Source organism: Daucus carota, chromosome 2, assembly GCF_001625215.2.
Source record: "Daucus carota subsp. sativus chromosome 2, DH1 v3.0, whole genome shotgun sequence".
NCBI classification, from domain to species: Eukaryota; Viridiplantae; Streptophyta; class Magnoliopsida; order Apiales; family Apiaceae; genus Daucus; species Daucus carota.
This window is the reverse complement of record NC_030382.2, coordinates 16,828,568-16,900,656: the sequence shown is the minus strand read 5'-3', so window position 1 is coordinate 16,900,656 and position 72,089 is coordinate 16,828,568. Positions and strand designations below refer to the sequence as shown.

The window sequence follows — 72,089 nt, the reverse complement described above, 5'->3', positions numbered from 1 at the left end:
GCATCTAAGGAAATTCGAGGAATTCAGTATTGCATTGGATTTCAATATCGGACCTAAGGATCTGGTGAAGCTGAGACTCTTTCCATTCACGCTACGTGATGTAGCACGATCGTGGTTTCTCTCTCTCTCGGCAAGCACTACTAATAGCTGGAACAAGTTGGAGAAAATATTCTGTACCAGGTTTTATCCTCTAATTAAAGTATCAGCTATCAGAAACACCGAAAGTAGATTCTCTCAATTCTCGGGAGAATATCTTTGTTTAGCTTGGGACCGGTTCAAGAAGATTCTCGAAAATCTCAATGAAGATGGCATGCCTCCTGGAATGGCAATTCATTATTTCTACAGGGGTCTTAATGGTCAATGTAGAGCAGTGTTAGACGTAGCAGCTGGAGGAAATCTGTGGAGCAAGAGCTTCGATGATGCTTACGAACTGATAGAGAACCTGGCTGCTGCTGAGCACAGAGACCTAAAGTGGAAAATTCCAAAAGAGGAAGAATCAGAGGATGATGAAGCGGTCGAAGTCACTCAGGAACTTCAGATGACTAATTGGCACAGGATTAGAGCTCACTCCGACTCAATTCCTAATGCATGTGGAAACACTTGTCCTCTACTTTCTACAAGTGCGAGTAGCCAATCTGTAATTCAATCACCTGCTGATTCAACATTGAATGAAGCACAATACCGAAGAATAATCCGGCGTATTGACGCGGTTGAAGAACGAATCGGTCGCTTTGCTGATATATTAACGGACTCTCTTGCTGAAGCATTCTTAGCACTAGATGTTAATGTTACTTGGAATTCGTTTGGTTATGGAACGAGGTATCCTCCACAAGATACTTCATCGGAATCGGATTAATTCTGGACTTCACGTCGAGCTAACGACGTTAAACAAGCGCTTCGTGGGAGGCAACCCGCGCATTGGAACCATGTTGTACCGTTGTAAACCTCAAAAACGCAAAAAAACGAGAAAATTTGGCCCTGGGTGGCAGACACTAGCGCGCCCGCGCTAGTGTCCAGCGCGCCCGCGCTAAAGTGTACAGCGCGCCCGCGCTACACTTAGCGCGCCCGCGCTACTGTCTGCCCAGAAGCCCGATTTTCTCCCAAAAATATTTTATTTTCCGTTTTTTAAAGCCCACAATCCTAATTTTGCATGCCTAGCCCGAAATATATCCTCAATAACCCTAACTCAGCTCTCAAAATCCTATATAAACACAAAACCCATCTCTAATTCCTATTCTAATTCTATAAACCCTACTTATATATATACACATCCATACACACAACCACCATCAAATCTCTCAAACCCACTACACACAAATCTCTTGCAACTTTCGATCTCTATCAATGGCACCCAAAAGAGCCCGAAGATCACAAGGACCAAGCACCCAAGCCCCTACATCTAGCGATTCTTCCTCGATGGGTGAGGTTGAATTCACCTCCGATGGTGCACGAACCGAGTTTCAACGGCTTATGAATAAGTCGATAGTCAAGGAGAGGGGATTCTTACCCACAGCTGAAGATGGGGATCTCTTAAGCATGATTCAAGAAAGGGGATGGGAGTCTTTTTGCGAGGCTCCGGAGGCGGTTCCCTTGGCCATTATTCGCGAGTTCTATGCTAATGCCAAGGAGAATCGCGATGGTTTCACGGTGGTGCGAGGAACCCGTGTGGAGTATAGTGCGGAGGCGATCCGTAGAGTGATTGGGGGGCGTGCCAAGCGCCGTAATGAAGAAGATTGGGTTGTAGAGAGGATTGGGCGTGCCAAACGCCGGTTTGATGAGGATCCGATTGATCTTGATAGGTTGGTGTATGATATGTGTGTGCCGGATACGAATTGGAAGATGACGGCACCTCCTTTGCCGGCACATGTTTCTTTTCCAGCAGCCGCTTTGAACCGGTATGCGAAGGCGTGGAACGCCTTCATCTGTGCTAACATCATGCCATCTTCACATGGGCATGAGGTGACGGTGGATAGAGCTATTCTGCTCTTTGGGATTGTCTCGGACAAGTATATTGATCTGGGACATGTGATTCATCAGGGGATTCTGAGGTTCTTACAAGGAGGAACCACTGGTGCCATTCCGTACGGCACAATTGTTACAAAGCTATGTCGAGCAAGCGGTGTTCGTTGGCCAGCCAACGAGCAATTACAGTTGCCAGCAGCACCTATTGATCATTCGGCGATCAGCCGGATGACGGAGTGGGAAGGAGGAGTTCCCCACCCTCGAGGACTTGGTTACATATATGATGAGATGCCAGGGGGACGCTCAGGGTTCATTAGGAGAGAGCGGACTAGAGCTTCTGGAGCTGGTACTTCTCAGACGGAGAGGAGCTCCGAACCGATGGGAGATGTTCATTATCGCCGGCTAGCGAGACGGATGGACACTATGCATGACATCCACCAGAGGTTTGCATTTGACTTGACACAAGCTCTTGGTAATGCTTTCCAGGCACAGGGGGTCACAGTTCAGTGGCCAGTATTCGGAGCAGGGATGCAGTATCCTCCACCTGATTCACCTCTAGCAGAGGAGGGGGAGGACTCGGACTCCGAGTAGGTATGTGGGTGCTCTAGCCTTTTTACCGCTTTCAATGGGGACATTGAAAATTTTAAGTTTGGGGGTGGTAATCTAAGGAAGAGCATATTATTATAATTTTGTTTATTATTGCATGTGTTAGTTAGTTCATGTAGTTCACGTTTTTTATTTTGCTTTGATTATTTCTCATCTCACGTTTTTTTATTTTTCTCACGTTTTTTCTATTTTTCTCATTTTTTTATTTTACATGTTTAGTGGCAATTGTTGTAGTTAGTATCACGAGCATTTGCATGAATTATGAAGTTAAGCCAAGTTAATTGCCTATGATGAGTTATGTGCGTAGTTCTTGATTAGTAATTTCAATTGCAATGCTAGGTTAGTACTTGGAAATTGTAATTCACATATGTTCTTGAGATAGGATTTAGACGAAATTCCTTGAATTCTAGGATTGAATTGAGCACCCTTCAGCTTAGGTCTGTAATTCTTAAGTTTGGGGGAACTGAGGAGTAGATATACCTTTATAGAAAAAAAAAAGAAAAAAAAGAAAAAAGAAATAGTAGTAAATAAATTCACTAAAAAAAATAAGTGGTAGAATTAACTAGGTTGAGCTCATTAGTACTCGAGTAATTAAGTCTGAGGGGACTTTGTGCCTAACAACCTAAAGCCCTTCGTGGTTTGGGATTGTTGACCCAACGCTCGCTACATGGGTACTAGTGCATAAATCTTTAGGGATCTCAACCATTGCACAGTTAAATAAACCACTAGAATAGAGTGAATAATTGGTGTGTGAAGTCTTGTGGTGTTCGTAACGCATTTACACTGCGAAGCGCTCTGACCTTAGACCGAGCAATTAATCACCAATAAAAAGAAAAAAAAAATATAGTGAATAAAATAGAAGGGTGTGGACATTCTTTGGGACCTTGGCTTTTAGTTGGACTTGAGTGACGGGGTGTTAGTTTTAAACTTTTACGATTCTTGATTGGGATTCTGTGGGAGTAGTAGTTTTTGTCTTGTCTCAATAAAAGAGCATGCTTGCACACACTGGCACTCCACACTTGTAAATAGAAGAGTAATTGACTTAGTAGCGAGAGAAGTGAAATTCGAGAACATTAGCACAATCTGAGGTATTATAATTGGCAAGGCAATTACTTCATAGTTCACTCATTCATCACGTAGTTGCATTCATGCATTGCATTGTATTATTGTAGAAGTGTCGTTGACGCTTGAGGACAAGCATCAGTTTAAGTTTGGGGGTGTGATAAGTGGTATTTATACACACTTATAGGCCTTCATTTCCACTTAAATTGGTTGGTTGTACTTAAGTGTTTAGTGTCTTTTGATGTGTTTTTAGTGTTTTTCTGTGCAGGTCACGAGTTGAGGTGATGAAGTGATTTTCTCTCATTTTAGGTTGTTTTTGGTGCATTATTTGCAAGAATAGAGAATTGTGGATTCATCACGACTTGGGATTTTGTGGGTATATCTTCTACAAACCCTCACGAGAACGCACTCGTCCACTAGAGCTATCTAGGGGTTTAAAGGGCTTGTTGCATGTGCTAAATGCAACCGTGATCACCTACGGAAGTGGTACTAGAGCGAGGAAGGGCATGCACGCGAGAAAGAGCTAAAAAACGAAGAAACGGGCTGCCAGTGGCAGACAGTAGCGCGCCCGCGCTAGATCTTAGCGCGCCCGCGCTAGCTACTGTCCCACTAGCGCGCCTGCGCTAGTTTAGCGCGGCTGCGCCCAGCAGAATTGTTCCGGGCCGATTTTGAAGCTTTTCTGAGGGAATTGAGCAGCGGTCGAGGCCCGGTTGACTTGGTCAATGTATTTTATTTTCTCATGTGTAAAACCCTAGCCTCCAAGTAGTTTTAGAGAGAATAATATCATAGTTTAGTTTTTTGTAATCAAGCACATTATCAGAATTGTATTGGATCGTTCTTCGCGAGGAAGTGACAGTTTCGAGCGAGATCGTGAACATCAATTCTGTAACGTTGTGTTCTTTATTATTAATTCAAGTACTTTTATTCCGCTTAATTCTCGTATTTTATTTATCATGTTTTCATTAGAATCCATGATGTCGATTAGTTCGATTATGAACTAACCGCCTTCATGGGATTCTAATGGACTTATCGATGTAGTCTAGTAAAGAATATTAATTGCTTGATTTTGTGACGTACGTTGATTTCCTTGCATGCGCCGTGCTTATTCTTCTTAGGAGCGTAGCTAACTTCTAAGTTGTTTGTTAATTCTTTCTGAAGCGAGAGTGGATGATTGAATTTAGAACTATGCCATGTAAACATAGGATTATGTGAATGAAACATAATTTGTGGTAGACTTGAACTATTTTTATCACCCTGTGTAATCATGATAGATGACTTGCTATTAAACCACTCTGCTTACACTACCGCTATAGAGATATAGGGTCTGAGCTTTGTTGGTGTCCATGAGATATCTGTCTTAATTGCGGATTTTGATTGGTATGATATGTGTGCAACGAGAGTTGGCATGTATTACTTTCGTGTTGTCTGATTAGGATCAACAGTCGCATGTTAATCAGTAATTCAATTCTAGATGAATTTGATAATGAAGTTAGAATCCCATGTGTTTTCCTATTCTGATTTTAATTAGTAAATTTAGTTATTAGTATAAAAGAACACATCCTTGTTAATTGTCTTAGCAGTGAAAATTACTCATACATTGTTGCATAGGTGCGTATTCTTAATTCACCAGTCTCTGTGGGAACGAACAAATATATTACTTGTGATCACGTGCGCTTGCGTGTAGATTTTTGCGAACAGTTGGTTCAGATTGTGAGGGAAGGATGGAGGCTTGTTGGTCTGGGAAGAAGTTATAATGTAGAGGGGATTGGTGTTGAGATTGGTGAGGAGAAGTGTATGATGATTGGAGAGGTGATTGATGTGGTGAATTGTAAGGAGGGTTGTAGGGAGAGTAATGTGAGGATTGGCTGGATGACTGATAGTCTTGCAGAAGTTGAAGTGGTTGAGGGTTTTGTGGAGGTGATTGTTGTTGCAGTTGTTCTTGTTGAGCTTGTTGTTGTTGTTGAGGTTGATATTGTTGCTGTTGTAGTGGTGCTGGAACTTGAACAGGTTGAAATGGAGCACTGAATTGCTCTAGCATGAAAGGAGTCACCACCAGTGGCACATTGTCATGCTTTTTCTTGTTTACCAGCCGGGTCTGGATCTTGGCACAAGTCCTCTGAATAGGAACAACAGGAGAATCGATGTACATGTTCCTATCAGCATCATTCATTTTATCATTCATAAATAACATCAGAAACCTTGGATAGAAGCATTCAACTCTCTCATTCTGATGAATTGATCTCTGTGTAACAGACCCCATCTTTCTTATTATCTCCCTCAGCAATATCTTCCCAAAGTTGATTCGACGGTTATAAGCTATGCTGAATCCAAAGATTTGCAGCATCGAAGATATGTTTCCAAAATTCTTTCTGTTAGTGGGAGCAAACACCTTCGCAAGAGTGTCAAAGAACACATCCCATTCAGCCTTCAGATTTCCCTTGGACATTTTAGGGAGAAAAATCTGAGCTTGATAGTGAATATCCTGAAAGAATTGTCTCAGTTCATCCTCTGAGGGATCTGGCTCAAAATTGTCCCTTGGAAATCCTAGGATCCTGTTCACATCATCGACAGTGATGACAATCCTTTTCCTGTTAGGCAGATCCCCTATAATCTTGTAATTTTCCAGGGTCGTAGAATTGACAGCATTTGAGTAGAAGTCAAAACGAGGTTGCAGCTTAATTGGAATATCTGCTGTCAGTGCCGTACTGACCAGACTCTGTCTCGAAAGAAATCTGACCCAAGTCCGGAATCTATCTGAGCAGTCATCAGGGTTAAGGCTGGCACAGTAGTTGGTCTCAGCGATCACAAATTCTCCGGCCATTTTTTTTAATAATTAAAAATTGAATTAAGCGAGAATTTTTCAAATAAAATGTGAATTCTCAATTGTCTCGCAAATTTCAACTAATAATTATACTTTGATTAATTAATTAATAATTCGAAATATTAGAATATGATCGAATTAAAAGTTAATTAATTTAAATGGCACTTAGACAATTTAAACTCAACTAGATAATCATCAAACAAACCCTTAAGTCCAAATGAATCAGCTTTGCCAAACAAGTCCCAAAGTCCAAAAACCAATTTCTTTCAATAACACATGCGCCAAACAGTCCCTTAAATCGAAAAATCCCAAAACTTCAATCAAGAACCCTAGTTTTCGAAAGTCAAGAAACTCAGATAGTAAGCTTCGATTAATCAGGTAAACGGTACTTCACAGTCAGTAATTTCAAGAACAGGTGTAGAACCCAGTGTTAGATATAATTGATGATTACTAATGTTCTTAAAGTTTGTTTTAGAACAGGAATGATCAGAGTTTAAGCTGGAAGCTGATCAGAGTTTAGTAAAGTCTGACCAGAGTTTAATAAAGTCTGATCAGAGTTTACATAGTCAAGACTCGTCAGAGTTTACACGTGGAAAGAGCTCAGAAGCGGATATACTTCAAGGAAGGATATAAGCGGAGGAGTGATTTGCTGACTATGGAAACTAAACAGAAAACTGGAGCAATCTTTGATTGATAGAATACATAGCTGATTTATAGGATATCAAATCAGAGATTGATTTTGTAACTGTGTCTATATAAACACAGAATAGGGTTACTCTATATGAGTTGAGTTATCGAGTACATTGTTAAGAACCCTAGCAGCTCTTAGTGATAAAATATAAATCACTGAGAGAGTTTTTGTAACCATTAAAGCTTTGTGAATAAGAGTTTATTGTTTTCAAGCTCTTATATTGTTATACTGTGATAAAGATTGTGATCACTATATCATCTTATATAGTGAATTTATAGGACCTAACAAGTGGTATCAGAGCCAGCTCTGTTAAGAATACTACAGTGAGATCTTAATCACAATCATGTCTGAAAAATCACAAGCTTCATCCTTTAGAGTTCCAATCCTTAAGGCATCTGAATATCCAGTCTGGAAAGAGAGAATGATCATATTCTTAGACTCTGTTGATCCAGAATACCTTGACAGGATCTATGATGGACCACATATGCCCACCAAGCTCTCTGTTGGACTTGCTGATGAACCTCAGAAGATGGTTCCAAAAGAAAAGAAAGATTATACCCCTGAGGACATCTTGTCAATTGGTAAAGACTCCAAGGTGAAACACCTTCTGCACAGTGCCCTTGATAATGCAATGTCTAATAGGGTGATTGGGTGCAAAACTGCTAAACAAATCTGGGATGCCCTGGAAACCAGATGTCAGGGAACTCAGGCCATAAAGAAAAATAGAAAAACAATCCTTACACAGGAGTATGAGCACTTTGACTCAAAGTATGGTGAGTCCTTGACAGATCTGTATGACAGATTTGTCAAACTGCTGAATGACTTATCTCTGGTGAACAAGGAATATGATCTTGAAGACTCAAACCTCAAATTCCTTCTGGCTCTTCCTGAAAAGTGGGATTTGAAAGTCACCACAATAAGAGACAATCTTGATCTTGGAGAAATGTCTCTTGATGATGTTTTTGGAAGACTGAAGACCCATGAACTTGAGATGGAGCAAAGAAGCAAACGTCATGGAGGCAAATCAAAGTCTGTTGCTCTGAAAGTTCAAGAGGAAGCTGCTAAGAGCAAAGGAAAAGCTCATGTCACAAAGTCTGACATTGAGTCATCAAACTCTGATGACTCAAACTCTGATGACTCAGACTCTGATGACAGTGATGGTGAAATGATGCAGTTAGCAGCATTGATGGTGAAAAGCTTCAAGAAGCTGGCCTACAAAAAGTTTAACAAAGGCAAAAGTTTTTCAAGGAAAGACAGAAACTCTGACAGAGTTTATGATAAGAAGAACTTCAAGAAGAATGAGGGCAAGGAAGGGAAAGCTGGAAAGGCTGACAAGTATACCTGTTTCAACTGTGGTGAAAAGGGTCACTTTGCATCTGAATGCAAGAAAGCCAAGAAGGAAAAAGAAAAAGCCTTTATCACCAAGAAAGGAAACTGGACAGATACATCTGATTCAGAGGAAGAAGTCAATTATGCTCTGATGGCAAACACTGACAACAACTCTGAATCTGCTGCAAAGGTACCTCATTCTACTCTTGCCTTTGATACTGAAGATATAACTGAGTTAAGATTGTTTCTTAAAACTTTGCATATCAGCTTTAGAGATCAGACTTTAGAAAATGAAAGATTAAAATCTGAAACTCTAAGTGTGAAGAAAAGGAATGATTATCTAGAAAAAGAATTAGTTCAAATGTTGGAAGTTCAGAAAGAAAGAGATGATGCTGTCATTATCAAAGATGAATTATTAAAGAGGTATGCATCTCTTCAATCAGAACTTGCTAAGGAAAGGGAAATCATTAAGACATGGACTAATTCAGGCAAAACTACTCAGGATATCTTAGGTAGTGGAAACTGGAAGAAGGGACTAGGTTACACTGATAACACAGAAGCTGAGTCATCAAAAACAGAGTTTGTTAAAACTCAAAAATCTAAGGTTAAACCTGTTAAATTTGTTGCTGAATCCTCTAAGTCTAAACAGAATAGACCAAAATCAGAGATTAACAACAATTTAAAATCTGATAAGCCCAAACAGGTTAACATAGGACTGATGACTCAGAAACAGCTTAAACATAAGCTTAAAGAGGTAAAGTCTGATGACAAAAACAGGGAGCCTAGGAAAAATAGAAATGGCAAGATTGGAATAGACAAGAGTAATAACTACATGCCTATTCCAAATGCACCTAGGAAGACATGCCATAACTGTGGGAATACTAATCATCTTGCTAATTTTTGCAGGAAGAACAAGGACATTAACTCTTTACCTACAAAGTCTGGAGTTAGAAAAAGTAGTATTAGATATAAACCACAAGATCCATGTTTTCATTGTGGTAGTTTATGGCATTCTATTTATACTTGCAAAGAATATCATAGTTTGTATTATGATTATTATCAATTGAAACCTTCTTTAAAGGTTAATAAAAACTCTGCAAGTACAAACTCTGTTTCTAGTACAAACTCTGTTGTAAAGTCTGTTAGCTCAAACTCTGATAATAATAATTATTCCGCTGCAAAAGCTAACAAACTTAATAAGGCCAAGGGATCCAAGCAAGTCTGGGTCCTTAAAACTAACAATTAGTGGTCTTTGTGATTGCAGGGCAACAGGAAGAATATCCTGGTCTTGGACAGTGGATGTTCAGGACACATGACTGGAAATAAGGCCCTGCTGTCAGAGTTTGTGGAGAAGGCTGGCCCAAGTGTTTCTTATGGAGATGGCAACATAGGAAGGACTCTGGGATATGGCAACATCAATCTTGGAAATGTCATCATATCAAATGTAGCTCTTGTTCAAGGGCTAAAACACAATTTACTCTCTGTCAGTCAAATCTGACAGAGGATATCATGTTGATTTCTATGAAGAACACAGTGAGATAGTAAGCAAGTCAACAGGCAAGGTGGCAGTGATTGCTCACAGACATGGAAATATTTATGACATCCACTTGCCTACAAACTCTGAAGGAAAAGCAATTTGCCTATCTACAAGAATCTCTGCAGAAGAAAGTTGGAAGTGGCATAAGAAGCTCTCACACCTGAATTTCAACTCCATAAATGAGCTTATAAAGAAAAAGCTTGTGAGAGGACTCCCTGAATCACTACTCACATCTGATGGATTATGTGATTCATGTCAAAAGGCCAAGCAGAGAAAGACATCCTTCAAGAGTAAGACTGAATTCTCAATAAAGAAGCCATATTATCTTCTACATGTTGATCTATTTGGACCAGTCAATGTACCATCCATTGCAAGGAAGAAATATGCTCTAGTCATTGTTGATGAGTATACCAGATATACTTGGGTATATTTTCTTCACTCTAAAGATGAAACAGCCTTGCATCTGATGGATCATGTGAAGCAACTGGATCATGGATCTGAAGACAAAGTGAAGATCATTAGAAGTGATAATGGAACTGAGTTCAGAAATTCAACAATGGAAGAGTTCTGCAAAGAAAGAGGTGTAGTGCAACAATTTTCTGCACCTGGTACACCACAGCAAAATGGTGTAGTTGAGAGGAAAAATAGGACTCTTATAGAAGCTGCCAGAACTATGCTTGATGAGGCTAAACTACCTACTTATTTCTGGGCAGAAGCTGTTCAAACAGCTTGTTTCACTCAAAATGCAACACTGATTAATAAGCATGGCAAGACCCCATATGAGATGGTGAAGAAAAAGAAACCAAATCTGAAGTACTTTCATATATTTGGGTGCAAATGCTTTGTATTGAAGACTCATCCAGAACAGCTTACCAAGTTTGATTTAAAAGCTGATGAAGGCATTTTTGTAGGTTATCCTCTGATAACAAAGGCCTTCAGAGTCTACAATCTCAGAACCAAGGTGATCATGGAATCCATACATGTGTCATTTGATGACAAGAAAATTATTGGCTTAGCAGACATGGATGATCATGAAAGATTGCATTTTGAAAATGAAGAAATATTCTCTGATTCGACAAACTCTGATGAACAGTCAAACTCTGACTGTGAACAAAATACATCAAACTCTGATGAAAATTTACAAGTTCATGATGAAGAAGCACTTGTTGAGGGGGAGCATCAAAATGTTTCAGACTCTACCCAAGGCTCATCAGAGAATGCTGACTCAAACTCATCAGAGAATACTGATTCAAACTCTGATAGCACAAATTTAGGGGGAGCTACAGAGAATAATCAACAGAATCAAGAGAGCATGGATCAAGGGGGAGGATCCAATGATGAAAATGGTCAACTTCCACATGCTAGGAAGTGGACAAAATCACACACACCTGATTTAATAATTGGAAATCCAGAAGCAGGTGTGCAAACAAGGACAGCTACAGCAAATGAGTGTTTACATCATTGCTTTCTGTCACAAACAGAACCTAAAAAGGTGGAGGAAGCTCTTCAAGATGCTGACTGGATTCAAGCAATGCAAGAGGAGCTAAATGAGTTTGAGAGAAACAAAGTATGGACCCTAGTACCAAGACCAAAAGATAGATCCATAGTTGGTACAAAATGGGTTTTCAGAAACAAAACTGACAGTGAGGGTGTCATCACAAGGAATAAAGCAAGGCTTGTGGCAAAAGGGTATTCACAACAGGAAGGTATTGATTATGATGAGACATTTGCTCCAGTTGCAAGATTGGAGGCAATTAGAATCTTTCTGGCCTATGCTGCTCACAAGAAATTCAAAGTATTCCAGATGGATGTCAAGAGTGCTTTTCTTAATGGGAAACTGGATGAAGAGGTATATGTTGAACAACCTCCAGGATTTGTGGATCCAAAGCATCCAGACTATGTCTACAGATTGGACAAAGCACTTTATGGACTAAAGCAGGCTCCAAGGGCATGGTATGAAACTCTAGCTCAATTTCTTCTTGAAAGTGGATTTACAAGAGGTACCATAGATAAAACCTTGTTTTATTTGAATCATGGTAATGATCTGCTTTTAGTTCAAATCTATGTTGATGACATTATTTTTGGCTCCACTAATGCTAAACTCTGTCAAAGATTTGCCAAGCTCATGCAGTCTAGGTACCAAATGAGCATGATGGGGGAACTCAGTTATTTTCTGGGTTTACAAGTTAAACAGACTGAAGATGGGATTTTTATAAATCAAGCCAAGTATACCAGAAATCTTTTGAAGAAATTTGGTATGCAAGACAGTTCAGCTGCAACTACTCCTATGGCAACAGCAACCAAACTAGACAAAGATACTGGTGCATCAGTGGATATCACAAACTATAGAGGAATGATTGGATCTTTGCTTTATCTGACTGCAAGTAGACCAGACATCATGTATGCCACATGTCTATGTGCAAGATTTCAGGCAGATCCAAAAGAGCCTCATCTGATTGCAGTAAAGAGGATATTCAGATATCTCAAGGGAACCACATCATTGGGATTATGGTATCCTAGAGAATCAGATTTTAGTCTAATTGGATACTCTGATGCAGATTTTGCAGGTTGCAAAATTGACAGGAAAAGCACAAGTGGGAGTTGTCAATTTCTGGGTGGAAGACTTGTTTCTTGGTACAGCAAGAAGCAGAAGTCCATTTCAACATCAACAGCAGAGTCAGAGTATATAGCTGCAGGCAACTGCTGTGCTCAAATTCTTTGGATGAAGAATCAACTCTTGGACTATGGGTTATCCTTTTCTAAAATTCCTATTTATTGTGATAACCAAAGTGCTATTGCTATGACAGGAAACCCAGTTCAACATTCTCTGACAAAGCACATCAGTATAAGATATCATTTTATAAGGGAGCATGTGGAGGAAGGAACCATTGAACTTCATTTTGTTCCCACAGAACAGCAGCTAGCAGACATATTCACCAAACCACTAAGTGAAGCAACCTTTACTAGGCTGGTGAATGAGCTAGGAATGATATCAGGAACTGAGTAACCATAATGGTCAGATCTTTCAAATTTAAATTGTCAATTTACCATATGTATTACTCACACATTTGCCATGATATACTCTGATTGTTAAATTCTGATGACATTCTCTGATGATATACTCTGTTTGCTATACTCTGATTGACATTCTCTGATGTCATTCTCTGACGATATTCTCTGATGTTTGTAAACTCTGAATCTTGATTAATGATTTCATTCTTATTTCTCTGAGACAAATAACCTGTGAAGATACTATGAAGCATGATATGAATTAGTAATCATGAATCTCAGTATAGTTCCCTAATCTTGATCTCAATTTTGTGCTACTACTTTACACTATATGCATGTTGATATCATTGAGACCATATTACTTCACATATCTTAATTATAAGTGAGACTGATTAATTTGCATTTTCTCTCAGTAAATTAGACATTGATTATAAACTCTGATGCTATATACACCCCTGCAAATAAGCATGGTACTCCTTTGAGATCTTAGATGTCTATATGACAGTGACTGGGAAGACCCAAACATTTACTGGTATTAAGTAATTGCCAAGATTCTATAATCTATGGTGACCAGTCACAATCTCTGATTACTGGAGAAATACTGTTGCTAAATTATATTTAAAGGTCGTGATTCATTTACACTGAAAAGCGTCCTTGATTGATGAACAAAAAAACAAAAAAAAAAAAGGGGTTAGTTTACTTTATATATTTCTCCATCAGAGTATGCCTATTGTCTATGTCTTGAGAGTTTAAATAAATTATTCTTGTCTACCTTATAATTATGAAATTGTGAAATTCTTCAGTCTCTGATCTCATATGTTAAATCACACACATTATTTCACAAGTACATTATTGAGCTATGGATTTTATAACAAACTCTGATTTATTGATGAATATTCTGAAAATTATGTCTCTATTCTGAGGTACTTAGAAATCTATTTTCTTTGATTTAAATCTCAGAGTTTAAAATTCGAGAGATTTGATCTTGATTTTTTTTAATCTTGTACATTTCAGGAGTTCAAATATTCAGAGAATGTGAAAAGAGTGTTTCAAACGGATGTATTATTAGTGGGTTTGCATGAAAAACATTTTAATAGGAGAACGTGTAATCAGCATTTATAACTGCACATGTTTTACTGCACTCATGATTATTACTCTCCTTTCTCCATCCCACTAACATTCATCTACCAGTTAAAATCTGACAGGTGTCCAAGTGAACAAAGCGCCCAAGCGTGTACAGCTAGACAAAATCTGAAGAGTTTATCATCAGATTTTATTGCTTATTCTTCACTTATACACTTAATCTTTACACACACTCTCTCAACAAACTCTTACGCTTTTCTCTCTGAAATTCAAATCTTCTTCTACACACTTTCTCAAACACCTTCATTCACAAACTCTGTTCTAATGGCGACCTCAGCGTTTACTTTTGCAGGTGTTGAATTTGTTCCCAACAATCATGCTGCCATCCTTGACATCACTGATGTTCCAAGTGATTATCATCCCTTTCAGCAACTCTTAGCACAAAGTGTCCTGGCCACAGCCCTTACCGCTCCTGCCAGACTCTCAGGAAGCCAAATCATAAATTTTTGGAGGACGGGTAAATATGATAATGGTGGTGCAGATGGATCACCATCAATTGTGTTTTCATATGAAGGGGAGGAGTATTTTGTTACTCCAGCCACAGTTCGTCAGGCATTTAACCTGCCAGAGCATGCTGCGTACATTACAAATGGAGATGCTAATCTCAGAACAATGATGATTGATTTGGGGTACTATGACTCTTTGGATAAACTGGGTCAATTAAAGCGTCCAGGACTCAGGAAGGAGTGGAGCTTTTTCTTTGATTGCATTACCAGGGCTTTCCAGAAGAAATCTACAAACTGGGATGCTATTCCAATGGACATGCTGCAGATTGGGTATTCTCTGATCTATTCTACTAATTTCGATTTTGGTAGATTAGTGATTAGAAATATTGGTGAAAGAATGCATGAAAATCGTCAGATTATATATTTTTCACGATTTTGCCAATTGTTGTTTAATGCCACTGTTGGAGAAGTGGCTTTTGATGCTGCAGATGAGATCAAACCTTTTAAACTTCATAAAAGGGTTTTCAAAGATCTCATATCTAAAGATGAGAAGAGACCAGTTCTCAGGCCTCTACAGATTCCAGCTCCATTAAGAGCTAGGCTGCATATGCCTCAGGCACCACAACAACAGACTCAACCCCAACCACAACATCCAGTTTCACCTAAAGTCACCAGGAAACCCAGATCATCAACACCTAAACCATCCAAAACTACAAAATCTGATGCCCCTTCTACTAAGCAGACCAGAACCTCTGTTGCTACACAAGTTCTGAAGACAAAGTCTGATAAACCAGCAAACTCTGATGCTGTAAACTCTGATGCTGTAAACACTGATCGTGTAAACACTGAAGCTGCTTCTCCTCAAAAGCAGAAAAGAAGGAGACTGGTTGCAGCCTATGATTATGATGATCTTGAACCTGCACATGCTGTAAACTCTGAACCTACTCCTACAACAAACTCTGAACCTGTTCAGACAAGTCCTCAACAAAAGCCAGCCAGATTCAAAAGAAGGGCTCAAAAGCCTGTGAGGGCAAAAGTCCCAATCACTGAAATAACAGACTTCACAGTTGAGGAAGAGCAAACACCATCAACTCCAGTTGCTGAACATTCTCAAGCTCTGATGGTGCTTCCTATCCAAGCTGTTCCTCTAACATCTCCTACAGCATCTTCTACTTCATCTGAAGTAGATGAAGAAATTGTTTGCAAGGAGCAAGCTACAACTGAAGCTGGAGCAACAATGTCTGATCCTCAAATTACATTATCTGATCATGGCCCCTCCACTCCAATTCCTCATTCTCCAATGAAAATTCCTGAGGATGCCATTGTTCATGATACAGCTCCAGAAAACTACAAGTCTGATGTAGTTGATGAATCTGACAAAGTAGCTTTGGAAGCTCTGCAGTCTCTTGCTGAGGCTGGTGAAGAGCCAAGCAAATCACAGTCTAAAGCTCAAGAAAAATCTGCTAAAGATACTGTTGAGAATGTTGCTGATCCTGCATCTGATAATGATGAGGATGATGAAAGTTCAGATGATGACACTGATGAAGATGATAATGAAGTTCCTCAGTCACATCTACAACAAAAGTGGGAGTCTACCAGCCAGTATAATGCCAGGCTACAAACTCTGAACACAGACTCTGAGCCACTTCCCAGGGATCTTCAGGTTGATCCACCAAATGAAGTATGGGATAAACTCTGGCTGAGCCACCAGCATTCTCTGGAGCCAACTAAAGCTGAAGAATTCTTATCTATGGCAGAGAATAAAATTTCAAACTCTGATGTTATGTCAAGCCTCAAAGGCACAATTCTCTATCTGAAGACATTTCATCCTGCTCATGCCCAGACATCTAAATCAATAGATGGTCTCAGAACAGAAGTGGCTAATATCAAGGAGACAAATGACATGGAGAAGAAAAGGACTCTACTTCCTCTGAAAGATAATGTTCAGAAGCTGGTGTCTGCAAATGAATCTCTGGAAAAGAGGATGACCACCATTGAGTCTACTCAAGAGAAAATGTCCAAACAGCTTGAAGCCATCCAATCTTCACTTTCTCTGATAACTTCAATACTGATTCCTGATGAGGATGATGTCAAAAAGGGGGAGAGAGTAGCACAAGTCAAATGCAAGTCTACTTCTCAAGCTCTGAAGAGAAAGAAAAATGATGATGATGATGATGATGATGTGGATGACTTTACAAAGAACAAAAGATTCCAAGCTGCAACTGATGGAAGAGGTTTAAACTCTGACAGAGGTTTAAACTCTGACAGTTCAAAATCTAAGCAAAAGTCTGTTCCAGTGCCAAAACATAATGTCACATCTGGATCAAAGCACAGACCAGTGGCTGGATCAGATAGACCATTGACTGATGAAGAACTTGCTAGATTGATCTTTGAACAAGAAAATCCAGAAGCCAAATTGGATTTGGAGTTGATTGCTGCAGAGGAAGCTGAGCTGAAGAAAGAACATGTTGAAGCTATAAACTCTGGAAAAATTCAAAAGCCTGCAAAATCAACCACCAAGCCAAAAGAAAAAGGGATATTGATCAAGGAAGCTACTGTTGTTGATCAGAGTTTACCAGTCAAAAAGGTATACTCTGAAGATGAATATACATCCAAGGGCAAAAGCAAAGTAGATGAGCACCTTGAGAAAGGCTGGGATAAGAAGAAGTCTACAACCTCTGACAAAGATCAAGTTGTAAAGGAAAAGAAATCAGAAGCTGCAATCTCTGACAAAGCTCATGTTGCAGAACCTCAAAAAGAAAGATTAACCTCTGACATAGCTCAAGTTAATAAGGATGCAAAGAAAGACACAACCTCTGACAAAGCTCAAGCTGTGTTCAAACCAACAACTACTCCATTGCCAGGATTTGCAAAGCCAAGTCTGATGACTGAGATAAACTTTGAAAAGGGCTCAATTCAACCAATCTCTCGTCAAAAAGCAGGAAGAGATAAAGGAGGGCTGGGATCTAAATATGAGAAATTTGATCAGAGTATAGGATCAATGTCAACATGTTAGGTCCTATATTTTCACTATATAGAATGATATAGTGATCACAATCTGTAACACAGTAAGACAATATAAGATATCGAAAGCAGTAAACTCTTATATTCACAAAGCTTTAATAGTTACAAAAACTCTCTCAGTGATTTATATTGTATCACAAAGAGCTGCTAGGGTTCTTAACAATATACTCGATAACTCAACTCCTATAGAGTAACCCTAATCTGTGTTTATATAGACACAGTTACAAAATCAATCTCTGATTTGATATCCTATAAATCAGCTAATAATTCTATCAATCAAAGATTGCTCCAGTTTTCTGTTTAGTTTCCATAGTCAGCAAATCACTCCTCAGCATCTATCCTTCCTTGAAGTATATCCGCTTCTGAGCTCTTTCCACGTGTAAACTCTGTCGAGTCTTGACTATGTAAACTCTGATCAGACTTTATCAAACTCTGTCAGACTTTACTAAACTCTGTCAGACTTTACTTAACTCTGATCAGCTTCTAGCTTAAACTCTGATGATTCCTGTTCTAAAACAAACTTTAAGAACATTAGTAGTAATCATCAATTATATCTAACAATCTCCCCCAACTTGTGCATACATTAATTATGTGCAAGTTAACAGATAATTGATGATGTCAAAACATTTAAGTCAAATGCAACAGAGTTTAACTAATTATAACAGAAAACTCTTAACACTTACAGATACTTTACTCCTTAGCTGCATAGACACCATTTGCTGTCTTTAGATACTCTCTGAGGAGTTCTTTTTCAGCATCTTCAAGCACTGTAATCATTTGTCTCTTGATCTCTCTCAATTCTGGATCTGAAACTCCAGTTTGATAAATTGCAGCTCTGAGATCATATATCTTGTTCTTCTTCAAGTCTCTATCCAGCCTTATATTGTAAGCTTTATCAGACTCTTCATTGAATGCAAGAGTTCTGATTCCAGCTATTGTCACTATCTTTGCTGAATTTTTCTTCATCTCCACCAGCTGTCCTTTATGATTGAGATATTTGGGAATGAAAGGTCCAGCATTCTTGTTTCCTGTAATCCCCATCTTCCTTCTAATTTGATCTTTTAGCAGGTTGGAGATGTGTTGTCCTGACTTGTTCTTCACTTGAAATATGTGTGATACATATCTCAATTCCTCCCAGTGTTTAGCATAAAGATCTGCTTCAAGTACTCTAAACACTGTTCCATCAGACATGAAGTAGATAAGGATATTATCTCCTCTGTCATTCTTTACCAACTGGACTGAATCAAGTTTGTCCATTTTGTCTTGCAATACTCCAGTCTTGGGAGCACAGAGAGATGAGGGGTCATCTGGTCTTGATCCTATACTCTGATCAAATTTTTCATACTTGGATCCCAGCCCTCCTTTATCTCTTCCTGCCTTTTGATGAGAAAATGGTTGAATTGAGCCCTTTTCAAAACTAATCTCAGTCATCAGAGTAGGCTTTGCAAATCCAGCCAGTGGTGTAGTTGTTGGTTTGAACACAGCTTGAGCTTTGTCAGAGACTGTGTCTTTCTTTGCTTCCTTATTGACTTGAGCTGTGTCAGAGGTCAATTTTCCTTGTTGTGATTCTGCAACATGAGCTTTGTCAGAGATTGCAGCTTCTGATTTCTTTTCCTGTACAACTTGAGCTGTGTCAGAGGTTGTAAACTTCTTCTTATCCCATCCTTTCTCCAGATGTTCATCTACTTTGCTTTTACCCTTGGAGGTGTATTCATCTTCAGAGTATACCTTCTTGATTGGTAAACTCTGATCAGCAACAGTAGCTTCTTTGATCAGTATTCCCTTTTCTTTTGGCTTGGTAGTTGACTTTGCAGGCTTTTGGATTTTTCCTGACTTTATTGCTTCAGCATGTTCTTTCTTTAGTTCTTCTTCTTCTGCAGCAATCAACTCCAAGTCCAAATTGGCTTCTGGATTTTCTTGTTCAAAAATTAACTTAGCAAGTTCTTCATCAGTCATTGGTTGATCTGATCCAGCCACTGGTCTCTGCTTTGACCCAGATGTGACATTGTGTGTTGGGACTGGAACAGACTTTGAACTTTGCTTCGGTTTTGAACTGTCAGAGTTTGAAACTCTTCCACCAGTTCCTGCCTGAAATCTCTTGTGCTTTGTGAAGTCATCAGCATCATCATCATCATCCTTTTTCTTCCTTTTCAGAGTTCGAGTAGTAGACTTGCATTTGACTTGAACTACTCTCTCCCCCTTTTTGGCATCATCCTCATCAGGAATCAGAATTGATGTGATCAGAGAAAGTGATGTTTGGATAGCTTCCAGCTGCTTTGACATCTTTTCTTGATTTGATTCAATCAAGGTCATCCTCTGGTCCAGAGATTCATTTGCAGTGACCAGCTTCTGTACACTTTCTTTTATAGGATTGATTGTCCTTTTCTTTTCCAGTTCATTGGTCTCCTTGACCTTTGCCACCTCTGTTCTTAGACCATCTATTGATTTAGATGTCTGGGCATGAGCAGGATGAAATGTCTTCAGATATAGAATTGTGCCCTTGAGGCTTGACATAACATCAGAGTTTGTAATTTTCTTCTCTGCCATAGCTAAGAACTCTTCAGCTTTAGGTGTTTCCAAGGAATGCTGGTGGCTCAACCAGAGTTTATCCCAGACTTCACTTGGTGGATCAACCTGAAGATCCCTTGGGAGTGGCTCAGAGGCTGTATTCAGAGTTTGTAGCCTGGCATTGAACTGGCTAGTAGACTCCCATTTTTGTTGTGTCAGAGGGACTTCAGCATTTTCATCCTTGTCAGTATCTGAACTGGCATCATCCTCAGTATCAGAGTTTGCTTTTTCATCTTCAGGAACAGGATTAGCAACTTTCTCCACAGTATCTTGAGCAGATTTTCCTTGGGCTTCAGACTGTGTTTTGATAGGTTCTTCACCAGTCTGAGCAAGAGACTGTAAAGCTTCCACAGCTACCTTGTCTGATTCATCAACTACATCAGACCTGTAGTTTTCTGGAGCTGTATTATGAACAATGGCATTCTCAGGTATTTTCATTGGAGAATGAGGAATTGGAGTAGAATGGCCATGATCAGATATTGGAGATTTAGGATCAGAAGTTTTTGCTCCAGCTTCATTTGTAGCTTGTGCATCACACTCTATTTCTTCATCTACTGCAGATGCTGTAGAAGTTGCTTTAGGAGATGTTGTAGGAGATACTGTAGGAGATATCAGAGGAACAGCTTGAAGAGGGTCCACCATCAGAGGTTGAGAATCGTCAGCAACTGGAGTTGATGGTGTTTGCTCCTCTTGGATGGTGAAATCAGTAATTTCAGATTCTGGAATCTTGGCCCTCTTTGGCTTGTGTGCCCTTCTTTTGAATCTAGCTGGTTTTGGACTGGGCTGAGCAGGTTCATTTGTTGTTGTAGGAATAGGTTCAGAATTTACATCTTGTGCAGGTTCAAGATCATCAAATTCATATGCTGCAACAAGTCTCCTCCTTCTTTTCTGCTTTGGAGTAGAAGCAGCTTCAGAGTTTATTGGGATATCAGAGTTTGGAGCTTCAGAGTTTGTTGGTGTATCAGACTTTGTCTGTAGAACTTGTGTGTCAACAGAGGTTCTGGGTTTTGTTGTAGAGGGGGCATCAGACTTTGTGGATTGAGATGGTTTTGTTGTGGATGATCTGGGTTTTCTGGTGACTGTAGGAGAGGTTGGATGTTGTGGTTGAGGTTGTTGAGGCTGTGGTTGTGGTTCCTGAGGAAGATTCAGCCTTGCTCTGAATGGAGCTGGGATTTGCAGAGGCCTGAGAACTGGTCTCTTCTCATCTTTAGATATGAGATCCTTAAAAGCCCTTTTATGAAGTTTAAAAGGCTTGATCTCATCTGCAGCATCAAAATCCACTTCTCCAACAGTGGCATTAAACAACAATTGACAAAATCTTGAGAAATATATGACTTTCCTGTTCTCAAGCATTCTTTCACCAATATTTCTAAGAACTAATCTACCAAAATCAAAAGCAGTAGAATAGATCAGAGAATACCCGATCTGTAGCATGTCCATAGGAATAGCATCCCAGTTGGTAGATTTCTTCTGGAAAGCTCTGGTAATGCAATCAAAGAAAAAGCTCCATTCCTTATTGAGCCATGGACGCTTCAACTGACCCAGTTTATCCAGAGATTCGTAGTACCCCAAATCAAGCATCATCGTTCTGAGATTTGCATCTCCATTTGTAATGTATGCAGGATGTTCCGGCAAGTTGAGTGCCTGACGAACTGTTGCTGGAGTAACTGCATACTCCTCCCCGTCATAGGAAAACACAATTGATGGTGATCCATCTGCACCACCATTGTCATATGTACCCGACCTCCAAAAGCTGATGATTTGGCTTCCTGAAAGTCTTGCAGGAGCGGTGAGAGCTGTACCGATGACACTCTGTGCCAAGAATCGCTGAAAGGGATGATAATCCCTTGGGGCTTCAGCAGTATCAAGGATGGCTGCATAGTTGTTGGGAACAAATTCAACACCTGCCAAGATAAAAGCTGTAGTGGCCATTATATCAGAGATTGTGTTTGAGAAAATGTGTGTGAGAAGATTTGAATATTAGAGAGAAGAGAGCAAGAGTGTGTTGAGAGAGAATGTGTAAGTGAAGAAGTGAATAAGTGTATAAGTGAATGATAAGAAATAAAATCTGAAGTGAAAAACTCTTCAGATTTTGTTTCACTGAACACGCATGAGCTGTTTGTTCACTTGGACACCTGTCACAATACAACTGGTTGATGAAAGTTAGTGGGATGGAGAAACGATATTAGTAATCATGAGTGCAGTAAAACACGCGCAGTAATAAAGGCTGATTACACGTTCTCCTATTAAAATGTTTTTCATGTAAACCCACTAACAATACACCCGTTTGAAAATACTCTCTTCACATTCTCTGAATATTTGAACTCCTGAAATGTACAAGATTTAAAAAAATCAAGAACAATTCACTCGAATTTTAAACTCTGAGATTTAAATCATAGAAAATAAATTTCTAAATACCTCAGAATAAAAACATAAGTGTCAGAATATTCATCAATAAATCAGAGTTTGTTCTAAAATCCATAGCTCAATAATGTGCTTGTGAAATCTGTGTGTGGACATGTGAAATCAGAGAATATAAAATTTCACAATTTCGTAATTATAAGGTAGACAAAAATAATTTATGCAAGCTCTCAAAATTTAGACTGGAACATACTCTGATGAAAACAATAAAATAATATAACCCCTTTTTTTTTTTTTTTTTTTTTTTTTTTTTTTTTTTTTCAGGACGCTTCTCAGTGTAAGTGAGGCACGACCTTTAAATATAATATGGCATTGGTATTTCTCCAGTAATCAGAGAATGTGACTGGTCACCATAGATTATAAAATCTTAGCAATTACTTAATACCAGCAAATGTTTGGTTCTTCCCAGTCACTGTCATCTAAGATCTCAAAGGAGTACCATGCTTATTCTTCAGGGGGTTTTGTCTCAGGGTAACAAAACATCAGAGTTTATAATCACTGTCTAATATATGAGAGAAAATTCAAATTAATCAGTCTCACTTATAATTAAGATATGTGAAGTAGTAGAGTCTCAATGATATCAGCATGCATAGTGTGAACTAATGCAGCACAAAATTGAGATCAGGATTAAGGAACTTAGCTGAGATTCATGATTACTCATTCTGAACATGCTTCATGGTATCTTCATAGGTGATTTGTCTCAGAGAAGATAAAAATGAGATCATTTATCAAGATTCAGAGTTTTATAAGCATCAGAGAATACTATCAGAGAATGTCATCAAAGAAAAGCAAACAGAGTATATCATCAGAGAATGTCATCAGATTTTAACAATCAGATTATATCATGGCAAATGTGTGAGTAATACATATGGTAAATTTGACAATTTAAATTGTAAAGATCTAACCAATATGTTTACTCAGTTCCTGATATCATTCCTAGCTCATTCACCAGCCTAGTAAAAGTTGCTTCACTTAATGGTTTGGTGAAAATGTCTGCTAGCTGCTGTTCAGTAGGAACAAAGTGAAGTTCAATGGTTCCTTCCTCCACATGCTCCCTGATAAAATGATATCTGATACTGATGTGCTTTGTCAGAGAATGTTGAACTGGGTTTCCTGTCATAGCAATAGCACTTTGGTTATCACAATAAATAGGAATTTTAGAGAAGGATAACCCATAGTCCAACAGTTGATTCTTCATCCAAAGAATTTGAGCACAACAGCTGCCTGCAGCAATATACTCTGATTCTGCTGTTGATGTTGAGATGGACTTCTGCTTCTTACTGTACCAAGAAACTAGTCTTCCACCCAGAAATTGACAACTTCCACTTGTGCTTTTCCTGTCAATTTTGCAACCTGCAAAATCTGCATCAGAGTATCCAATTAGATTAAAATCTGATTCTCTAGGATACCATAATCCCAATGATGTTGTTCCCTTGAGATATCTGAATATCCTTTTTACTGCAATCAGATGAGGCTCTCTTGGATCTGCCTGAAATCTTGCACATAGACATGTGGCATACATAATGTCTGGTCTACTTGCAGTCAAATAAAGCAATGATCCAATCATTCCTCTATAGTTTGTGATGTCCACTGATGCACCAGTATCTTTTTCTAGTTTGGTTGCTGTTGCCATAGGAGTAGTTGCAGCTGAACTGTCTTGCATACCAAATTTCTTCAAAAGATTTTTGGTATACTTGGCTTGATTTATAAAAATCCCATCTTCAGTCTGTTCAACTTGTAAGCCCAGAAAATAACTGAGTTCCCCCATCATGCTCATTTGGTACCTAGACTGCATGAGCTTGGCAAATCTTTGACAGAGTTTAGCATTAGTGGAGCCAAAGATAATATCATCAACATAGATTTGAACTAAAAGCAGATCATTACCATGATTCAAATAAAACAGAGTTTTATCTATGGTACCTCTAGTAAATCCACTTTCAAGAAGAAATTGAGCTAGAGTTTCATACCATGCCCTTGGAGCCTGCTTTAGTCCATAAAGTGCTTTGTCCAACCTGTAGACATAGTCTGGATGTTTTGGATCCACAAAGCCTGGAGGTTGTTCAACATATACCTCTTCATCCAGTTTCCCATTTAGAAAAGCACTTTTGACATCCATCTGAAATACTTTGAATTTCTTGTGTGCAGCATAGGCCAGAAAGATTCTAATTGCCTCCAATCTTGCAACTGGAGCAAATGTCTCATCATAGTCAATACCTTCCTGTTGTGAATACCCTTTTGCCACAAGTCTTGCTTTATTCCTTGTAATGACACCCTCACTGTCAGTTTTGTTTCTGAAAACCCATTTTGCACCAACTATTGATCTGTCTTTGGGTCTTGGTACTAGGGTCCAGACTTTATTTCTCTCAAATTCATTTAACTCTTCTTGCATTGCTTGAATCCAATCAGCATCTTGAAGAGCTTCCTCCACCTTTTTGGGTTCTGTTTGTGACAGAAAGCAATGATGTAAACATTCATTGGCTGTAGCTGTCCTTGTTTGTACACCTGCTTCTGGATTTCCAATAATTAAATCAGGTGTATGAGATTTTGTCCACTTCCTAGCATGTGGAAGTTGACCATTTTCATCATTGGATCCTCCCCCTTGATCCATGCTCTCCTGATTCTGCTGATTATTCTCTGTAGCTCCCCCTGCAATTGTGCTATCAGAGTTTGAATCAGCATTCTCTGATGAGTTTGAGTTAACATTCTCTGATGAGTCTTCAGTAGAGTCTGAAACATTCTGATGCTCCCCCTCAACAAGTGCTTCACCATCATGAACTTGTAAGTTTTCATCAGAGTTTCCTGTATTTTGTTCACAGTCAGAGTTTGACTGATCATCAGAGTTTGTTGAATCAGAGAAAATTTCTTCATTCTCAAAATGCAGTTCTTCATGATCATCCATATCTGTTAAACCCATTATTCTTTTGTCATCAAATGACACATGTATGGATTCCATGATCACCTTGGTTCTCAGATTATAGACTCTGAAGGCCTTTGTTATGATAGGATAACCTACAAAAATGCCTTCATCAGCTTTTAAATCAAACTTGGTAAGCTGTTCTGGATGAGTCTTCAATACAAAGCATTTGCACCCAAATATGTGAAAGTACTTCAGATTTGGCTTCTTTTTCTTCACCATCTCATATGGAGTTTTGCCATGCTTATTAATCAAGGTTGCATTTTGAGTGAAACAAGCTGTTTGAACAGCTTCTGCCCAGAAATAAGTAGGCAATTTAGCCTCTTCAAGCATAGTTCTGGCAGCTTCTATAAGAGTCCTGTTCTTTCTCTCAACTACACCATTTTGCTGTGGTGTACCAGGTGCAGAGAATTGTTGCACTACACCTCTTTCTTTGCAGAACTCCTCCATTGTTGAATTTCTGAACTCAGTTCCATTATCACTTCTAATGATCTTCACTTTGTCTTCAGATCCATGATCCAGTTGCTTTACATGATCCATCAGATGCAAGGCTGTTTCATCTTTAGAGTGAAGAAAATATACCCAAGTATATCTAGTATACTCATCAACAATAACAAGAGCATATTTCTTCCTTGCAATAGATGGTACATTTACTGGTCCAAATAGATCAACATGTAAAAGGTGATATGGTTTCTTAATTGAGAATTCAGTCTTACTCTTGAAAGAGGTCTTTCTCTGTTTGGCTTTTTGACATGAATCACATAATCCATCAGATGTTAGTAGTGATTCAGGGAGTCCTCTCACAAGCTTTTTCTTTATAAGCTCATTTATTGAATTGAAATTTAGATGTGAGAGCTTCTTGTGCCACTTCCAACTTTCTTCTGCAGAGATTCTTGTAGATAAGCAAATTGCTTTTCCCTCAGAGTTTGTAGGCAGGTGGATTTCATAAATATTTCCATGTCTGTGTGCAATCACTGCCACCTTGCCTGTAGACTTACTTACTATCTCACTGTGTTCTTCATAGAAATCAACATGATACCCTTTGTCACAGATCTGACTGACAGAGAGTAAATTGTGCTTTAGCCCTTGAACAAGAGCTACATTTGATATGATGACATTTCCAAGATTGATATTGCCATATCCCAGAGTCCTTCCTATGTTGCCATCTCCATAAGAAACACTTGGGCCAGCTTTCTCCACAAACTCTGATAGCAGGGCTTTATTTCCAGTCATGTGTCCTGAACATCCACTATCCAAGACTAGGATATTCTTCCTGTTGCCCTGCAATCACAAAGACCACTAATTGTTAGTTTTAAGGACCCAGACTTGCTTGGATCCTTTGGCCTTATTAAGTTTGTTAGCTTTTGCAGCGGATTCTTTATTATTATCAGAGTTTGAGCTAACAGACTTTGTAGCAGAGTTTGTACTAGAAACAGAGTTTGTACTTGCAGAGTTTTTATTAACCTTTAAAGAAGGTTTCAATTGATAATAATCATAATACAAACTATGATATTCTTTGCAAGTATAAATAGAATGCCATAAACTACCACAATGAAAACATGGATCTTGTGGTTTATATCTAATACTACTTTTTCTAACTCCAGACTTTGTGGGTAAAGAGTTAATGTCCTTGTTCTTCCTGCAAAAATTAGCAAGATGATTAGTATTACCACAGTTATGGCATGTCTTCCTAGGTGCATTTGGAATAGGCATGTAGTTATTACTCTTGTCTACACCAATCTTACCATTTCTATTTTTCCTAGGCTCTCTGTTTTTGTCATCAGACTTTACCTCTTTAAGCTTGTGTTTAAGCTGTTTCTGAGTCATCAGTCCTATGTTAACCTGTTTGGGCTTTTCAGATTTTAAATTGTTGTTAATCTCTGATTTTGGTCTACTCTGTTTAGACTTAGAGGATTCAGCAACAAATTTAACAGGTTTAACCTTAGGTTTTTGAGTTTTGACAAACTCTGTTTTTGATGACTCAGCTTCTGAGTTATCAGTGTAACCTAGTCCCTTTTTCCAATTTCCACTACCTAAGATATCCTGAGTAGTTTTGCCTGAACTAGTCCATGTCTTAATAATCTCCCTCTCCTTAGCAAGTTCTGATTGAAGAGATGCATACCTCTTTAATAATTCATCTTTGACAATGACAGCATCATCTCTTTCTTTCTGAACTTCTAGCATTTGAACTAATTCTTTTTCTAAAAAATCATTCCTTTTCTTTACACTCAGAGTTTCAGATTTTAATCTTTCATTTTCTAAAGTCTGATCTCTAAAGCTAGTGTGCAAAGTTTTAAGAAATAATCTTAACTCAGTTATATCTTCAGTATCAAAGGCAAGTGTAGAATGAGGTACCTTTGCAGTAGATTCAGAGTTGTTGTCAGTGTTTGCCATTAGAGCATAGTTGACTTCTTCTTCTGAATCAGATGTATCTGTCCAGTTTCCTTTCTTGGTGATAAAGGCCTTTTCTTTTTCCTTTTTGGCCTTCTTGCATTCAGATGCAAAGTGACCCTTTTCACCACAGTTGAAACAGGTGTACTTGTCAGCTTTTCCAGCTTTCCCTTCCTTGCCCTCATTCTTCCTGAAGTTCTTCTTCTCATAAACTCTGTCAGAGTTTCTGTCTTTCTTTGAAAAACTTTTGCCTTTGTTGAACTTTTTGTAGGCCAACTTCTTGAAGCTCTTCACCATCAATGCTGCTAACTGCATCATCTCATCATCACTTTCTTCAGAGTCTGAGGGAACATCAGAGTTTGAGTCATCAGAGTTTGATGTCTCAATGTCAGACTTTGTGACATGAGCTTTTCCCTTGCTCTTAGCAGCTTCCTCTTGAACTTTCAGAGCAACAGACTTTGATTTTCCTCCATGTCGTTTGCTCCTCTGTTCCATCTCAAGTTCATGAGTCTTCAGTCTTCCATAAACATCATCAAGAGACATTTCTCCAAGATCAAGATTGTCTCTTATTGTAGTGACTTTCAAATCCCATTTTTCAGGAAGAGCTAGAAGGAATTTGAGGTTTGAGTCTTCAAGATCATATTCCTTGTCCACCAGAGATAAGTCATTCAGCAGTTTGACAAATCTGTCATACAGATCTGTCAGGGACTCACCAGATTTTGAGTCAAAGTGTTCATACTCCTGTGTAAGGATTGTTTTTCTGTTTTTCTTAATGGCCTGAGTTCCTTGACATCTGGTTTCCAGAGCATCCCAGATTTGTTTAGCAGTTTTGCACCCAATCACCCTATTAGACATTGCATTATCAAGGGCACTATGCAACAGATGCTTCACCTTTGCATCTTTGCTGATTGATGAGATGTCCTCTGGAGTATAGTCTTTCTTTTCTTTTGGAACCATCTTTTGAGGTTCATCTGCAATCCCAACAGAGAGCTTGGTGGGCATATGTGGTCCATCAAAAATCCTGTCAAGGTATTCTGGATCAACAGAGTCTAAGAATATGATCATTCTTTCTTTCCAGACTGGATATTCAGATGCCTTAAGGATTGGAACTCTAAAGGATGAAGCTTGTGATTTTTCAGACATGATTGTGTTTAAGATCTCACTGTAGTAATCTTAACAGAGCTGGCTCTGATACCACTTGTTAGGTCCTATATTTTCACTATATAGAATGATATAGTGATCACAATCTGTAACACAGTAAGACAATATAAGATATCGAAAGCAGTAAACTCTTATATTCACAAAGCTTTAATAGTTACAAAAACTCTCTCAGTGATTTATATTGTATCACAAAGAGCTGCTAGGGTTCTTAACAATATACTCGATAACTCAACTCCTATAGAGTAACCCTAATCTGTGTTTATATAGACACAGTTACAAAATCAATCTCTGATTTGATATCCTATAAATCAGCTAATAATTCTATCAATCAAAGATTGCTCCAGTTTTCTGTTTAGTTTCCATAGTCAGCAAATCACTCCTCAGCATCTATCCTTCCTTGAAGTATATCCGCTTCTGAGCTCTTTCCACGTGTAAACTCTGTCGAGTCTTGACTATGTAAACTCTGATCAGACTTTATCAAACTCTGTCAGACTTTACTAAACTCTGTCAGACTTTACTTAACTCTGATCAGCTTCTAGCTTAAACTCTGATGATTCCTGTTCTAAAACAAACTTTAAGAACATTAGTAGTAATCATCAATTATATCTAACACAACAGACCCCTCATCTCTCTGTGCTCCCAAGACTGGAGCATTGCAAGAAAGAATGGACAAATTAGATTCAGTCCAGCTGGTGAAGAATGACAGAGGAGATAACATTCTTATCTACTTCATGTCTGATGGAACAGTGTTTAGAGTAATTGAAGCAGATCTCTATGCTAAACACTGGGAGGAATTAAGATATGTCTCACACATATTTCTAGTCAAGAACAAGTCATGTCAGCACATCTCCAACCTGCTCAAAGATCAAATCAGAAGAAAGATGGGTATTACAGGAAACAAAAATGCTGGACCTTTCATTCCTAAATACCTCAATCATAAAGGACAGCTGGTTGAGATGAAGAAAAATTCAGCAAAAATAGTGACAATAGCTGGAATCAGAACTCTTGCATTTAATGAAGAGTCTGATAAAGCTTACAATATCAGGCTGGATAAAGACTTGAGAAGAAACAAGATATATGATCTCAGAGCTGCAATTTATCAAACTGGAGTTTCAGATCCAGAGCTTAGAGAGATCAAGAGACAGATGATTACAGTACTTGAAGAAGCTGAAAGAGAACTCCTCAGAGGGTATCTAAAGACAGCAAATGGTGTCTATGAAGCTAAGGAGTAAAGTATCTGTAAGTTTTAAAAAGTTTTCTGTTATATAGTTAAACTCTGTTGCATTTGACTTATCTGTTTTGACATCATCAATTATCTGTTAACTTGCACATAACTTATTTATGCACAAGTTGGGGGAGATTGTTAGATATAATTGATGATTACTAATGTTCTTAAAGTTTGTTTTAGAACAGGAATGATCAGAGTTTAAGCTGGAAGCTTATCAGAGTTTAGTAAAGTCTGACCAGAGTTTAATAAAGTCTGATCAGAGTTTACATAGTCAAGACTCGTCAGAGTTTACACGTGGAAAGAGCTCAGAAGCGGATATACTTCAAGGAAGGATAGAAGCGGAGGAGTGATTTGCTGACTATGGAAACTAAACAGAAAACTGGAGCAATCTTTGATTGATAGAATACATAGCTGATTTATAGGATATCAAATCAGAGATTGATTTTGTAACTGTGTCTATATAAACACAGAATAGGGTTACTCTATATGAGTTGAGTTATCGAGTACATTGTTAAGAACCCTAGCAGCTCTTAGTGATAAAATATAAATCACAGAGAGAGTTTTTGTAACCATTAAAGCTTTGTGAATAAGAGTTTATTGTTTTCAAGCTCTTATATTGTTATACTGTGATAAAGATTGTGATCACTATATCATCTTATATAGTGAATTTATAGGACCTAACACCCAGACAAACCAAAAGCACTGAGTTGATTCGGACGAGAATCGGGCAGCACCTCGTGATAAAATCGAGCAGTAAACGAGTATCCAGTAAGCTGCAAGGCTTGAAAACAGTTAACACAGCAAGTTTTACACACAAAACTTGAAAAAGAATGGCGATCGGGAGAGATATCGAAGTTGGGGAAGATGAAGTTTTGCTAAGACAATCGGTAATTGTCTTGAAGGGTTGTATATATACGACTTTGTAAGACAAAAGGGGTTTAGAACTCGGGGCGACAATTCCTTGGAATTGTCTTGCCGAGCGTAGGTGAGGGGTTAGAAAGGAAGTGTATAAGACAATGTGATTGTCTTACGGATAGAATTGGTGCGACAAACTCAGTAAGACAAACGAGGTTTGTCTTACCGAAACGAAATGGAGGTGTGTAGAACAAGTCAGTTGACAAACTTCATTTGTCTATGCGAGTAAGACAATCGGAATTGTCTTACCGAAATGTGAGTTATGCGGTGATAAAGGAGTCTCAGCAAGACAAATTAATTGTCTTATCGAAACCAGAAAGAAACTGAGCAAGACAAACCAAAGAAAATTGTCTTGCTGAGAAGAAAAACAATTTGATAGATTTTTAAAGATAAAACTTTTTGCAATTAAAATCAAAAAGCTATAATAAAAACAATACTATATATTACACAAATATTTTGTAAATTTCAACTTTAATTAAATATAAATACTTATGACTTTAATTTTAATTCAATAAAATGAATTAACTTAAAATCAAATATTTATGCTTAATTAATTTTGAAAAATACAAAATAACTACACATAATTATCTAAATGCCTAGAAAATATTACAGGGGAGTATATAAGCACTTAGAAAATTACAGAATACCTTACAAACATGCATAATTACTCAGAATATTATCAGATAATATACAGAAAATCATATAAAATCTAATAATATAGATATAATTATACAGAAAATTCACAAAAAATATACAAAAACATATAATGCATATGAAAAATATATACAAGAGAACTATGTCATATTTAACATCCCTAATTCACAAACCAGCTTAGAGAAAGTGGATTCATCCAATGGTTTAGTGAAGATGTCAGTAATTTGCTCAGTCGTGGGTACAAAATGTAACACCACTGTACCATTCATGACATGTTCTCGTATGAAATGATACCTGATATCAATGTGCTTGGTTCTTGAATGTTGAACCGGATTGTTGGAAATGGCTATGGCACTTGTATTATCACAAAATATGGGAATTTTGTTTACTACAACACCATAATCATTCAGTTGATTCTTGATCCACAAGATCTGAGCACAGCAGCTACCAGCAGCTATATACTCAGCTTCAGCAGTAGAAGTAGACACGGAGTGCTGCTTCTTGCTATACCAGGAAACCAACCGACGTCCTAGGAATTGACAGCTTCCAGACGTACTCTTCCTATCAATCCTGCATCCTGCATAATCAGAATCTGTATAGCCGGTTAAGTCAAAACCAGTATTCTTAGGGTACCAAATACCTAATCCAGGTGTACCCTTAAGATATCTAAAGATTCTTTTGACGGCTATAAGATGTGATTTCTTAGGATCAGCTTGGAACCTAGCACACAAACATGTTGCAAACATGATATCTGGTCTACTTGCAGTGAGATAAAGTAAAGAGCCAATCATACCTCGATAGCTTGTGATATCAACTTTCTTACCAGATTTATCCTGGTCAAGCTTTGTGGCAGTGGCCATGGGTGTCTTTGCAGGTGAAGAGTCTTCTAGATTGTACTTTCGAAGAAGATCTCTAACATACTTGGATTGGCAAATGAATATTCCATCTTCCTTTTGGCTTACTTGAAGACCAAGGAAGTAGGACAGCTCACCCATCATACTCATCTCATAGTTACTCTGCATCAACTTAACAAATCTCTTGCATAAGTTATCGTTAGTAGAACCAAATATAATATCATCAACATATATTTGTACAAATATCATATCCTTATCATGCAATTTGTAAAAGAGAGTTTTGTCTATGACACCTCTAGTAAAATTGTTTTCAATTAAAAACTCAGAGAGAGTGTCATACCATGTCCTTGGTGACTGCTTGAGTCCATAGACAGCTTTGAATAGGAAGTATACAAAATCAGCAAACTCTGGATTTTCAAAGCCAGGGGGCTGTTCCAGATATACTTCTTCTTCTAGCTTTCCATTCAGAAATGCACTTTTCACATCCATTTGATAAACCTTGAAGTTGGAGTGTGCAGCAAATGCAAGAAATATTCTGATGGCTTCAAGACGAGCAACTGGAGCATAGGTTTCATCATAATCAATTCCTTCTTCTTGTGAATAACCTTTTGCAACCAGTCTGGCTTTGTTCCTCACAACAATGCCATCACCATCTAACTTGTTACGGAAGACCCATCTAGCTCCAATGGTAGATTTTCCTTTTGGTCTTGGAACCAGGGCCCAGACTTCTTGTCTCTCAAATTGATTGAGTTCTTCTTGCATGGCAAGAACCCAATCAGGATTAGCAAGTGCTTCATCTATTTTCTTTGGTTCTAATTGTGATAGAAAACCAGAGAATAGACGTTCATTTGTCGTAGCACTTCTAGTCCTTACACCAACATCAGGATCACCAATAATTAAATCAAAGGGATGATCTCTGCTCCAAATCCTTTCCCTTGGAAGATGTGTCCTTGATGATTCAGCAGTATTATCATTGAGCTGAAATGTGTGACTAGTTGATCCATCAGCTCCCCCTGAGTTGTTGTCAGGTTGACTTGATGATCCACCACCGGCACTAGTGGAATCTCCAGTGTTTCCACCATTTCCTCCACCATTGCCTGGATCATTACCATCATTGTTGTCATCTCCTGTTGCAACCTCAGGTGGTATATCATCATCTGAATCGGAATCTGGATAGTTGTCAAACTTCAGAGATTCAGATGGATCAGCAGATTGTAAACTTGGGAGTTTAGTGTCATCAAATGTAACATTGACACTAACTTTCATTGACAGAGTATCAATTACAAAAACTCTATAAGCACTTATTGTATAACCAACAAAAATTGTTTCAGATGCCTTTGGCTCAAACTTGTTCAAGTTCTCTTCACCATCCTTGAGAACAAAACACTTGGCTCCAAAAACATGAAGATGTTTGACATATGGTTTCTTGTCTTTATACAAATGAAATGGAGTTTTCATATGATCCTTGTTGATCAAAGTTCTATTCTGGGTATAGCAGGCAGTAGACACAGCTTCAGCCCAAAAGTACAGAGGAAGCTTTGCTTCAGCAATCATAGTCCTTGCAGCTTCGATTAGTGTACGATTCTTTCTTTCGACGACTCCATTCTGCTGAGGAGTCCTTGGTGCTGAATATTGCCTTCTAATTCCCTTCTCAGAGTAAAAGTTGATTAGAGTTTGATTCTTGAATTCTGTGCCATTAACTGACCTTACAGCTTTCACTGGCACACCCTTTTCTAATTCAACTGACTTTATATGATCAATCACAGTCATCGGGTTTTCATCCTTAGAAGTTAGGAAGTAAACCCAGGTAAATTTCGAGAAGTCATCCACAATGACTAAGGCATATCTTCCTCCATCAATTGATGCAACATTCACAGGACCAAACAAATCCGTATGCAGTAAGTGAAGTGGATTTGTAATGGTATTGATGGTCTTGCCTTTGTGAGATGCTCTCTTCGCTTTTCCTTTCTGACAAGCTTCACAAAGATCATCAGATGAGAATTCTAGGGAAGGCAAACCTCTCACTAGATCTCTCTTGACTAGAGAGTTCATGGTTTTGAAGTTGAGGTGTGAGAGTTTCTTATGCCATAACCAACTATCTTCAGCAGACGCTTTGGCGTAGAAACAGTGAACTTCGTTTCCAGGTCCTGAAGACAAATCAGCTACGAATATATTGCCTTTCCTTATGCCACATAGTGAAGGACGTTTATCCTTGATATGTTTGATGATACATATCTCCTTTTCAAAATGAACATAATATCCCTTGTCACAAAACTGACTAACACTCAGGAGATTATGTTGAAGTCCTTCCACTATAGCAATTTCTTCTATGATGATCTTTCCAATTTTGTACTTGCCATATCCCACAGTACGACCTTTGCTATTATCAGCAAAGCTCACTGTTGGGCCAGCTCCTTCTCTTATGTCTTCCAGCAGGGATCTATTGCCAGTCATGTGCATTGACGCTCCACTGTCAAGCACCCAGGTAACACGAACAATTCCACTGGCACCCTGCAAAAGACAACTTGATTAAACATTCTTTGGGACCCACACTTGATTGGGTCCAGCAAACTTAAAGAACTGATTTCTATCAGGTGTAACAACAGAGCCTCTTGGACTGATACTTGGCTCAGACTTGACTGAACTTACTTCCTTAACAACAGCCTTATAAACCTTAGTTTTAGGCTTTGGAACATAAGTCTCCTTCCTAACACGAGTAGGACTAGCAGTCTTTGATCTAGCATGCTTGTTGTTTGTGTGTTGTCTAGGTGATGTGTTTTCATTTTTAGCATGCAAATTTTTAAAATAAGCAGACATCAAATTGAAAGCACAAGTCATACAATTATCAACACTACAAGATTTATGACATGCATCAAAAGTAGGAACAACAGGAGTATCAGTCATAGTAGTAGGAACATCAATAGATTCTACTCTAACCTTGTTATCAGATTTAAAGTTTTCAGTAGAATGACATCTATTGTTCTTGTTCTTACTATTCACAAAATTATTAGGCTTGTTGAATTTAGTTCTCTCAGAGTTGACACCTAAACCAGCTTTAGGCAACCTAACATTGCCTTTCACTTTGATTGGTTTCAGTGATGTCAGGATCTCATCTCTCTTCTCATTACTCTCTTTCAATTTAAGGTCTTCCTGTTTGAGTTCATATCTAATGACAACAGGAGTCTCCAAAAGAGGTTCAGCTTCTGAGGTTTTAAACAAAGGTTTAGGGGAATCTTTCAAAACAAAAGGAATCCCTCTCTCTTCAGCACTCTTGTTAAAAGGAGTAATGTTACTAGCCTTACCTACAGATTTGTTATAGTCAAAACCTATTCCAACAGTTCTCTTGATCTCTTGTTTATCATTAAGTTCTTTGACTATCATGGAGGCATCCTTAAAGGCTTTACATTTCACTTTCTCTTCATCTAGCTGAAGTCTTAAAGCAATCTCACCTTTCTCTAGAACTTTGACTTTAGCACATTGTAATCCTAAATCCATAGTCAATTGTTCTATTTTAGGTTTTAATACTTTCATCTCATTCATCTTATAAGCATGAATTTCTAAGACTAATGTATCAATTTTAAGATTGGCAGCTTTCATCTTTTTAATAGCATCATCTCTTTCAAGTCCTAATTGCATAAAAAGTTTAGGGCATGTAGGATCTACCTGAAAGCTTACAGCAGGAGGAGGTGAAGATGATCCAGCATTAGCCATGAGAGCAACATTCCCAATCTGCTCTTCTTCATCACTATCTGTATCATCCCAGCTTTTCCCTTCTGCTAGATATGATTTGCTCTTGAAGCTTTGACCTCCAGAAGTACCCTGATGCTTTCTAACCAATGCATCATACTTCTGCTTCAGCTCATCGTACGAATCTTTTCTCTTTCCTTGAACCTTGGGCTGTTTGCATTCAGTTGCAAAGTGTCCAGGTTCACCACAGTTGAAGCATTTGAATTTGCTTCTATCTACCATCCCAGTCTTGTATCCTCCTTTGCTTGTAGAAGATGAGTAACCTCCTTTTTGAAACCTATTGACAGTAGGTTTGTACTTGTAGGAGGGGTTCTTCCTGAATCTCATGTTTCAAAACTTCTTGGCAAACAGTGATAGAGATTGATCTTCTAACTGTTCAAGCTCTTCCATTGTATAGAACTCTTCGTCACCACTGGAAGAAGCAGTCTGACCCATCTCAGGTACAACAAATTCCTGAGTAGTCTTAGAAGGAACAACAGCATTGTACATTACTGGATCTAGAGATTCAACCAAAATCAGTTGAAGAGCGTCATCTAAGTTCATCTGTTTACTCTCTTCATCTGTGTACTCAGAAAGTTCTTTCGGAATAGTCTGATGAGGTATTAACACACCATCTTCTTCGTGTGCTAGTATGACATTCATCGGAGTAGAAACACCCTTGTTTAATATCCCGATATATTTTCTGTTGGCGGTGCGGAGGAACAGTAACATATGCCTCTTCCATAGGCCAAAGTGTTCCTTGCTCAACGGTGGGATTTTAATGCTACTGATCTTTTGTGTACTCATTTTTAAGGATTTAAAAAGAATAGTGTTTGGATGAGAAATGGATTTTTGAAAGAAAAATATTTTAAATCAAAATTAATTTTTGGAATAAAATTAATTCGAATAAAAAATATTTGGACGTTACAGAGTGTGTATAGGATCTGATACGGAAAATGGTATCAACCGCTCTGATGCCAATTGTTAGGTCCAGATACGATTGTAGAAGGGGGGGTTGAATACAATCGATACCAAATTATCGCGGAAGTGAATCTGATTGAATAAAACACTTTTAATCAGATTATAATTAATTAATATAACAATGTTTGAAGTTGTTATATAATTAATATGGTTCAGTTTTAATGTCCACTAAAGTTCATAGAATAAATTCGACAGGGTATATTCTAGATTTAGTGATTAAAACAACCGGGTTATCAAAGCACAGAAAACTGTGGATATAACGATCAAGCAAGTTACAAACAACTTGAAAGCTTTACAAATGCTTTGAATATCAAAGTGATGAACACTTAGAAATGAAGAAGCTAAGCCATATATATAGGCAAAGCTTTGTACTTGTAAGACAATGCAAAGACAAGACAATTACAAGTAGAAAAGACAATCTAGCAAGGGCAAGACAATTACAATTGCCTAGCAAGCCAAAAGCATGGCAGAAAGACAATTTACAGGAAGGGCAAGACAAATGACCTTCGGTCAGACAATCAGAATTGTCTACAGAGACCATTCGGCCAGACAATCAAGAATTGTCTTGGAAGCCTTCCATCGGTCAGACAATTCATAATTGTCTTGCAAGAGTCCATGTCTCGGTCAGACAATTAGGATTGTCTTGCAGGCAATTACTTCGGTAGGACAATCTCTAAGGGATTGTCTTGCTGCTACTTGAATCTTCGGTAGGACAATCTCTAAGGGATTGTCTTGCTGCAACTTGAATCTTCGGTAGGACAATCTCTTTGAGATTGTCTTGCTGTTAAACTCATGCATTCGGTAAGACAACCGAGTTGTCTTGGCAGAAGATGGTGCACTCGGCAAGATAATCTTAGATTGTCTTGCTGAGGTGATTTAGGTGATAAATGATGTAATTTTGAGATATATATAAAATAGAAAATTATCCACTTAATTAAGTTAATCATATAAATTCATAAATTAAATTAATTCGAGAGTGAATTAATTTAATAAATAAATTACACAATTAATATAATTATTTGAGAAGTGAAATAATAGTCTATTAAATATTAAATCACCCAATCTTCAGTAGTACAGCATCCCGTCTTCTTTAAACTTTAATAACTGCTTCTTGAATTGTCGATCGAACGAACTACCACTTCTGCTTGACTTCAAATATTTAATTTGAATAACTGATACACAGATGTACTGTCTGGTTCATCTGTATCTAGTTAAATCAAATATTCTCTGTCAAATAAACATTGAGAATTTGGTTTGTTCGTCGAGTCTTCGTCTTGTAAGTACATCTTCATTAAATGGAATCTTCTGATAAAATAAAGTATAGAAACTTTATATCTTCTGAACTCCTGGACGTGCCACAAAAGATTATTTGTGCACTGAGGCTTGAACATATTAATGAACTTCTTTCAGTGGTGTGCAACAGCATCCTGGAATTTATCTGACATATAATTCCCATAAATCATTTGACGTTCTTCGTACGGATTCCGATGACTTGCTATTTACTGAGCTTTCTTATCTGAGTTGAGTTGTACCTCTTTAAATACAAATAGGCTGAACATATGCCTTTCATGGAGGAAGTTGATTTACTATACAACTTCCCCACCCCAAATTCTCTAACTCTGCACTTGGAGAAGCCAATTTCTGAAACTGATGATCATCTTTCACAAGATTTGTTGGGTCATCAGTCTATCATTTCCAAGAGAACTAGTGAATTTGTGGAAATACCAAGGCCATCACTCTTCACAGATTCTCTAGTTGTCTCTACAAACACATCAACTGCTAATCTACCTACATCATCGATCGATAAGTGCAGTTCTGTCAACGGATGTGCTTAACAGCAGTCAGCCATTGATGAGTGACAACATAGCATCAATGGCTATTTCTCATCCATTGATATAAGAGATTCCACTAGCAGTTGACACTCAATTGGATCATCTTGCTATCACAAGAGCTTCTAGTGAGGAACGCATCATTGTTGCTGCACTTTTAGGTTTGAGAGATGTTGAGTTAGAGGAGAGGCTGCCTTCTGAGCAGGCAAAAGGAGAGCATGAGAGTGAGGGGCTGGGAATTTCTACCTCCCAGGCAAAAAGAGAGTTTGTGGGTACCACCTTAGAAGGTGAAGGTGAGTATGTGGTGAGCCAGGGTGAAACCCTGATGCAAGAAAAGAGAGATCATGAGAGAATTGCAGGTACTGGACACATAAGGATGGAACTTGCTGTGGACCACTTCGATGCTTCTCAATTTGCACACCCTATACCAGCCTATCAAGTTATGGTTGGTCAATCCAATGTCCAAGCAGAGGAGACTTTGGGGTTGCTTCACACATCTGAAGCATTGGAAAGAGCACAACTTGCACATGCTGCTGTTCCTAAGGGCATGCTCTCTACTCAGGGTGACTCAAAGTATGATAACCCCCTTGATGATGAGGATGATGATGAAAAGAATGAAGTAGCTAGTCCTTCAGAGATGCCAGATTGGGTGTTCAGCCAAAATTTCAACTTTGGTTGACACAAAGATGAAAATCTTAAGGCTGTACAAGAGAGCTATGGAGTGGGAAGCAGATGAAGATCCCATCAAGAAAACTCTCTCTATGTTTGTGAAAGACAACTTGAGGCTTCACAAATCTCATCTTACTCAACTCGGACAAGAGATTTCTGATGTTCACAATGCTGTTTCTGATGTCAAGGATGATAACAAGAAGAATCTAGAGGCCAGAATTTCTTATGACACCATGGCCAAGATCAGATCTAGTACAAAAAAACATAACTTCTACATCCCGAGATTCTAATTCCAGTACCATAACAGAGCCTATATAATAGTAAGACACCCAAATTAAGCAGATCACAAAAGAACCCATCAATTAATCTAAAGATACATACAGGGAATTTGATGAAGAGCCAGGAAATACTCACCGAGAACCTATCAACTAATCTCCAAGAACCCAGCACCTAATCTCCGAGATATGTCCAAAAAACCAATTCAGGAACCCAGAGATTTCGATTGCAGCAGTACAAAGAACCAATAATTTCCGATTGCAGCGATTGAGCAAACCCCCTGAGAGAAAGCAATTGAGCGATTGAAACCCACAGATATTGAGAGCTTGAGAGAGAGTTGAGAGATTGGATTATTGCAGAAAATTGAGAGATTGAGAGAGAATAGAGATATGAGATTATTGCAGGCTTGAAGGATTTAGCACTCGGTGGTTTTTCGTCGAGAGCACTGGAGATGAGATGAAACGTGGCTTCTGAAAACTCGATGGCGCGCGGCTTGTATTTAGTTTTTTTTATTTTATTTTTTTTTATATTATTCTTTTACCTCGGGAAACTCCCAGGCGATGCCAAAAAGAACTGACCTACAGCGTCGCCATTTCGCGAACCGTCGCACAAAGGTATTCTAAAGCGTCGCTGTTCAGGAAACTGATGCAAAAAACAACTTTTACGTGTCGGCGTTGTTTCGACCGACGCAAAAAAGCAGTGTTTAGGCGTCGGCGTTAAAAAAAACCGACGCTATAAGTCAAAGCAATTCATTTTATGCGACGGCTAAGCACTGAACCGACGCAAAAAAGGAACTTTAAGCGACGGTTCTTAAGAAAACCGACGCAAAAAGGCCGTTGCAAAAGGCGTTTTCTGTACTAGTGTCTAGACTTCATCAAGAATCCCCCATCTCTGCCTCCATTGATGCTCTAGACAAGAGATTTTCTGATGTTGAACGTCAGCTCAATCAAATGCTCATTAATCAAAATAATCAACAGAAGTTACTTCTCACTCTCCTACAAGCTCAGAAAATTTCCATCCCTGATTTGCTTGATGATCACAAAAAGGGGGAGAAGTCTACAAGAAGCTCAAATGCTCTAACTTCCACAACCACAACTTTTTCTCCTACTGCAAATGCTCAAACTTCTACTCCATCTACAACTGCACTTGCTACCTCTACTGCAGTCAACACAAGTATCTCATCATCAATCAATCCTGCAAACTCTACAATTCTTCCTCCAGTCTCTACAGAACAAGTGCCTACAACTGAGGGGGAGCCACCAACAAAATGGGAGCAACTTGCTCTAGTCCCAAAATCAAAGGCCACTCCAGCTAAAAAGAAGAAACAGCCACCAAAGAAGAAGATAAAGACTATTCAAGTCAAGAGCATCAGATGTCAAGGTGAGCCTTCTTCAATTAATGAATTCTGGCCTTGTATAATTCACTCTCCATCTCCACAGAAGCCACATGGCAAGAACAGGTTTGTTGAAGATTTCCCCATGCCAAAATCTGACAAATCAAAATTGCTTGGTCTTGCCATCCACATGGGTAAATTTGTCAAGAGGTGGGATGAAACTGAGGAAGAAAAGAAAGAAAGAGAAAAAGCTGAGAAGGAGAGAGCTGAGCAAGAAGCAAAAGATCTTGTAGAAGGGAAGCCTGTAAAGTCAAAGCTAATTGTTGGCAAACTAGATCAAGACTCTTTTGGAGATCTGAGTTTGCCTACATTACAAGGAACAATGAAACTATCTGTGTGCCTCCTGGACACCCCTTGTATGCTAATGCCAAAGAAGAACAGGAAAGAATCAGAGGCCCCTCTGTAAATGATGATGAAAATATTGAAAGAATTGTTGCTCAGTTCCAAAAAGAACTTGATGAGGAGCTATTTGGTCTGGACGATGATGAATCCAACATTGCTATTCAACAACAAATTTTGGATGAAGCCAGGAAAAACCTGGAGAAAAAGAAGAAGAAGCCAAAGAAGAAGACTAGGGCTGGTGTGAAAAACATAATAGCAAACTTGACTGTGGATCCTCAAGATGATGCTGTCAAAGTTCAAGAACAAAATCCACCTCCTCCTACCTCTAAAGCTCAGCCTGAAATTCTCTTCAATCCAGAAGAACTCAAAGAAGAGCCAGTAGAATTTGATCTCTCATCTATGAACTTTCCAAATATATTTGTGACAAAAGAAGATGAACTGGCAGATTCTTTGAGGCCAAAAAGAAATAGAACTGGAAGTAATACCAAACACATGCCTAAAAGGATCAAGAAGAAAAGTGGAAATACAAAAAGGCATGATCCAGTTGGATATGTTCAGGTCAAATTTCCAACAAGAGAAGTGGTAGTTCCTCCTGTGCCAGAAATTGTCAAGGTCCCCAAATCTACTTATGCTTATCCATTTCATATTAGTGAACAGCCTCCAATTGAATTGTTCCTAGATGAATTAAAATCTGTAAAGGCCTTGACCAAGACTAAAAGATATCCATAAAGGCTGGAGTTCCACTACACTGCACAAGCAAAGATTGCATGGCCACTTGAAAGGATCTTGGATCAAGACTACAACACTCTGAAATCTGTGTACATGAAGCTAGACAACAGGACATCATTTTCTCTAGGAATCAGAAGTGAAATTCTCAAAAAGATTGAAGATATAAGAAAGAAATGGAATGAAGCTTCTGATTTTCCTTTAAGGTTGTCTCTTCCTGATACTGGCAGCTGCATTCACAATCAACCCTCAAGATTAATGACCTTCAGAGATGATCAAGGCATTAAGATATTCTTTAGGCTGAAGGATCATTGCTAGAAATGCAGATGTGGATATCTTGAGGGCTATGCAGAAAAAGCTAGATACCAAGATCACAGAAGAAGCCAAATTTATTGAAGACTTACAAAGGGAGATAAACAAGAAACTGGCCAGACAAAAGAAAAGCCAATCATGAACATCTGCTCAGTCTAAAGGAACAAAAATCCAATCTTTGTAAAACTCTAATCCTTCAGTAATTTAATTCTCTTCTTAATTCAAAGATATCTGTTTTCTTTATTGTGTGTTTTGTAATCATCAAGCACCTCAAATTTATATGTGAAATTCCTACAGATATAAATAGGGGGAGATTGTTAAGAATATGTGATGCTTGATGATACAAAGTATTTTATTTTCACTTGGAATAAAATTGCATGTAGCTGATCAATTGATATCATGCTAAGGCGGTATCAATTGATCAGATTAACCCATCAACGGATGATGAGGTACTGTAACAAAGCTGGAGCATCTTAGCAATTGATGTATTGTTATGAATACTTTTAGATTATCAGTTGATCTATCAATGGATGTATAGATAGGGTGACATAATTGTAAATATGTGAAGTCATGTAATCTATCCAAGTGAAGTGAAGATCGATCGCTAGTCATGAAGTATCAATGGCTAATTGAGAGAGCTTATCAATCGCTACATCAACATCATCAATCGATAATTCCAGGAAGGCATCAATCACTAATTCAGAATACATATCAATTGATAGTTCAAGAATATTATCAATCGATAATATTAGCAATTGATAGTTAGCAATTGACAGCTACAGGTCAAGTAAAAGACAAAGAGCACATGGGTTGATGTGACAGATGCTGCACCAGTTTTGGAAGCTAAACCAAAAGCAGTTTAGTCAAATATTGAGAACCTCGAAGCCTACCGTTTCTTGCAAAGCAACAAGAATTTCAAGCTGCCAAATGTTGTATCAAGTCCCAGAAATTCTATATTTGTAATAGCTAGAAATTGAGTAGGAAAATACTTTTACAGACTAGTTTTGTTTGTAGTAGTATATATTCACTTTGTAATTTATATTTCAAAGTATCCAAACACCAATAACTGAAGAGCAAAGCAGTGGAGATAGTAAGCAAGAAATTGTAAGCTTCTGCTCTTCATTCTTTTGTAAGCAGCCAAGTATTTTTACTTGGAAGGTTCTTAATATAAAAATCTCTCAGGTGGATCAAACAATCCACCTGAAATTTTTAAGATCCTTGTTCTTTAAATTTCTGTTTTAGTTTTAATGTTCTCTTGTAGTTTGAATATAATATGTTAAGCAAGACTTTGTTAAAATTTTTGTGAATTGTATTCAAACCCCTTCTACAATCTAACTTATTGTTTGCATTGTCTAAGTAACAGTTGATATGGCTCTGAAATTGGCCCTAAAAATTATTGGGTTGTTTTAAGCTCAGGTCTGATTAAAGGCCTGAGGATAAAGGCCCGAGGTCTGGCTTTATCACCCAAAATTCGTAGCTAACAGATTGAGGTTATAAAAAGCCCGTTGGGCATCACGTTTGGGAAACATGAGCTGCCCAATCTCAAGGCTCGAGCCCTCAGCCCGGCCAGCGCCCAAAACTCGAATCCTAGTCCTATTAGGAATCTAACTGATGAGTCCAAGACTCCGAGAGTCCTACAAGAACTCTAAATTTTGTGGATAACTATCTAGAGTCCTAGATAACCTCCAGCAACTCAAGATAAGGATCAAGGATCAGTCCTATCCTATCTCTGACTCAAATACCTATTTTTACTAGGACTCTAACACCAGGGATCCTACTTCTAGTCAGTCTCTAACCCTGAGACATCTATATAAAAGGCTCTACCCCTCCAAAATAGAACTACGCTTTTTGACTTGATTCTTCACCCCGCTGAAGATACGTAGGCACCTCGTGAGGACCCGTCTGAGTTCCGACTCGCGAGATCAGTCAAAAAGCACGAAGCTCACCCCTCGATTTTTGATCCATAACATTTGGCGCCGTCTGTGGGAAAAAGACAACAACCATGATATCCATCAGATTACGCTCAGAAATTCATGCTCCTTCAAACGGAGACAACTTCGCAACCCAGGATCCACCCTTGTCTCAGTTCACCGCTGGAACCTCGAATCCCATCACCACCACGCCACCAGTCACGTTGACCCTTGCTAGCAGTGGCACAACCACCGCTGCTCAAACCTCGATTTCTATGATTTTTGGCACGCTGCCCCCTATGACTAATGTTGTGGCCACAGCCACTGATCATGGGACTCATTACTCAACCGTTGTGACGACCACAAGAGGACCAACAGATGAGTATGTAGTTTATACGGACTCTTCTGAAGATTCAGAGAGGGACTATGATATTCCCCCACGAAGAAGGAGAGATGGAAATCAGAGCCGAGGCTCCCAGTACAACACTAGGAAGAACAACCCCGAGTCCCGTCGACCCACGGACCAGGAGTACGAAGCAAGGATTCGAGCTTATGAACAGGAGATAGCTCAGTTGAAAAGAGACAGGGCGGCACACCAGACCAGGCAGCCACCGCCCGAACCTCGGCAACAGACTGAAAACCCTCAGAACTCAGGTATGAATAGAATTCACTTGTTGGCTGCAGGTGATCCAGATAACCCGATCCCCCCATTCACCGAGGAGATCATGGCAACAAGGATTTCTCGGAAGTTCAAATTGCCCACTATTAAGGCATATGATGGAACGGGTGACCCCGCGAATCATGTACGAACCTTAATGAACGCATTGCTGTTGCAACCAGTCACGGAGGCCATCAAGTGTCGAGCCTTTCCCCAAACCTTGAGCGGGATGGCATAACACTGGTATAGCCGACTACCCCCTAACTCTATATCCTCGTTTGGAGATTTGAGCCGAGCTTTCATAGGCCAGTTTATTGGGAGTAAGACCCATGCTAAGAGTTCAGCCTCGTTGATGAACCTTCACCAAGGCAGGAACGAATCCCTTCGAGACTATATGAATAGGTTCACCAAGGAGGCGCTCAAAGTCCCGGATTTGGACCAAAAGGTAGCGATGATCGCCCTTCAACAAGGAACGACGGATGATAATTTCCGCCGCTCACTGGCCAAGAGGGCCCCTGACAACATGAATCAGCTCCAAGAGAGAGCCGGGAAGTATATTAAGGTAGAGGAAAGCATGAGAAAATCCCAGAATAACCAGGGACCAACCACGGACTCTAAGAAGCGTGGGAACGATACTGAATATGATGCTGATAACAAGTATTTGAAAAGGGAAAATGGTGAAAAGTCACCCACCAAGAAGCAATCAGGACCGAGGTTCACTGAGTATGCAAGGCTGAATGCCCCCAGGAGTCAGATTCTGATGGAAATTGAGAAAGAGGGAGGAGTTCGATGGCCAAAGCCAATTAGGACTGACCCCGAAAAAAGAAACAAGGACTTGTATTGCAGGTTTCATAAGGATACAGGACATAAGACCGATGATTGTCGGCAGTTGAAGGATGAGATTGAGTTTTTGATCCGGAAAGGCAAGTTGTCCAGATATACTAGGGATGCAGATAGGAATCCCCGTGACAATGATAGTCGCGATAGGGACAATGATGATCATGATAGGAGAACCGAGCCTCGAGGGCCCGTGATCAATATGATCTCAGGAGGACCGACTGCAGCAGGCTTGTCTAGTAACTCACGAAAAGCTTATGCTCGTGAAGTGATGTGTATCATTGGAGAACCCCAGAAGAGGGCCAAGACCGAGATTGCGTTAACCTTTGATGATTCTGATCTAGAAGGGGTGAAGTTCCCCCATGACGACCCGTTGGTCATAACTCCCGTTATTGGAAACTCATCTATTAAGAGAGTTCTTGTTGATAATGGAGCTTCTATAGACATCCTCTTCTATGATGCTTATCAAAAGATGGGGTATGCTGATTCACAGTTGACACCGTCCAACATGCCGATCTATGGTTTCAACGGAGTAGAATCCAAGATTGAAGGAATGATCCAATTACCAGCGACCATGGGAGCGGAGCCACAACAGGCCACTTATATGTTGAACTTTATGGTCATTAAGGCCTCATCAACCTACAACGCTATCCTAGGAAGGACAGGGATGCATGCTTTTAAAGCCATAGCATCCACATATCACTTGCAAATCAAGTTCCCCACAAGAAACGGGGTAGGAGAAGAAAAAGGAGGCCAAAAAATGGCCAGGAGTTGTTATGTTGCAGCCTTGAAACCCGGGGGAGTCAGGGGGCAGGTTCTATCAATTAAGGAATTGGTTCCCATCTCCTTGTACCGAGGTAAACCAGAAAAGGTTATGGCGTTTGATCTTAAGAATGCAAGAGCCACGTATTGGCGCCTAGCTAATAAGATGTTTAAGCATCTAAATGAGAAGACCATGGAGGTCTATGTCAATGATATGCTAGTGAAGAGCTTGAAGAAAGCTGATCACCTTGAGCACCTGAGAGAGGCTTTCAAAGTCCTGAGGACAAACAAGATTGAAGTCTTGACAGACCAACCCCTTAGGATCATAATGCATAGCCCGAAGGCTAGTGGAAGATTGATTAAGTGGGCAGTAGAGCTCGAAAATTTCGACATTCGATACAAGCCACGGGTGGCAATCAAAGCTCAAGCTCTGGCTGACTTCCTAGTTAAATGCACCATTGACAACCAGGAAGTCGGGGGGCAGGAGAGTAGGATAGAGGAACCCAAAGAAGAGGAGAAAATTAATGAGCTTTTTGACGATGTTTCAAAAACAAATGGTGCAGGGCTTGTGCTCCAAACCCCTGATGGGTTCATCATTGAGTTTTCAACAAAGCTAGATTTCCCGGCCACAAACAACGAGGCTGAATGTGAAGCCTTATTGGCGTGCCTTGGACTAGCTAGAACTCTGAGAATCGAGAACCTAAAAGTCTGTGGAGACTCAAGATTTGAAGTCTTTCAGTTAGCTTATGGAGCCAAAGCAGTGGTGTCACTAATCGCGACTCGTACAAGTTTTAGACCCTGGATGGAGTCCAGGTTCAAAGGAGTTGGCACGCCACCAACTTGAAGATTTATTATGTTTGATTGTCTTAGTAAGTAGATAACCATTGAATAAGGTCTGATAGACCACTGCCATTTAGTCTTAAACTTAGTTTATTTCAGTTATTTATCTCTTCTACTATAGTTTCAATAAAATTTCTCGAGGATTGTTCCCTATCTAATGTTTCAATGTTTTCCTTGAGTATTTGTTTATCTACAACGAATTAATCAACTCGAAACAGGGGTTCTATGGTCTTTCTATGGCCCTCAGCTTGATCCTTCCAAGCTTTAGCCTGAGAAGGCCTAGTACAACCCCATTATAGAATTAGCCTAGAAAGGGCCCCTTGGCCTATGATATGCCCGAGTGATTATTGTTTGCCTTAACAAATAAAAGACTAGTCTCGATTAGACAATAAGCTAACTCGACACAGCGAGTCTCGGCTTTAAAAGCCTTCTAAACTCTTAAATCAACCTGAACTAGGTCTATCATAATCAAACAAGAAGAGCCCTGAGAGCGCCCTATGGGCGCCTGTTAGACCCTTAAGCGGCGTCTAAGACTCGGGCAAAGGGCCGGGACTGTGGACTCGATGGGAGGTTCATTTGAGTTGGGTCCTAGCATGAGTATGAGCCAGGCGTTCGGGCTTGGCATGGCACTAAGTTCTGGACTTGGGGCTTGAGATGAAGTTGGGCACTTGCATACAGTTGAACAGTCAGGCACACTTGGCTTATGGGAGTCAGGCAGCATGGCGCAAGGGTGAGAGAGGCAGGTTTGGGTGTGACTTGAACAAGGGCACGGCCGGCTCAAGGGAGAGTCAACATCCACCACGAGTCCTCCATGACACAGAGGCGACATGGGTGAAGAGTTCCTATTGGGTCAGAGATAGTGGGCTCTCCTGGATAGTGGATCGTGATGGGCTTGGGTCAGAGTTGAAGCCCATGACAAGGGCGACTAGGTTCGATGTATGTGTTATACACTTATACATATCTTGTAATGAATGGCATATCTCCATATATGGAAGGAGGAGATATGACATGTCATAAAAGATATGAGATAAGGAGAAGCTTCTAGAATGTTGGAGAAGATCAGGAGCATGATTTGGCATATCTCTTATTCAAGGAAAGAATCGAGGATGAGTCAGCATATCTTGAAGATCTCAGCATTTATGGAGAAGATTGGATGGGCCTTAGGCCATCCCAAAAGCCCGTGACTCGACCTATATAAGGAGGAGCAACTTCATTCTCTTCATTCATTCAGAGTTGGAGAGCAATCACTTGTAGAGAGAAGTGAGAGCAAATACAGAGAGAGCTACTTAGAGTTCTAGAGAGAGAAAGAGCTTTGTAGTAGGCACTCTTGTATTCTAGCAGTTAGTGGGTAGCTGGTCCCAATACATAAGGACAGCTAGCCTAGATTGTTAGGACCTTTTTGTGTTAATAAAAAGGTTGGGGGTTTCCCCGAATATCGTGGCTCTTGTGGTTCTGTTGTTTATTACTAACCCCTTTTGTAGGTTGGGTTAGCTGCGCATTGCTGGCCAAGCTCTAGGAGTAGAGTTGGCGCATCACTTAGGCGAAAATTTTAGCCGTCTTAGTATGCTTCCGCACGCCTTCGTGACATTTGGTAACCAGAGCCAGGTTCGTGTCAAAACTTGGTTGGAGTTATGGCTGGTCCTACAGTTGCTGCACTTAGTGACCGGGTTGCTGCACTTGAGGCTTTGATTGGTGCCCCGCCGACTGATGCGGAGCCTTTGGAGGAACGGTTCGCAGTTGTGAGGTCTGATATTGATAATAATAGACGGGTCCTTGAGAATCACATGATGGAATCTGAAGAGAGATTTGCTCAGTTGGAGAAATCTTCTGCAGAGCTTTGTGAGGAGGTGACTATCTTGAGGAAGGCTGTGGCTGTTGGGGGCAATACCTCGGGTGACAACGGGAGAAAGATAAAGGTGCCTGAACCTAAGTCATTTGATGGGGGTAGAGATGCCAAGGCATTGGAAAATTTCTTGTGGGATATGGAGCAGTATTTCAAGGCGGCTCATATTCCTGACGGTGAACAAGTGACTGTGGCTAGTATGTATCTTGCTGGTGACGCTAAGTTGTGGTGGCCTACCAGGATGGTTGATTCTGATGGCACAGAGAGGCCTAAGGTGGAGACTTGGGAGGTGTTAAAGAAGGAGCTCAAGGAGCAGTTCTTGCCTCTTAATGTTGCATGGGTGGCTAGGGAGAAGCTCAAGCACTTGAAGCAGACGGGCACTGTGCGAGAATATGTGAAGGCATTCACTTCTTGCTTGTTGGACATTCGTGACATGGCGGAGACGGACAAGTTGTTCAACTTTGTTTCGGGTTTGAAGCCATGGGCAAAGGCTGAGCTAAGGAGACATAATGTCAAGGACGTGTCGGCGGCTATTATAGTAGCAGATGGCTTGGTGGATTATAATTTTGCATCAGGTTCTAGTGACAAGGGGAAGAAAACCTCTGGTGCAAGGGAAAAGTTGCAAAAGTTGAAATCCAAGGGCAAAAAGAAGGTCCAAGACGGGGATCAAGGCAAAGCCAAAGTCAGTGGAGGGCAGACAAAGAAGCCGTTGCGGTGTTATATTTGTGAAGGTCCTCACGTGATGAAGGATTGTCCTAAGAAGGAGAAGCTGAGTAGCCTACGGGAGGAAAGTGGGGAGGAACCTACAAGGGTGAATCCACTTCGTATGTTGAATGCACTACAGACAAAGGAAGCTGTGAAGTCCTCTAGTTTGTTATATGTGCAAGTGGCCATCAATGGACATGATGTGATGGCGATGGTAGACACGGGTGCTACTAATAACTTCGTGGCTGACAGGAATGTGGAGTTTCTGGGCTTGGCTTTGAAAGCAAGCACGAGCCGCGTCAAAGCTGTGAATTCTGAGGCCCAGTTGATCAAAGGGTCGTCACAGTCGGATATCACAGTTGGATCTTAGACGGGTAAGGTGAATCTCTTAGCTGTTCCCGTTGATGATTTTGATGTGATATTGGGGATAGACTTCTTGTTGAAAGCTAAGGCTTCTGTGATGCCACATATTGGTGGGTTGATGATTGAGGATGCAAGCAACCCTTGCTTTGTGAAGGGTGTGCTAGGCAGGGACTCTGGGAAGAAGAAGACCGAACTGTTATTTGCTATGCAGGTTGAAGCAGGGTTGAAACGTGGTGAGGAGACATTTCTAGCTGCCCTTGTGGAGGTGAAACCGGATCAACATGTTGAAGTTCCGGATGCTGTTGCTTCTACACTAAAGGAGTTCGAAGATGTCATGCCTCCGGAGTTGCCAAAGACATTGCCACCAAGGAGAGCTGTGGATCACAAGATTGAACTTGAGCCGGGTGCACGGGCTCCGTCTCAAGCCCCTTATGGGATGGGACCTATGGGGTTGGCTGAGCTGAGGAAGCAGTTGGATGAACTTTTGGAGTGTGGATACATTCAACCGTCAAAAGCTCCTTATGGTGCCCCTGTCCTGTTCCAGAAGAAGGCTGATGGGTCGTTGCGAATGTGTGTGGACTATCGGGCCATGAACAAGGTGACTATCAAGAATATGTACCCTGTTCCAAACATCACGGAGCTATTTGACAGACTCTCCAAGGCCAAGTACTTTACAAAGCTGGATCTGAGGGCAGGATATTGGCAGGTTAGGATTGCAGAGGGGGATGAATCTAAGACCGCATGTGTCACTAGGTATGGGTCTTATGAGTTCTTAGTTATGCCATTTGGTTTGACAAATGCACCCGCTACATTGTGCAATCTTATGAATGATGTTCTATATGAGTACTTGGATCGGTTTGTGGTTGTATACTTGGATGATATCGTGGTCTATAGTGATAGCTTGGAGGCACATATAGATCATCTAAAATGCATTTTCACCAAACTGCGAGAACACAGTCTCTATGTGAAGAAGGAGAAGTGCGAGTTCTGCAGGGAGGAGATTCATTTTCTTGGGCATGTCATTAGCCAAGGATTGGTGAAGATGGATTCGAAGAAAGTTGAGGCCATCATCGATTGGCCTGTCCCTAATAAAGTGGCAGAGTTGAGATCTTTTCTTGGCCTTGCGAATTACTATCGCAAGTTTATTCAGGGTTACTCAAGGAGGGTGAATGTCTTGACGGATTTACTGAAGAAGGATCATATCTGGGACTGGAATGTTGAGTGGCAGGCGGCGTTTGAGGATCTGAAGGTTGTTGTTTCTTCAGAGCCTGTGCTCAAACTTCCAGATTTTGGAGTACCATTTGAGTTGCACGCTGATCCTTCTGATCGTGCTGTTGGTGGAGTGTTGGTTCAGATGGGACACCCGGTGGCCTATGAAAGTAGAAAGCTGAAGGATGCTGAACAGAGGTACAACACCCATGAAAAGGAGATGACGGTTGTGGTGCATTGCTTGGAGACATGGCGGCATTACTTGTTGGGAGCGAAGTTTGTGGTTTGCACCGACAATGTGGCAAACACATACTTCAAGACCCAAAAGAAGCTGACCCCGAAGCAGGCCCGTTGGCAGGAATTTCTGGCTGAGTTTGACTTTGTGTGGGTACACAAGCCGGGGGCACAAAACCAGGTGGCAGATGCTTTGAGCAGAAAGGTGCAAGAGTCAGTGGTATCTTTGTCGGTTGTGCAAACTGAGTTCCTAGAAGAGATCAGGCAACAGTCCAAGACAAACATCGTGTATCTAAAGCTTGTGGAGGAGGTGAAAGCAGGCGTGGTTCGTAAGTATTGGCTGGAGGATGGGCTACTATACGCTAAGGGTAGTAGGCTCTTTGTACCTCAACGAGGATCACTTCGGCAGCGAATCTTGAAGGAGTCTCATGATGCCAAGTGGGCAGGACACACGGGAGTAGCAAGGATGCTAGCATTGCTTGGTAGATCCTACTACTGGCCAAAGATGTTCGATGATATTGAGGCCTATGTCAAGTCTTGCTTGGTGTGTCAGCTTGACAAGACTGAAAGGAAGAAGGAAGCTGGACTTCTTCAACCCTTGCCTATTCCAAAGAGACCGTGGCAGTCTGTGTCGATGGATTTCATTCTTGGATTTCCTCAGGTTGATGGAAAGGGATCAATCTTTGTGGTGGTTGATCGGTTCTCGAAGTATGCTGTGTTCATCCCCGCACCGAAGGTATGTACAGTAGATGTGGCAGCTGGCCTATTCTTTCAGCACGTTGTGAAATATTTTGGGTTGCCCGAGGATATTATCAGTGATCGTGATAGCCGATTCACGGGAAGGTTCTGGACGGAATTGTTTGGGTTCTTGGGAAGTGAGTTGAAGTTTTCTACTGCAAATCACCCCGAAACAGATGGTCAGACCGAGCGCATAAATCAGTTGTTGGAGGAATATCTCAGGCATTATGTTTCAGCTAGTCCGAGGAATTGGCTAGAGTTGGTTGATGTAGCTCAGTTTTGCTACAACTTGCAACAGTCTTCGGCGACTGGCAAGAGCCCCTTCGAGGTGATTTTTGGAGTTCAACCTAGAACCCCAAACGAAGTGGCTATACAGAAATCTGGTGGAGCATGTCCCGCCGCTTACAGGTTTGCTCTTGGGAGACAAGAGATGGTACATGAAGCCCATTCTAGTCTTGAGAAAGCTTTAAGGAGGATGAAGAAGTATGCTGACCAGAGGCGTCGTCCCTTAGAGTTCGAGGTCGGCGATCAGGTGTTATTGAAATTGACACCACAGATTTGGAAGAAGATCAAATCTAGGAAGATCCACAAAGGGCTCGTTCAGAAATATGATGGTCCCTTTGAGATCGTGAAAAAGGTGGGCACGGTGGCTTACCGCTTGAAGTTGCCAGATAGGTTGAAGTTGCATCATACATTCCATGTTAGTTTCTTGCAGCCGTTCCAGCCAGATTTGTTGCTTGATGGGAGAAAGCAAAAGAATCGGGCACTTCCAGTGATAAGGAAACAGTACGAAAAGAAGGTGAAGAAGGTTCTCAATCATTTGACTCAAGGGATGAGTAAGAAGAATAGGAGGACTGATTACCTTGTACAGTGGGAGGGCGAGGACGAGGCCGATGCTACTTGGGAGAAGGGAGTAAACCTATGGCAGTTTGAGGACCAGATACGGGAGTATTGGGATCACCCCTCGATGAGGACATCGAGTTCTTTCGGTGGGGGTGGTTTGCTAGACCCTTAAGCGGCGTCTAAGACTCGGGCTAAGGGCCGGGACTGTGGACTCGATGGGAGGTTCATTTGAGTTGGGTCCTAGCACGAGTATGAGCCAGGCGTTCGGGCTTGGCATGGCACTAAGTTGTGGACTTGGGGCTTGAGATGAAGTTGGGCACTTGCATACAGTTGAACAGTCTAAGCATGGGGCAGAGCAACAGAGACCGAGTTTGGGTTCATGAGTTCTAGTGGCACACTTGGCTTATGGGAGTCAGGCAGCATGGCGCAAGGGTGAGAGAGGCAGGTTTGGGTGTGACTTGAACAAGGGCACGATCGGCTCAAGGTTGAGTCAACATCCACCACGAGTCCTCCATGACACAGAGGCGACATGGGTGAAGAGTTCCTATTGGGTCAGAGATAGTGGGCTCTGCTGGATAGTGGATCGTGATGGGCTTGGGTCAGAGTTGAAGCCCATGACAAGGGCAACTAGGTTCGATGTATGTGTTATACACTTATACATATCTTGTAATGAATGGCATATCTCCAAATATGGAAGGAGGAGATATGACATGTCATAAAAGATATGAGATAAGGAGAAGCTTCTAGAATGTTGGAGAAGATCAGGAGCATGATTTGGCATATCTCTTATTCAAGGAAAGAATCGGGGATGAGTCAGCATATCTTGAAGATCTCAGCATTTATGGAGAAGATTGGATGGGCCTTAGGCCATCCCAAAAGCCCGTGACTCGACCTATATAAGGAGGAGCAACTTCATTCTCTTCATTCATTCAGAGTTGGAGAGAAATCACTTGTAGAGAGAAGTGAGAGCAAATACAAAGAGAGCTACTTAGAGTTCTAGAGAGAGAAAGAGCTTTGTAGTAGGCACTCTTGTATTCAAACAGTTAGTGGGTAGCTGGTCCCAATATATAAGGACAGCTGGCCTAGATTGTTAGGACCTTTTTGTGTTAATAAAAAGGTTTGGGGTTTCCCCGAATATCGTGGCTCCTGTGATTCTGTTGATTATTACTAACCCCTTTTGTAGGTTGGGTTAGCTGCGCATTGCTGGCCAAGCTCTAGGAGTAGAGTTGGCGCATCACTTAGGCGAAAATTTTAGCCGTGTTAGCACGCTTCCGCACGCCTTCGTGACATTTGGTAGCCAGAGCCAGGTTCGTGTCAAAACTTGGTTGGAGTTATGGCTGGTCCTACAGTAGCTGCACTTAGTGACCGGGTTGCTGCACTTGAGGCGTTGATTGGTGCCCCGCCGACTGATGCGGAGCCTTTGGAGGAACGGTTCGCAGTTGTGAGGTCTGATATTGATAATATTAGACGGGTCCTTGAGAATCACATGGTGGAATCTGAAGAGAGATTTTCTCAGTTGGAGAAATCTTCTGCAAAGCTTTATGAGGAGGTGACTATCTTGAGGAAGGCTGTGGCTGTTGGGGGCAATACCTCGGGTGACAACGGGAGAAAGATAAAGGTGCCTGAACCTAAGTCATTTGATGGGGGTAGAGATGCCAAGGCATTGGAAAATTTCTTGTGGGATATGGAGCAGTATTTCAATGCAGCTCATATTCCTGAATGTGAAGAAGTGACTGTGGCTAGTATGTATCTTGCTGGTGACGCTAAGTTGTGGTGGCGTACCAGGATGGTTGATTCTGATGGCACAGAGAGGCCTATGGTGGAGACCTGGGAGGTGTTAATGAAGGAGCTCAAGGAGCAGTTCTTGCCTCTTAATGCTGTATGGGTGGCTAGGGAGAAGCTCAAGCACTTGAAGCAGACGGGCACTATGCGAGAATATGTGAAGGCATTCACTTCTTGCTTGTTGGACATTCGTGACATGGCGGAGGCGGACAAGTTGTTCAACTTTGTTTCGGGTTTGAATGAACTTGGGTGTTAAAAAACACCCAACGCCCGAGAGCGCCCAAGAAGCGCCCTGAGAAGGCCCTATGAGCGCCCCTGAAGCTCCAAGAACGCCCGAGGAGCGCCTGAGGACCTCACCATGGTCGACCTGGCACCTAAAACGCCCTAAATCAACCTGGGTGAGGTCGACAGTGAACTTGGGTGTTAAAAAACACCCAACGACCGAGAGCGCCCAAGAAGCGCCCTGAGAAGGCCCTATTAGCGCCCCATGAGCGTCAAAAGAGCCCGAGGAGCGCCTGAAGAACTCACCATGGTCGACCTGTGCACCTAAAACGCCGTAAATCAACCTGGGTGAGGTCGACAGTGAACTTGGGTGTTAAAAAACTCTCAACGCTCGAGAGCGCCCTAGAAGCGCCCCAGGAGCACCAAGAGCGCCCGAGGTGCGCTTGAGGACCTCACCATCGTCGACCTGTGCACCTAAGACGCCCTAAATCGACCTGGGTGAGGTTGAAAATTAACTTGGGTGTTAAAAAACACCTAACGCTCGAGAGCGCCCTAGAAGCGCCCGAGGAGCGCCCTATGAGCGCCCCAGGAGTGCCAAGAGCGCCCGAGGTGCGCCTGAGGACCTCACCAGCGTCGACCTGGGCACCTAAGACGCCCTAAATCGACCTGGGTGAGGTCGAAAATTAACTTGGGTGTTAAAAAAAACCTAACGCTTGAGAGCGCCCTAGAAGCGCCCGAGGAGCGCCCTATGAGCGCCCCAGGAGCGCCAAGAGCGCCCGAGGTGCGCCTGAGGACCTCACCAGCGTCGACCTGGGCACCTAAGACGCCCTAAATCGACCTGGGTGAGGTCGAAAATTAACTTGGGTGTTAAAAAACACCCAACGCTCGAGAGCGCCCCAGGAGCGCCAAGAGCGCCCGAGGTGCGCCTGAGGACCTCACCAGCGTCGACCTGGGCACCTAAGACGCCCTAACTCGACCTGCGTGAGGTCGAAAATTAACTTGGGTGTTAAAAAACACCCCACGCTCTAGAGCGCCCGATGAGCGCCCAAGGAGCGCCAAGAACGCCCCAGGAGCGCCTGAGAGCACCCGAAGAGCTCGCGATGATCGACCTGGGTACCCAAGGCACCCTAAATCGACTTGGGTGAGCTCCATAATCAACTTGGATGCCAAGAGGCACGCAACGCCTGAGAGCGCTCGAGGTGCGCTTCATGAGCACCCCAAGAGGGCCTACGAGCGCCCGGAACGTCCAAAGAGCGGCCCACGATCAACTTGGGTTCCCCAGAATCGACCTGGGCGCCCCACAACACCCTGATTCGACTTGGGTGAGCCCCAAGGTCATCTTAGGCTCCCCAAAATGTCCCAAATTGACCCAGACGTCTGATTTTACTAAAAAAACTCCGAAATAATTCTAGAAAGTTGGAGTCAATCATGAAAATTCCAAGAAAAATAGAATTGAGTCCCGGAAAAACATGAAAATGCTTGACAGCACTATAAACACATACGATGTGGCCTATAGGAACGATTTTCTTCATAGGAAAGGCTTGAAAAGCCGGAAAAAGACTCGTAAAGTCTGTAAAACTCATTGAAAAGGCTTGAAAAGTCGTCTGAGATGCTCTAAAACTTTAGAAAAGTTTCTACGAAACTTATCCAAAGTTGGGGGGCAAATGATATGGCTCTGAAATTGGCCCTAAAAATTATTGGGTTGTTTTGAGCCCAGGTCTGATTAAAGGCCTGAGGATAAAGGCCCGAGGTCTGATTTTATCACCCAAAATGCGTAGCTAACAGATTGAGGTTATAAAAAGCCCGTTGGGCATCCACGTTTGGGAAATATAGGCTGCCCAATCTCAAGGCTCGAGCCCCCAGCCCGGCCAGGGCCCAGAACTCGAATCCTAGTCCTATTAGGAATCTAACTGATGAGTCCAAGACTCCGAGAGTCCTACAAGAACTCTGAATTTTGTGGATAACTATCTAGAGTCCTAGATAACCTCCAGCAACTCAAGATAAGGATCAAGGATCAGTCCTATCCTATCTCTGACTCAAATACCTATTTCTACTAGGACTCCAACACCAGGGATCCTACTTCTAATCAGTCTCTAACCCTGAGACATCTATATAAAGGGCTCTACCCCTCCAAAATAGAACTACGTTTTTTGACTTGATTCTTCACCCCGCTGAAGATACGTAGGCACCTCGTGAGGACCCGTCTGAGTTCCGAATCGCGAGATCAGTCAAAAAGCACGAAGCTCACCCCTCGATTTTTTATCCATAACAACAGTATTGTCAATCTGATAAGTTTGATTACTATTTTCGCTTCAGGTTTGCAAGTTTCTGCTTCACCTAATCAATGGATAATATGTAATATTATGCCAAATCAGTATATCAAGGTCGTGGATAGCATATTCAATTTTGGCTGCCTTTTTTAGTTTCTAGAGACAAACAAGTATTCATGGATTTACAAAATAATTTTATTAATTTGTAACCAGGGCCGTGCCTGAGGGTGTGCGAGGTGTTCGACGGTACATGGCACATAATTTTGAGGGGAACATTGTATATGTATGTATGTATTGTTTGAAAAAGAATATTATCTTAGCAAAATTAAAAAAATGTTATATTAGTCTTAATGATAAAGTAATTTATAATTTTTTTAAAATAAAATTAATAAAAAATATGTAATAAGAATATTAATCTTTTTGATTAGTAATTTAGACTACTAATTTTAATAATTAGATACAACGGTCAACACTAGTTTTCATTTATACAACTTGTACATTATATTATTTTTAATAATTCAATTTTTTGATATCTAATTTATTTTAAATTAGGTTTTTATTTAATGGTTATTGTTGTGGATCTAAAAACGAGGGGTGTGGGCGATTTGTGCTTTGGACTGGTCTCGGTACGAGATGCCTACGCATCTTCTGCTTAGAGAAGAATCAAGTCCAAAACGTAGTTCTAGTTGTGAGGGGTAGAGCCCTTTTTATAGGCGCTTCGGAATCAGAAGTCGGGTGGAAGTATGATTCCACGTATCAGACTTGTTATCGAAGTATGCTTCGGAGAAATAGATAATACAAAACTCTTATCTTTGGGTGTTAATGTTCATCTCGGATTCTCGGACGTTTATCCAAGAGAGTTAGTCGTATCGCAGGACTTAATTTCGTAACGGGGCCTTTATATGTATTTGGTTTGGACCGTTACTGGGCCAAAACTGGACGTCATATAGTTAAACTGGTTGTTCGGGCCTTTATTGGATCAGGCCGTAATATCTGATTAATCCTATCATTTGCCCCCCAACTTTCGACAAATTTTGTGGTAATTTATCGAAAGTTTATAGAGGTTTTCATACGGCTATCCGAGCTTTATCGAATACTTTCCGTGACCTTCGTATCGTACATCGTGTATTTTGTCGAATTTCTCATTACGATAGCAATTTTGTATTTTTCCGAGGCTTAATTCTATTTTTTTGGAATTTTTGTGATTTAATTCATATTTTCTAGAATTTTTTGTCCTTGAAATAATTTTCAAAATATTTTTGAAATTAAATCTCAATTTTCAGGATTTTACAAATTGTTGGGAATTTTATAGTATTTTTATATAGAATTTAATAATTCCTTAATTGAAAATTGCCCTTCAAGAGGACGTGCTTCCTTGGCGTGCATAGCAACGCCAAAGGAGCTACTTAGATAGCCACGCCCTGGAGTCATGCTTCCTGGGCGTGGTTGGTATTCTCATTCTATGTCTATCTTCCTTTGCATTGCAACAAACGCCAAGGAGACATTGATATTGGCGACGTCTAGGAGACATGCTGCCTAGGCATGCCTATCCTATCATGGTGGTGATGTTCCCTGGGCGTGCCTAGCAACGCCTAGGAGACATATTTTGTGCAACGCCTAGAAGACATGTCTCCTAGGCGTGGTATGTGGCATAGCTGTCAATTGTGCCATGTGCCCTTTGCGTTGCTACAGACGCCAAGGAGACATGTTTCTCACAACGCCTACAAGAATTACTTCCTAGGCGTGTTTGGGTAAGGGCCTTCTTAAGGCTTTGTTCTTATGGTGTCTCCTTGGCATGCTTAACAACGCCAAGGAGACATTGTCCTTTACCACGCCCACAATATGTGCCTCCTGGGCATGGTTTGGTTGTAGGTCAGACCAAAGCTCCAATTGTGTGATGTGCCCTTGGCGTGCTTAACAACGCCAAGGAGACATTGTTCTTCACCACGCCCTCAGGATGTGTTTCCTGGGCGTGGCTCAATTGTTGGCCTAACCATGGCTTTAATTGTGTGTTGTCCCCTTGGCGTGCTTAACAACGTCAAAGAGACATTGTTTGTCGCCACGTCTCTAGGATGTGTTTCCTAGGCGTGGTTCCATCGTGGGCCTTTATAAGGCTCTCATTTAGTGGTGTCCCCTTGGCGTGCTTAGAGACGACAAGCAGACATGATTCTTTACTTGGAGATACATATTGTCATAGGTTGTGGGCCTTGGTCTATGCTGTCAGGCCTATAAATCATATTTTTCCTTTAATTTTTTCGTGTGCCTTTTAGAATTCTCGATATCTCTCTAGAAAGTGTTCGACTTTTCAAATTCGTGGGCTTCCCGCCCATGACAAGGCTTTTCAATAGGCCCAAAGCCCATTTCACCGGCTGTAGGCGATGAAACCTAGAGTTTACCGGAAGGGCAACCGGTTCCTACTTTCTATAAATCTAGTGACTGAGAGTCTCATTTCTCATTTCACCCAAAACATTTTGCAAGTTAACGAGCCCAAGCACTCTCAAACACTCTCTAGTTCTCTTTAGTTTTCTCTAGTTTTTCGGCGAGTCTCAAGGTGATTTTCAATATTTCTCCAGTTTTCGGCCGACTTTCAAAGTTTTTTCCAGATTTTAGGTTGATATTCAAGCCTCAGCCCAGTTTCCGTTAAATCTTCATCCTCTTCATCAGTTTTCTAGGTTTCCATCCTTCTCTTCAAGTACTCTAATGGCGGACTCTTCATGATCGCAGCAATCTCAGCTATCTCAGCCACCTGTGGCTCGTTCTCGTGCTAGTCGAGGTAAAAAATCCCTCGTCCATGCTAGCGTTACTTCTGTACGAGATTTACTTAGTGAATTTGGCCAGTCGTTTCCCAACCTTCTTCATCTTGATCCGTATAATTATCCATCTAAGTATAAGCAAAAAGATTTCGATATTATTGCTAAACTCTTTGGCATAGAGCACCCATATAGGGCCGTGGCTCCGGGCCCAAATGACCGGGCTTGTTACCCAAAGCCCGGGGCCCTTAGAGTTTATAACAAAATGTTTTATGCGGGCTTCAGGCTTCTTCCTCCTATGTTCATCTATAGATTGCTAGCTGAGGCCCGGGTTTGTCCAACCCAACTTCAACCCAATGGTTGGAGGTTTATATACTGCTTTTTAGTCCAGTGTAAGAAGCATAACCTAGAGCCCAGTGTAACCGTTTTTAGATACCTTTTGAAATTTTTAAATGTGCCAAACGATGAAGGCTGGGTCAATATCCAATATAGGACTTTGGACCGCAGCATCTTCATTTCTAATTCAGCCCCTGATTCCCTCCTTCGTTGGAAGGGATAATGTTTTTATTTATACATGGAGGGGGGCGATTGGGCTGACTACTTTTATTCCAGTTTTAGTCGGGCCGAGGATGGGGCCATGAGGTCCCTTAAACTGGGGGTCGAAGAAAGGACGGCCATTAAGATCTTGACTGAAGATTGCCTCCAACACAATTCATTGCTCATATCTGAGGCCTCGCTCCAAGAGCATGGGCTCAGTGATTTGGGCCCTGAGGGTAAGCCCATAGTGACCTCTCTCTGTTTTTTTTTATTTCATTGTGTTTGTGGATCACTGTACTTATCCTTTCTTTTCACATTTGTCTCGCAGCCCAAGCCGCCATTGGAAGCATTTTCAAGAAGCCGGAAGCCGCTGCGTCCAAGGCGGTGGTAATAGAGGTCCCTCGCGAGAAACGGCCGCGAAAGGAGGGGAAGTCCCTTTTATCGAGAAGGTTCCAGCCTTCTTGACTCCACGACTGGTGGCCGTGGACGAAGATCCCAGCCCTTACGTTGTGGAGTGGGGCCTTCTCAAGAAGGATACGATAGTGGGGGATTCCCGGGCCGCCGCAGAGTGGTCCCGGAACGTAATTACCCCAAGGGACCGGGCCGTGGCTACGATAATCGAGTCGTGGCTACGATAAGCCCGATCCTTTAACACACATTTTTTTTGTCTTATTTATGAGTTTCTTTACTTAGAGATTTTTTTCCCTTTTTAATCGCGTTTTATTCTGCAGGTGAATACCTACCTCCAGGCCACCGTCCATAATCTAAAGGCGGTCAGGGCTGAGAAAACGATCGCGGAACGCGACCGCGATCGTTATTTTGAGGCTTCGACTGCCAACTTCGAGTAGTTCCGGAGGGTGGAGGCCGAGCTCGTGGTTGAACAGAAGAAGGTCCGCACCCTGGAGGCGGAGTTGGCGCGGACTAGGGCAGAAGCGATCGAGGACTTCAAAAAGTCCCGTGAATTTGAAGACCTCCTGGCCGCGGAGTACAATGCCTCCTTTCCCGAGACCTCCAAATCTTGTTGGGAAAGGACCATAGACGAACTCATGAGTTGAAATCAACCCAGAGTAATTTTTACTTAGGATTTTTACCTTTGCCTTTGCTTATAAATCCATAACCTAGGATTTCCAATTTATTTTCTAATGATTGTGTTGACCCTTCCGGGTTTGATGACTTCTACTCGTCACGTTCTTAGTTTTTACTTTGTATTTTTCTTTCTTAGCTTCAAGATTTTATCCATACTCATGATTTTAGGGATTATTCTTCAAAAAAATAACAGTCAATAACACTTGAGAAGGTCAGGGTGGAGAATCCTCGGGACTTTTATTAATATCATAGTAAAAGAGATAAACTATTTTCGAAATCAACTACATGGCAGTGGTCAACATGACCTTATTTTTGGGACAACTACTAACTCCTACTAGAATAGATATCAAATATAATATACTTTCAAGTTGGTCGCATGCCAACTTCTGGGAACTTCAATTCCTTCGAGGGTTTGGAGCTTGTATGAGCCATGGCCTGTAACAGTCTTAACTTGATAGGGGCCTTCTCAATGGGGAGTCATCTTGCCTTTGGGGCCTACCCCAGAAGCCTCAATCTTTCTGAGTACCAGATCTCCTTCTCGAAAGTATCGTTCTTTAACCCATAGGTTGTAGTAAGAAGCTCGCTTCTGGTTTTCCACAATCTTAGCATGAGCTTCATCACGGATTTCATCAATCATATCAAGGGCAAGTCGCATACCTTCTTCATTGGCTTCTAGCTCATACTGCTGGACCTTGGAGGAAGTGTGCGTGATTTCAAGTGGCACTACTGCCTCGGCTCCGTAATCTAACTGAAAAGGGGTCGCTCCAGTGGAAACTTTGCAAGTTGTCCGATACGCCCAAAGTATAGGTAGTAACTCGTCCGCCCATGATCCGTGGGCTTTTTCAACTCTCTTTTTTAATCCGTCGAGGATTATCCTGTTAGCCACCTCAGCCTGTCCATTAGCTTGAAGATGGGCAACTGAGGTAAAGCGTAGCTCAATCTAGTAATCTTCACAATAACTTTTGAATTCGGCATTATTGAACTGGGTTCCATTGTCTGTTACCATGACTCAATCGAGTATTCTTTTTTTATAAGAAAGTACAGGTTTTCGATATTGTTTTGCTTGATTTTAAAAGATCTCATTTAAGGTTAATCATGATCGTAGTGTGAATTGATAGAGAAGAACTGCAAAATCTTTGTATGGCACAGATTAATGAATGCCTATTTTAAAATTGAGGTCTTATCACTTAATTCGTGAGGATGGACGAGCATGTTTTGACTTAGTGATTTCTCTATACATTGCATGTCGTAGTTTGTCATATTAAAAATAAATAAATTATAATTGGTGAAAATTACGCAAGACGTATATATATATATATATATATATATATATCTGTGTGTGTGTGTGTGTGTGCCTCTTCTCCTCCAGGAACCCTCTAATCTAAGTAAGTTAGGAACTACCTTAAGAGTTTTCAACCTAAAAAATTGACACAAGCTCAAGAATAGGAGAGCAAGACTGTACTTATTTACTTGTTCTCCTTGTTCTGTACTGTATAAAAATTAAAAAGTAAGCATACTATTTATTATAAAAAATCAAAAGCAACCTACTTTTTTTATATAATTTTTTATGTGATGTATTTTCTTGTCACTATTGAATTTAATATTTTCTTCATATGTTCAGTAATTTATTTGTTATATAATTTATTTTTTGTTGTATCTTGTTTTATCATACTGTTGTACTTTTTTTATAACATTTTTTTATGTTCTCTATTTTCTTATCTATGTTAAAAATTATTTTTTCTCCGCATTGTCTCTAGCTTATTTGTTATGTAATTCAATCTTTTGTTACATGTTCTTTTTTGTCACACTGTTGTACCTTTTTTTCTTTATAAAATTTTTATGTTCGGTATTTTATTGTCTGTTATAGAACTAAAAATGGGGGTGAGCGAGTCGTGCTTTGGACTGGTCTCGGTGCGAGATGCCTACGTATCTTCTGCGTGGAGAAGAATCAAGTCCAAAATGTAGTTCTAGTTATGAGGGGTAGAGCCCTTTATATAGGCGCTTCGGAGTCAGAAGTCGGGTGGAAGTATGATTCCGTGTATCAGACTTCTTATCGAAGTATGCCTCGAAGCAAGAGATAAGATAGAGCTCTTATCCTCTCGTTGTTGACGTTTATCCGAACTTCTGAATATTTATCTGCTAGAATCAGATGTATTATAGAATTTGGACTTGTAACTGGACCTCTGACTGGGCCTCTATTAATTAATTAATGGGATTAATTAATATTTAAGAGCCTCAGGCCCTATTTAACTGGGCTTTAGTGTTCTTGGGCTTTTAATATCTAATAATAATTAAATATTACTTCTGACCCATATCATTTGCCCCCCAACTTTCGACAAGTTTTGTAAAAACTTTTCAAAAGTTGCTGAGTCCTCATCGGCTTTCTGAGCTCCTGATTTATATATCATGCGAGAAAGCTAACTTCTGCAAATTCCCATTGTCCAAGGTCTGAAGTTCCATAAATAGCGCAAGGATCTCACCGATCTTGACTACTTTGAAACAATTCGAGAGATGATTCGAATTGACTGTATAGTAAAGATAGCTCTGTTTCGTATCCTTCGGGATCGTACTTCATTTTTGATTGGAGTATCGGAAGACATGAGTCTTTCTTTTGATTTTTCGAGTCATTTTCATGATACTACGAGTCTTTTTTATTGGTACAACAAGTATTCTTCAAAATTACGTTTGTAATGGTACTTTCGAGCACTTTCGTATTTTTCCAGGGCTAAATTCAAATTAATTGGAATTTTTATGATTAAATTCCAATTTTCTAGAATTTTTCGGGCCTTTAAATAATTAAAATTTCAATTTTATGATTTTTCTTGTATTTTTCCCTATTTTTGGAATTTTTGGGACATTTCTTTTAAGAATTAAATAATTCTTTAATAGAAATTCATCCCTCTCCATGAGATGCTCCCTTGGCGTGGGTACCCCCGCCAAGGAAGCACTTTAGCTTGCCACGCCTAGGAGTTATGTCTCCTGGGCGTGGTTGGTTGATGTCTTGGTTGTTCTGCCTCCTTGGCGTGGGTACCCGCGCCAAGGAGGCATTTTAGCATGCCACGCCTAGGAGTTATGTCTCCTAGGCGTGCTTGACGTAGCTTCCACTGTGACATGCTCCCTTGGCGTGGGTACGCACGCCAAGGAGACATAATTCCATACCACGCCTAGTGGCAACGCCTCCTAGGCGTGGTTGACTTCAAGGCCTTTACATAGGCTTCATTTGTTAGTGCTTCCTTGGCGTGGGTACACCCGCCAAGGAGACACAATTATACACCACGCCTAGGAGAGATGCCTCCTGGGCGTGGTTGATTTTAGGGCCTTCACATAGGCTTCAACTGACATGCTTCCTTGGCGTGGGTAACCCCGCCAAGGAGACATGTTGTGACACCACGCCTAGGAGATGTGCTTCCTGGGCGTGGTTGGGTTTAAGGCCTTCATCAGGTTTTAATTGTTATGCTTCCTTGGCGTGGGTAACCCCGCCAAGGAGACATGTTGTTATACCTCGTCTAGGAAATATGCTTCCTGGGCGTGGCTGACTTTATGGCCTTCCTAAGGCTTCAATTGTTAGTGCTTCCTTGGCGTGGGTACACCCGCCGAGGAGACACAATTATACACCACGCCTAGGGGAGATGCCTCCTGGGCGTGGTTGATTTTTAGGGCCTTCACAAGGCTTTTCTTGGTAGCACTCCCTTGGCGTGTATACAGACGCCAAGGAGACATAGTTATACAAACTTCATTTTCGCTAGAATTTTCATTTATTTTTCGTAATAAATAGCATTTTTTGCTCAATTAGCAAAAGTGCCCTAGGCGTGGCTACCCCCGCCAAGAAGACCATTAATTTAGCACGCCTAGGAGTGTGATGCTGCTATATGCTGTGGGCCTCAGTCTAGAACTTGTCAGGCCTATATTATTTAGTTTTTTCCTTTAAATTTTTCAAGTGTCTTCAAGAGTTCTCTCGATTCTTCTGGAAGGGGTTGGTCTTTTCAAATTTATGGGCTTCCCGCCTTTGACAAGGCTTGATGACCGGCCCAAGGCCCATTTTACGGGCTGTAGCCAGTTCATTTTAGGGTTTACCGGCAAGTGAACCGGTTGTGGATTGCCTATATAATGAGTGACTGAGAGTTCATTTCTCATTTCACTCCAAAGTTTCCAAGTTTAAGTGCTAGAAAACCCTCCCAAACACTCTCAAAAATTCTCTAGTTTCTCGGCGAATTCTTAGGCGTATCTCCGGCAATCTTCAAGTTCTTTCCAGATTCCGGCCGATATTCAAGGGTTTTCCAGTTTTCCGGGCGATCTTCAAAAATTTCCCAGGTTCCGATCAATCTTCATCTTTTCTTCATCAGTTTCTGGGTTTCATACCTTCATCCGAAGAAGATCAATGGCTGATTCTGCATCATCACAGCAATCCCAGCAATCTCAACTTTCTCCGGCCGCTAATGCTCGTGTTCGGCGAGGTAAAAAATCCCTCGTCCATGCTAGCGTTGTTTCATTACGTGATTTACTTAGCGAGTTTGGTCAGGCTTTTCCCAACCTTCATCATCTTGAGGCATATAATCACCCATCTAAATACAAACAAAAGGATGTAGATATAATGGCTAAATTATTTGGGATAGAGCATCCGTATAGGGCCGTGGCTCCAGGCCCAAATGATAGGGCTTGCTACCCTAGGCCTGGGACCATTAGGGTTTATAAAGAAATGTTTTATGCGGGCTTTAGGCTTCCCCCTCCAATGTTTGTTTATAGGTTGTTGGCCGAAGCCCGTGTGTGTCCAACCCAACTCCAGCCCAATGGCTGGAGGTTTATCTACTGTTTCTTGGTCCAGTGTAAAAAACATAACTTAGAGCCCAGTGTGGCCGTCTTTAGATATTTGTTTAAGTTTGTTAACGCACCAAACGATGAGGGCTGGGTCAAGATCCAGTATAGGACCAAGGGCCGAAGCATTTTCATATCGGACTCGGCCCCTGACTCCTTTCCTCGTTGGAAGGGTCAATGGTTTTATTTATATATGGAGGGGGCCGATTGGGCCGATTATTTCTATTCTCATTTTAGCCGGGCTGAGGATGGGGCCATGAGGTCCCTTAAACTAGGGGTCGAAGAGAGAGCAGCCATAAAGATTTTGACCGAGGATTGCCTCCATCACACTTCGCTGCTTATTTCTGAGGCCTCACTCCAAAGTCACGGGCTAAGTGATTTGGGCCCTGAGGGTAAGCCCACCATTAGTTTTAAATTTGACTTGTCTCTTAACATATTTTGCGAATACTTATGCCATTTTCTTATTTGTCTTGCAGCCCAAGCCGCCCTTGGAAGCATTTTCAAGAAGCGGGAAACCGCTGCTTCCAAGACGGTGGTGGCTGAGGTGCCTCGGGAAAAGAGGCCACGAAAGGAGGGGAAGTCCCCTATTGTTGAGAAGGTTCCAGCCTTCCTTACTCCTCGCGAGGTGGCCGTAGAGGAGGACTCAGCCCCCTACGTCGTGGAGTGGGGCCTTCTTAAGAAGGATACCGTGGTGGGAGATTCTCGGGCCGCCGCGGAGTGGTCCCGGAACGTGATTACTCCCCGGGATCGAGCCCACGTAGTGGAATCGTCCGAGGATCTCCAGATCGAGCTTCTGGGGGCCCAAGCCGTGGCGACGGTAAGCCTAATGCATTATTTCTAAGTTTTATCCTAACTTGGATAATTTCCTCTTCTTCTAACTTCCTCATTTTGTGTAGGTCAACACTTACCTCCAAGCTGCGGTTCACAACTTGAAGGCGGTCAGGGCCGAGAAGTCGATCGCGGAACGTGACCGCGATCGTTACTTCGAAGCCTCGACCGCTAACTTTGAGCAGTACCGGAGGGTGGAGGCCGAGCTGGTGGCCGAACAAGAGAAGGTCCGTACTTTGGAGGCGGAGCTGGCAAGGGTTCGGAAGGAGGCGGTGGAGGACTTTAAAAAGTCCCAAGAATTTGACGACCTTCTGGCCGCGGAGTTCGACGCATCTTTTCCCGAGACCTTCAAATCCTGATGGGAAAGGATCATAGAGGAACTCGGCTCCCAGATCGAGGGAGTCACACTGGAACGATTCCCTGTTCCGAAGCTTCCCGGGGAGGAGACCCCTTCCCCAATGGCGGTCGAGGATCTCGGGGATTCGCATCCTGTGGACTCCCAAACCTTGGAGATTCCAACCGAGGTTCTCGTGATCCAAGATTCCCACTTGGATGAGATGGATCTTGGGAAGGGTGGGGAGGCCCAAGACGAAGCCCAGGATAAGGCCCAGGAGAAGGATGCCCGGGAACTTGAAGTCCAGGAGACTGAGAAGGTCCAGGATGATGCCTTCGATGATGGGCTTCCTTAGGCTAGGTTTCCTTTTCAGCCCTGCGTGGCTTGTTTTTGTAATTATTCAGATATTTATACCCTTCGGGGTTTTAACTTATATATTTAAATTCCCTTTTGCCTCACTTTTTAATCTCGCTTATTTAGCATTCTTTACTCAGAATACTTTTCGTAAGATTTCAGTCAAATCTCAGAGTAATCCTCGGGATTTTCATCTTTAATTGATAAATCAGAGTAATTCCTACTTGGAATTTTCAAACTCCGAAACTGACTATTTTGAATCCAAACTTAGGAGTTTTATATTCAATGTGTAAGTTCGATCAGAATTTGTGAACTTTTCAAAACTCAAGTACAAGTAAAAATTACTTGGATAAACAAGCTAGATAATCCTCAGGACTTTATTATTATAGTAAAAGAAATAACTATCTCTGGAAATCAACTACGTGGCAGTGGTCAACATGACCTTATTTTTGTGGTAACTACTAACTTCTGTTATCACAGAGTAGACATTTAAATATAATATATCTTTAAGTTGGTCGCATGCCAACTTCTAGGGACTTCAACTCCTTCCAAGGTTTGAAGTTTGTATGAGCCATGGCCTGTGACAGTCTTGACTTGGTAGGGGCCTTCCCAATTTGGAGCCATCTTGCCTTTGGGACCTACCCCTGAAGCCTCAATTTTTCTAAGTACCAGATCTCCTTCCCTGAAGTATCGCTCCTTAACCCGTAGGTTATAGTAATAGGAAGCTCGTTTCTGGTTTTCCACAATCTTAGCATGAGCTTCGTCACGAATCTCATCAATCATATCAAATGCAAGTCTCATACCTTCTTCATTGGCCTCTGGCTCATACTGCTGGACCCTGGAGGATGTATGAGTGATTTCAAGTGGCACCACTGCCTCAGCTCCATAAGCTAGCTGAAAGGGGGTTGTCCTAGTTGAAACCTTACAAGTTGTTCGATACGCCCATAGTATAGGGAGTATCTCATCGGCCCATGATCCCTGGGCTTTCCCAACTCTTTTCTTTAGTCCATCAAGGATTATCCTATTGGCCACCTCAGCTTGTCCATTAGCTTGAGGATGGGCAACTGAAGTGAAGCGTAACTCAATCGAGTAATCCTCACAATAACTTCTAAACTCAGCATTATTGAACTGAGTCCCATTGTCTGTAACCATTACTCGAGGTATCCCGTACCTGCAGATAATGTTCTCCCACACAAATTGAGCAACTTGCTTGGTGGTTATCTTGGCCAACGGCTTGGCTTCAATCCACTTAGTGAAATAATCAATCGCAACCAATAGAAACTTTCTCTGCGCACTAGCAAGTGGAAACGGTCCAAGAATATCCATCCCCCACATTGCAAAGGGGATAGGAGTATTAATAGACGTCAGCATCTCAGGTGGCTGTCGTACAACGGGTGCAAACCTTTGACAACGATCACACCTTTTCACATAATCTTGAGCGTGCTTTAGCATATCTGGCCAATAGAATCCAAGGCGAGTTACTTTATGAGCTAATGCTCTTCCACCGAGGTGTTGGCCACATACCCCTTCATGAACTTCTCTAAGGGCTTCTCGAGCCTCATCCGGCCTCAAACATCTCAAATAAGGGATTACAAACGATTTTCTATATAAGACCCCCTCAATGAGTACATACTTAAGGGCCCTCACCTGTAACTTCCGCGCTTCATCAGCATTAGGCGGTAGATGACCGCTTTGTAAGTACAACTTAATCTCATCCATCCAAGTAGCCCCTGTGTCAATGGGGGCAACTAACTTTGCTTCAATGCTTGGGGTTCTCAAAACCTGATAATAAACGCTTCCTGAGCAAACCTCATCATCGGAGGATGCAAATTGCGATAAGGCATCAGCCTTGGTGTTCTCCTCCCTTGGCACATATTCTACCAAGCATTCTTCGAATAGTGCCATCTGGGTCTTTACAATCCTTAGATATTTCAGCATAGTCTCCTCACGGGCTTCAAACTCACCATTCACTTGGAAGACTACAAGCTTTGAGTCACCACAGACCTTCAAATTCTTTACCCTCAAGGTTCTAGCTAGACCAAGTCCAGCTATCAATGCTTCATACTCTGCTTCATTATTGGTGGTCGGAAAGTCTAGCTTAATAGCATATTCCACAGTAAAGCCATCAGGGCTTTGGAGTACAAGTCCTGCACCACTACCTTTTGTTTTTGAAGCCCCGTCAAAAAATAGTAGCCAGTATTCTTTAGGTTCTTCTACCTTGTCTCCTTGCCCCCCGACTTCCTGGTTGCTAATGGTGCATTCAACTAGGAAGTCAGCTAAGGCCTGAGCTTTAATCGCCGTTCGAGGTTTGTATCGGATATCAAATTCTCCAAGCTCAATGGCCCACTTGATCAATCTTCCACTAGCCTTAGGGCTATGTATAACATTTCGGAGAGGTTGGTCTATCAAGACTTCTATCTTATGAGACTGAAAGTAAGGTCTCAACTTCCTCGAGGCCGTAATCATGGCCAAAGCAAACTTTTCGATCACTGAGTAATTGAGCTCCGCTCCATGCAGAACCTTGCTCACATAGTATACTGGTTTCTGGACTTTGGATTCCTCCCGAACCAAGACGGCACTTAGCGCTTGTTCCGAGACAGCTAAGTATACATACAGGGTTTCGCCCTCTACGGGTTTTGATAAGAGTGGTGGCTCTGCCATATATTTCTTTAGATGTTCGAAGGCCACTTGGCTCTCATCCGTCCATTCAAAGTTCTTAACCTTCTTTAATGCTTTGAAGAAAGGCAAGCACTTGTCTCCTGACTTGGATACAAACCTTCCCAAGGCTGCAATTCTTCCTGTCAGTTTCTGAACATCCCTTACACTCTTTGGGGGTTCCATATCCAGGATAGCTTTTATCTTGTCGGGGTTGGCTTCAATACCACGCTTTGAGACCATTAGACCCAGGAACTTCCCAGAACCGACCCCAAAGGCACACTTAGCTGGGTTTAACATCATCTTATGCGTCCTCAGGACTTCAAAGGCCTCTTTAAGGTGTTCAAGGTGATCCGCTTTGTTCAAGCTTTTCACCAACATATCGTCTACATATACCTCCATAGTCTTTCCAATCAGATGTTTAAACATCTTGTTTGCAAGGCGTTGGTATGTTGCTCCTGCATTCTTAAGTCCAAAGGCCATAACCAAATAACAAAATACACCAAAGTCAGTGATAAACGATACCT

At 41.0% G+C, this 72,089-nt stretch overlaps 1 protein-coding gene across 1 annotated transcript; it reads right to left on the bottom strand.

Moving 5' to 3' along the window:
* Nucleotides 1-63,045: 63,045 nt before the first annotated feature.
* Nucleotides 63,046-63,585, bottom strand: LOC135150398 (uncharacterized). Its single transcript, XM_064086684.1, has 2 exons — nucleotides 63,540-63,585; nucleotides 63,046-63,497 (listed from the first exon to the last, which is right to left on the bottom strand). Exons 1-2 carry the CDS (start codon nucleotides 63,583-63,585, stop codon nucleotides 63,046-63,048), a joined length of 498 nt encoding a protein of 165 aa, XP_063942754.1.
* Between the last annotated feature and the right edge of the window lie 8,504 nt (nucleotides 63,586-72,089).

What these genes read in the sequence shown, in the direction of transcription:
- LOC135150398 (XM_064086684.1), bottom strand. Translation starts at nt 63,585, where the DNA reads ATGGTAACAGACAATGGAACCCAGTTCAATAATGCCGAATTCAAAA. An exon ending in CAATAATGCCGAATTCAAAA is followed by an intron (nt 63,498 to 63,539) that starts GTTATTGTGAAG and finishes GCTTTACCTCAG; the next exon opens with TTGCCCATCTTCAAGCTAAT.